At 52.2% G+C, this 69,624-nt stretch overlaps 3 protein-coding genes across 3 annotated transcripts in view; 2 read left to right on the top strand and 1 right to left on the bottom strand.

Moving 5' to 3' along the window:
- Positions 1–14,451: 14,451 nt before the first annotated feature.
- On the top strand, positions 14,452–52,724 carry CCDC13 (coiled-coil domain containing 13). The gene is made up of 15 exons (XM_021678722.1): positions 14,452–14,672; positions 16,702–16,850; positions 20,805–20,947; positions 22,541–22,630; positions 26,923–27,039; positions 28,257–28,361; positions 30,502–30,663; positions 33,470–33,646; positions 35,339–35,545; positions 37,625–37,764; positions 38,274–38,357; positions 40,586–40,708; positions 48,883–49,037; positions 51,858–51,972; positions 52,523–52,724. Exons 1-15 carry the CDS (start codon positions 14,452–14,454, stop codon positions 52,722–52,724), a joined length of 2,190 nt encoding a protein of 729 aa, XP_021534397.1.
- A 7,893-nt stretch (positions 52,725–60,617) lies between these two features.
- HHATL (hedgehog acyltransferase like) lies at positions 60,618–68,027 on the top strand. The gene is made up of 11 exons (XM_021678848.2): positions 60,618–60,723; positions 61,129–61,196; positions 61,760–61,873; positions 61,990–62,184; positions 62,550–62,759; positions 63,110–63,281; positions 63,739–63,883; positions 64,002–64,037; positions 66,846–67,047; positions 67,444–67,585; positions 67,787–68,027. The coding sequence occupies exons 1-11, from the start codon at positions 60,618–60,620 to the stop codon at positions 67,909–67,911; spliced, it is 1,515 nt and encodes a 504-aa protein (XP_021534523.1). The 3' UTR covers positions 67,912–68,027.
- A 620-nt stretch (positions 68,028–68,647) lies between these two features.
- KLHL40 (kelch like family member 40) overlaps positions 68,648–69,624 on the bottom strand; it is a 6,267-nt gene continuing 5,290 nt past the window's right edge. Inside the window, exon 6 of the mRNA XM_021678850.1 lies at positions 68,648–68,804. Coding sequence (XP_021534525.1) covers positions 68,693–68,804 — 112 coding nt within the window. The 3' untranslated portion in view covers positions 68,648–68,692. The remainder of the gene's footprint in view (positions 68,805–69,624) is intronic.

The following is a 69,624-nucleotide window of genomic DNA, read 5'->3' on the forward strand; positions in this document are numbered from 1 at the left end:
AGCCCGTTGTAACATACTTACTAGGCCAGAACAAAGCTGAATGAATATAAAGTATTTTAAAGTTCTCCTGTGTCAAATGATAGAACTGCCAATTATTATTTATATACCTGATTCTGTTTGAAGTAAAGAATTAGCTTTTAGCAAGGTAAATGTTAGAAAATTTTTTCCAAATTCAGCAGTGATAAATGATTCTAGGTTGGAGTTCAGTGTCCACTTGGTCGCCTCAGAGGAACCCGGTAAATAAATAAATGTTCATATCAGCTTTATTCATAATATCCCCAAACTGGAAACAACCCAGAAGTCTTCCAATGGGTAAGTGGTTAAATAAACTGGCATATCCATACCATGGAAAACTACCCAGCAATAAAAAGGAGCAAATTATTGATACACAACAATTTGGATCAATTTCCAGAGAATTACTCTTGCGTTAAGAAAAAAGAAAAATCAATCCCCAAAAGTTAGATATTGTATATTTATATAAAAATTTTGAAATGACAACATTTTAGAAAAGACAAATGGGTGGTTACCAGGGTTTAGGGCCTGGGAGGTGGGGGAGGGATGTGGATGTGGTTATAAACTCCCAAGAGAGGGATCCTTGTGGTGAATGAAGTATTCGGTGTCCTGACTGTGGTGGTGGGTACGAAAACCTACACGTTGTAAAATTGAGCAGGACAAAATACATCACAAACATGAACACAAACATGAATAAGATAGGTGTATCAGTGTCAATATTCTGATTGATGTTGCAAAATGTGGTCTGGTGCCAAAAAAAAAAAAAAAAACAGCACTGTAATTCCACCCTCCAAATATAACCATTTTCTTTTAATATTTCTATGTATTCCTCACAGTCTTGTTTCCGTTTTAAAAAACACAACTTTATTTAGCAATTACTATTTTGCGTCCTGCTTTTTTCACTCACTGTCACAACACAATTTCCCCCCATATTTTTCAAACACATTCTGAATGCGTCACATTTCGTGGTGGGATCATTCACTTTTCAACTCCCTTACAGGACCACTGAATGTGCATCTCTGCCCAAAATGTTTGGCCGACGAAACTTTTAAAACATACGTTCCAGAATCGGATAGCTGGGCCAACTTTAAAGTCTCAGGCACACGACGCCTTTTTCCACCCAGCGCACCGCCCCTATTCCCACACCTCCTCAACCTGGGCCACAAACGCCGCCGTCACTTTTCCAACTCCCGGAGCCCCGTCGGCCTCCGTAGACACGTGGTGACGTCACGCATAGAGCGTTTCTGGTTTCCCTGGTGACGGTTGCTGGGGCAGCGCGTGCAGGCGTCCGGAAGAGGAGACAGAGCTGCTCTGGCCTTAGAAGTGAGGAGCGGAGTGACCGCTGTAAGTGCCGGGAAGGGCGGAAGGTCCCAGGCTGAAGCCCGGGGAGCCGCAGCTGCTGGGGGGGCCTGGACCTGAGTCGGAGCTCACAAGCTCGCCCGGGCGCCTTGCCCTGCCGCTGGCCCGATGCTCACTGCCGGCCTGGCGAGCGAGGTCTCTCCCCACGTCATTCTGTGAATCTCCACGTACAGCCTCCTCGCCTCTCCAAACAGACACTTAGTTTCCGTGTGGTACAGGAGTTAGTGAGGTGCAGAGGGTGGGTCACCTGCCCGAAGTCACACAGTAGGTGGCATGGTCAGAACTCCGACCTAGGTCCGTCGGACCAGCACCCTCTTCTGGTTATCCGCTACAGAGCCCTGCTGCACAGTACGGAGAGGCGGAGCGGAAACTAAGGGGCTTGTTGGTAACCACTTCCCGCATATTCCCGATTCAGGGCCAGCCCCCACGGGACCTAGACCCGGACGAGCGAGTCCCCTCAGAGCGGGACTCCCACCCGGCGAACCAGACATGTGCGCCCCACCCCCACCTCAAACCCGTCCCTACGTTGATGCGGGCCTGACAGGCAGTCGGTGCACAGGGCTCCCAACTAGGAATCTCTTGGGCTTCTCTCCACCCCCAGGACCCCAATCTGTTGCTGGGAATACTCTAGGAAAACATAATAAAAAAGAGAGAGGGAGAAAGAAGAGAGAGGCTGGTGGGGGCAGAGGAGGCTCATGCCTGGAAGGGGCCTCAGCCCTTCCTCCCTGGTCTCTGTCCCCAGTGCTCAACTGCCTCTGGGACCTTTGCTTTGCTACAGGAAGTAGCCTAGTGGGTGGGTGCCCCTCTCCCCATGAGTTAGCTCCAAGTCTTTCCTGAGCCGAGAGTTCCTTCCATGAAGACTTAGCCTTAACTTTAAAAAAAAAAATTTTTTTTTAATAGGCTTTATTTCTTAGAGCAGTTTTAGATTTACAGAAACATTGAACAGAAAATACAGAGTCCCTATATACTCCTCCCTTTTCCCCATTATGAACATCTTACATTGGTGCGATACATTGTTACTACCGATAAAGCTATATGTTGTTATAAACTTCAAAAGTCCATAGTTTACATTCGGGGTTGTGTGAATGTGTGTGTTGTACAGTTCTGTGGGTTTTGCCAAATGCAAAATGTCAAGTATCCACCATTAAAGTATCTTACAGAAGAGTTTCACTGCCCTAAAAACCCCCTGTGTTCCACTGTTCATCCCTCCTCCCCTCTCCCCAAACCCTGGCAACCACTGATCTTTTTACTTCTCTATAGTTTTGCCTTTTCCAGAATGTCATATAGTTGGAATCATACAGAATGTAGCCTTTTCAGACTGGCTTCTTCACTTAGCAATATGCATTTAACTTTCCTTCATGGCTAACATTTTTTTCATGGCTTGATAGCTCATTTCTTTTCATCACTAAACAGTATTCCCTTGTATAGTTGTACCAGTTTGTTTATCTTCTCACATATTGAAGGATATCTTGGTTGCTTCTCATTTTAGGTAATTATGCATAAAGCTGCTATAAATATTCGCTTACCGGTTTTTGTGTAGACATAACTTTTCAACACATTTGGGTAAATGTGATTGTTGAATCATTTGGTAAGACTATGGTTAGCTTTGCAAGAAACTGCCAGACTGTCTTCCAAAGTGGCTGTACCATTTTGCATTCCCACCAGCAATGAATAAAATCTCCTGTTGCTTCTAACCCTTGCCAACATTTGGTGTTGTCAGTATTTTGGATTTTAGCCATTCTAGTAGGTGTGTAGTGGTATCTCATTGTTGTTTTAATTTGCAATTCCTAACGACATATAATGTTGAACGTCTTGTCATATGCTTATTTGCCATCAATATATCTTCTTTGGTGAGATGTGTATTCAGATCTTTTGCTCACTTTTTAATTGGGTTGTTTTCATACTGTTAAGTTTTAAGAGTTCTTTTGTATATCTTGCATGCAGTCCTTTATCGGATATGTGTTCTGCAGTCAAAGTTTTCTTCCAGACTGTGGCTGGTCTTTTCATTCTCTTAACAGTGGCTTTTGAAGACAGAAGTTGTTAATCTTTTTTTAAGATTTTATTTATTTATTTGACACAGATAGAGAGACAGTGAGAGAGGGAACACAAGCAGGGGGAGTGGGGGAGGGAGAAGCAGGCCCCCCGCGGAGCAGGGAGTCTGCTTCTCCCTCTGACCCTCCTCCCTCTCATGCTCTCTGTCTCTCATTCTCTCTCTCGCAAATAAATAAAATCTAAAAAAAAAAAAATTGTGTTGGCTATTCTAGGTCTTGTGCCTTTTCATATAAACTTTAGAATCAATTTGTTAGTATTCACAAAGTAACTTGCTGGGATTTTGATTGGGATTGTGTTGAAACTATAGATCAAGTTGGGAAGAATGGACATCTTTGTTTGTTTTGTTTTGTTTGGAAGAACTGACATCTTAACAGTAGTGAAATCTTCCTATCCATGAACATGGAATATTTATTAAGTTCTTCTTTGATTTATTTCATCAGAGTTTTATAGTTTTCCTCATACAGATCTTTTACATATCTTGTTAGATGTATACTAAAGTATTTCCATTTTTTATGTGAATGTAAATGGTGTTATATTTAAATTTCAATTTCTAGTTGCTCTTTGCTGATATGTAGGAAAACAATTGACTGTTGTTTATTAACCTTGTGTCCTACAACCTTGCTATAGTTGTTTTTTAGTTCCAGGATTTTTCTTTTATCTTCTCACATATTGAAGGATATCTTGGATCTTCTACATAAACAATCATGTCATCTGAGAACAAGACAGTTTTATTTTTTTTCTTTCCAGTCTATAATGGTTGCTTTTCCTCTCCCACTGCCAGAAGCAGGAGCAGATTTTCCTCTGATTTTCACAGTGAGAATCTGGTAGGGTTCCTGGGGGTAAAAATCATAAAAGTATGAGGGCCCCCAAAGGACTAGACTCTTTGGAGTTTTAAAACTGCAAGCTAGTCCACACCGAGCCCTCAACAATTCAATTACAGGTTAGTGTGTCTACTGATATTGACTCTAGTTGTAGGCTTCTGCTCCCAGTAAACTGTGATTCTCTGTATTCACCTGACTCTCCAGTTTTCAGGGAGCACTTTGCCCTGTGACTTCCATTGTCTAATGATTCTGAGTTCCACTAATTTCCAGTTTTTGATTTTTAGTTTAGATTTTTTTTTCTTATTGTGAGGATAGGAATGACAGCTTCTAAACTCTTTACATGTCAGAAGTTCTGCTCGGCTTTAACTTTTGAAACTCTCTGCACCTCCACTTCTACTAAAGTCCAGAGCAAGTAACAAGACCCTGGTCATGTCCCAGAGCACCACATGTAGAAGACACAAATGTTATTAAGATGGATTTTAAAAGAATGCTTGTCTAAGCACTTGTTACAATTACTTATAAATAGCATGTTCACAGATACAGCTGGTTACCAAAGATGGTTGGACTAAGAAAGGCCAAATTCATTCACTTTTCCAGAAATATTTACTGAGCACCTACTGTGTGCCAAATACTGTTGCAGGTTTACAATACAACAATGAACAAAATAGATTAAAATGTGCTCTCTCAGGTAGCTTACATACTAGTTGGAGAACATAGATGATAAATAAGTAAAATGTTCTGTATATCAGACGGTGAAAAGCGTGATGGAGAAAAATAAATGTGGGCAAGGGAGAGGGAGTTCAGGGGATGGAAGCAGGGGAAGGGAATGTAGTATTAGGTAGGGTGGGCAGGGAAGGTATCCCTGAGAAAATGCCCTTTGAATAGACACCTGTCTACCTGTCTACCTGTCTGGAGTGGGAGAGGAAGAGTAACCATTACAGGTTGGAAAGGAAGAAATAAAACTGTCTTGTTCTCAGATAACCTGATTGTCTGTGTAGAAAATCCCAAAGAATCAACAACAACAACAAAAATCCTGGAACTAAATATAAGTATCTTGGGAAGAATATTCCAGCAGAGGAACAGCCAGCAGAAAAGTCTGTGAGTTTGATGCATCCTTGATAATGAAAGATGGGTTGGCAGAGGGACCAGATTACACCGGGCCCTATTTTTATGCTGAGGTGGGCATGGTCTGACCTATGTATTAACAGGGTTACTCTGGCCAATGTGTTGAAAAGAGACCATGGGTTTGGGGGCAACGGCAGATGTAGGGACAGGAATTAGGAGGCTACAATAAGGATCAGGAGGTGGGAAGTGCTCAGGTTCTGGGTATATTTTGAATGTAGACCAAGAGAATTTGCTGATCGATTAGATGTGCTGGGGCAGGGGGAGTCGAAGGCACTGATCATTAGAGGCCCTGCCATTTTTCATTTTGCCACAGAACCTTCACACATGCTGTCCTTTTAGCCCAAATGCTCCTCTTCTACTTAACTCTTACACATACCTCAAGTCTCAGCTCACTTCCTCGGGATTGCTGTCCTGGATTCCCCAGACTATGTCAAACTCCCTGATAGAGACTCTCAACCCTATGTATCTCCTTCAGAGCATCCCAGTGATCATTTTATGCTTTTTAATGTGATCATTTGATCAATGTCTGGCTCCTCCACCAGACTATAAGTTCCATAAGAAGAGATCCATCGATAGCTCTCTGTGCAATGCTAATACGTATTTGCTGAGTGATCTTTAATCCATGTTCTACAGGACCAAATGAAATCAAGTTGAGTGTCCTGAGTGCTGTTTGCTCTAAGGCCAAAATTGCTGTGTGCTTCCTTTATTCATTCATGGCACACATGTTAATTTAGCACCCACTGCATACCCATGCTGGCTTATACTGCAGAGACAAGATTCAGAGATTAATGTAACAGTTTCTACCTTGAGGGTAGGTAGAAGGTGACAGAAAGTCTTCCATTCTTTCATCTGGACTCCCCAAAATATAAAGAACAGGCATATCTTTGCTCCTGTTTTTAATGTATACCAACCACATTGTCATGAACTAGTCAGGAATCAGGGAGGGCCAAGAGGTGTTTTTGAAAAATTTAGCTTTGGCATTATTGTTATTTGCTTTTATAAAGTACAAGTTTTCCTTTCTGCTTCATGGGAATCAGCATCCCCAACTGAGATCCATGTTGTCTTTGGTCAAGCGTCTACCTTGATTTGTAATTAAGTTGTTTAGGAAGAGGAGGAAGAATGTGGCCTGGGGCCCATCTCAGGAGGTCCCTGGCATCCCCCCTTCAGCTGCCCCTAACTACAGCTTCCAGCCCCCACAGCCTCTGCCCTGATCAGCCCACCCTGCCTCTTCTTTGCTCAGACTCACCAGTCTGTCCCCATCCCTACCTGGTAATGTCTGCTCACCTCTATCTGCTCCTGGCCATCTCTTCTTCCTCCGTTGTCCCCTTCCTTCTCTCCCACCTCCTTCCCAGCCTCCTGCTCACCTTCTCTCCACTGTATTTTGTCTATACCCCAGTCTTGGACTCCTGAGGCTCCAGTTCAGGTTGCTCTTCTGAGCTGCAGACCCACCCAGCGTCTCCATGTGGAAAGCCTAGGGAGTCTCAAACTCAGCAGTGCCCAGCACCAGGCTTGCCTGCAGCTTGGAAAACTCTTCTGCCTGGACCCACCATCTCCCCAGCCGCTCAAACCCAAACCCGCTAGACTCCTCCTCTCCTTCTAGGCTGCACCCTTTCCCCCCATCTCTTCCATATGGCACCATTCCTATTCCCCATTCTCCATCCCCACTGCCACAGCCTTGATTCGGGACCATGTTCCTTTCAGGAAACATCCTCCCAGGTAGGCTCCTTTGCCTCCAGCTTCACAAAATGCAAGTTTGATCCTGTCTGTGCCCTCTGAACATCCCCAGCATCCTCAGGATGAAGTTTAGGCTCCTTACTTGGGCCAGATAAGGCCTTCTTTCCAGTCCCTCCCCAAACCTTTGCCCTGCCCTCTGGCCATCCTGAGCCTTTCTCAGTTCCGCACACTCATCACATTCTCTCTGCAAATGCTCTTCTTCTGGCAGGACAGCCCTCTGCCCCACCACTCCTGGCACCCCTTTTCCCCACCCTAAGTCAGTTTCTTCAGCACTCAGCTTCAAGCTGACTGGGGTGCTGCCTCTCCTGCAGGTCTCCCCAGCTTCTCAGACCACTTACCTCCCCTCATTCTCAGGCCTAGCTCATCTTTAGACTCACCTGGGAAACTTTAAAAATAGACAGATGCAAAACATAAATAAATAAACTAAAAAATAAATGAAAATAGATGCCCAGGCCACAGCCCAGACCAACGACATCCAAATCTCCACTAGTTGCCGGCTTAGCACAGAGTGGATGCTAATGGCCTGGGGGCTGATGCAGACCAAAGGTGCCCTGTCAGTGCAGACATGCTGTCTGTCTCCCACAGGCTGGGCTGGGTGGAGGACACCCCATTTCGTATGAGGAGAAAGAGAATAAGAGCTAAACTGTCAGGAGAGCTTCTGTGCCAGGAGCTGTAGCACACACTTGCCATGCATTCCCTCATTTACTCCTGATGGCCCCCCTGTGGAGTATATAATGATTATCATCCCATTTTACAGATGGGGAAACTGAAGCACAGATATTAATTTGCCCAGGAAACAGTGTGCATCCGAGAAGTACCTGTTCCCCAGTGACTTCAAGTGCACATCAGAAATAGCAAAAGGCTTTACATGTTACTCCCTGTTTATTTATTTACTCAGTCATTCATTTTTTAAGTTTTTTTTTAATTGTAGTTGACACAATGTTATGTTAGTTTCAGGTGTACAATATAGTGATTGGACAAATCTATACGTTATGCTGTGCTCACCACAGTAAGTGTAGCCCCCATCTGTCACCATACAATGCTATTACAGTATCATTGACTACATTCCCTGTGCTGTACCTTTCATCCCGTGACTTATTCATTCCATAACTAGAAGTCTGTACCTCCCACTCCCCTTCACCCATTTTGCCCATCCCCCACCCCCCTTCTCTCTGGCAACCATCAGTTTGTCCTCTGTATCTTTCATTCATTTTTTTCCCCTACATCCTTGAGCACCTGCTACACTCATTCAATGACAGTTCTACAAATAATTGAAGGCCCATTCTGGGCAAGATGCTGAGAATTAAAAAATAAGGCATAAGACCTCTGCCCTTGGGTGCCTGGGTGGCTCAGTTGGTTAAGCGACTGCCTTCGGCTCGGGTCATGATCCTGGAGTCCCGGGATCGAGTCCCGCATCGGGCTCCCTGCTCGGCAGGGAGTCTGCTTCTCCCTCTCCCGCTCCCCCCTCTTGTGCTCTTTCTCTCTCTCACTCTCTCTCTCGAATAAATAAATAAAATCTTTAAAAAAAAAAAAAAAAGACCTCTGCCCTTAAGAGTCCTCTTAGTAAAAGGAAGGAATAGAAACAAAGTCATAGATAATTATAATACATTGAGTAAGTTAAGGGATGCCCAGGGGATTCTAGGAGTCCACAGAGTACCCCCAGGGGAATCCTAAAGGCTAAACAGGAGTTTATGGGAAGGAGAAAGGGTCGGGGGGAAAAGCCTGGGAGGAAGGCATCCTAGGAAGGTAGAGCAGCTGAAGCAAGCCTCTGAGATGCCTCCAGGCTTGAGCCTAATGCTCAAGGAGTCACAAACCCAAACATCTGCTGGGGCTGATGGGAAACGAAAGTGGGTGAATCCAGCAGGTGTAAGAGAAAGAACAGCATTTATGAGCAGTGATACCAGGAAGCTGATGTGCTGGCTGCAGCATCTGGGAGTGGTAGGGGTGGTGTTGAGTGGGAAGAGCATAGCCTGCCCAGAGGGAACTCCTTCTGCCCAGCAACTGCTATTCATGCGGGGCTATGGACCCAGCATGGCCAGACCTGTAAACTTTTGAAAAAGAACTTTTGAAAAAAATCTGGATTTAATTGAAATCTACAGATCTTTGAATGTTGGCAACAAATTCAAATCCTCATAGAGCATTCTGTGAAAGTTAACTAAAAATGTGGGATGGACACCACCTTCGGGCCAGCCAGAGTGGCCTCCATGAGTCCTGACGGTCTTGGAGAGGTAGGAGCCACTTAGATCTGGTTTTAGAAATGTCCCAGATGGTCATATATGGTATAGATTAGAGGTACCAAGACAAGACCTGGGAGCTAAGATGGGAAGCAGGCAGCCAGAGAGATGGGGAGGCACTAGGAGGATACTGGGGTGAGTAGGCAGGAGATAAGGTGCAGAAGAGGTGACCTTATGATGTGAAGGAGTGGCTGTGGAGGCTAGAGGCTGCCATGTCATGGGGCTGGGTCACTGCAGGCCCAGCAGCCAAGGAAGGCTTTCTGCTGATGGGTCATAAGCATCACTGTGAAGGACAGGAAGCATCTGGGTGTGGGGCAAGATGAGGAGGGAGGGAGTTCCCAGGAGAGACCACCAGGAAGGGGGAAAAATAGTATTTTGTTCCTACCAATGCATAGCTGACAAAGTATCTTGACACACACACACATACCCCCCCTGCTTTGCATTTGTCCCTCACAGAATATCTGTGGCCTCCCTGTCATCATCTCCTGCTCACTGAAGAGGGATTGAGACTCAAAGAGGTCTAGAAACACTCTAGACTCACACAGAGCCAAGTTCACCCTGAACCCTTGGTGCTATCTTAGCTTGGGCCAGGCTACTTGTACAGTAGCCCAGACCAGCATGTCCAACACCCAGGCTGCTCCCTGACCAGTGACCTCAGAATCCCTGAGTGTGGGACCCAGGCACCAGTATCTTTAAAGCTCCGCAGGTGGTTCCAGAACGCAGCAGGGGTGGGCACTGCTGCTGTATATCCTAGGCACAGCCTCCAAGTTGCTGTTGACCCAGAATGATTATTAATAGCGCTCCCTTTCACTCTCCAAGGTGACCCAGTTTGGAAAATGAAGTATATGATTGTCGCTGCTTACAATCTACAGAAATAGGGAATCACAGGATAAACTGATTTTTAAACTCTTTAGTTACATTTTCAAATAATAGGCTCAATAGGGTTTTCTTCAATCTCTAGACACTTTTTCAGGTGAAATTCCCCTAAATTGGGTTGGCAAGCTAAGGCCCCAAAGCCCAAATCCAGCTCACTGCCCGTTTTTGCAATAAAGTTTTATTGGAACACAGCCACACCCACTCATTTCCGGCTTATCTAGTGCTACTTTCTACTACAACAGCAGAGCACAGTACTTACAACAGAAACCATACGGCCCACAAAGCCTAAAATGTTTACTATCTGGCCCTTTACAGAAAAAGTCTGATTTGCCTGTTTATAACATTGAGTCCAGTTGTTAAGTTACATTATATCCCTGGGTGTCCCAAAAGATGGGTTGGGAAATGTAATGACTAAGGTCAACCACGCCGGCAGTCAGCCATGCCTCTGTGACTGACCCCCAATAAAAACCCTTTTGTTTGTTTGTCTGCTTGTTCAATGAAGTCTGAGTGGAGACTTATCTACGGCTGCCACACATTCAGCAGAGGTGTCCAGGGGTTCCTGTAGTTTGAGGGTCCCCAAGACTATCCTGTTTCCACGATTTGATAGAAGCACTCGCAGGACTCAGAAAAGCTGTTATATAGTTATGACAAAAGGGTACAGATTAAAATCAACAAAGGAGAACGGCACATTGGGCAGAGTCCAGGAGACATGAGGCACAAGGTTCCAGTTGTCCTCTCCCAGTGGAGCCTCAGGAACAGTGCTTGCTTCAGCAATATGCATGAACATTGGCAGCCAGGGAAGCTCACCCAAGCCTTGGGGACCAGGGTGTTTACTGTGGGTCAGTCACACAGGCATGGCTGACTGCCTGCATGGCTGACCTTAGTCATTCAATCTCCCACCTCTTTAGAGGTCAAGCTGATACATGGCGTGGCCCAAGGCCCCCATCATAAAATCACATTGTTAGTTAGCATAGACCATCTGGAGTGGCCCAAGTCCGCCAGGTAAAGAAGGGCATTGTTGTCAGGCAGGATATACCAAAGACTTAGAGGTTACCTCCTAGGAGCAGGTCAAGGGTCAAACCTTTCTTTGGAATAGGCAGGGTGTGGACAACCCAGACATGATGAGTTAATTCTTTACTGCATAGTTCCTCTTATGGGCCGAGCTACCTGGTAAGGAATTCCAAGGTAACACCAGCGCCTCTTTTACTGCAACAGGCTCAAGGTCGGACTGCAGGCTCAGGCCTCAGCACACCCCAGCCACCTGGGCAGTGCTAACACAGCCCCATGCCTGGTCTCCACCCAGACTTATTAGATTGAATCCTCCAGGACTGGGGCCTAGACATCAGTACTTGTAGATTGTATCCCTAGAGATTCAATACTGAGACAGGTTTAAGAAGCCCTCGGTATGGGCTCTGGGACCACCCCTGTGGACAAGGTGGGGATAAGTACAGCGGAGAGGTGTAGATGCAGGGAGGATGTTCTTCCTAGAGGGTCAGGAAAGGATGTGCTACTTAGGCCGGGCCTGGAGGAACCAGCAAGGTTTAAGTCAGAGGAGGGGGAGATGGAGAGATAGAGGAGCAAGGGGACACTAGAGAGGACAATAGGCTGGAAGGAGAAACAGAGGCTTAATCCCCCAGAACCTTAATCCCCCAAAGCCTTTAATGCCACTGGACTTGGTTTTGTGGCTAAAGGGCATCTAGTGAGGCTCTTTGGTGCTGGGCGTGTCAGGCTCAGAGTTGTGTTTTTTTTTTTAAAGATTTTATTTATTTATTTGAGAGAGAGAATGAGAGAGAGAGAGCACACGAGAGGGGGGAGGGTCAGAGGGAGAAGCAGACTCCCTGCCGAGCAGGGAGCCCGATGTGGGACTCGATCCCGGGACTCCAGGATCATGACCTGAGCCGAAGGCAGTTGCTTAACCAACTGAGCCACCCAGGCGCCCCTCAGAGTTGTGTTTTAAAGAAAGTAGTCCCTTGGCCAATGCAGGCTGGACTATAAGTAAGGTGGGAAGAGGGAGAGGACAGCCAGGGCAGTAGGAACCTGCTGAGCAGTCCTGGGAACAGAACCATCCATCATTAGTTCACCAAATACTCATTTCATGCCTGCTACACACCAGGCCCCATTCTAGGCACTGAGGGCCCAACAGTGAACATCACACAGTGCCTGCCATTGTTGGGCTGGCAGACAGGGAGAGAAGCAATCAACAAACATACAGTGTGTCAGGTAAAGCCAAGTGCTGTGGAGGAAGGTACCACAGAATAAGGAGTGTGGGGAGTGAGAGTAAGAAAACTTTCTACAAGAGAAGAGTGCAGAGGCCTCTCTGATAAGGTGACATTTGAGAGAAGTGAGTAAAGTGGACGTTGGCTGGTGGAGGGGTGGGAGAACATTCCAGGGAGAGAGAACCACAAGTGCAAAGGCCCTGAGGTTGCCATGAGCATGATAGTGAGAGCGGTATCAGTGGTGCCAGAAATATGGGGGCAGATGTGAAGACATTTATGGAGAATCAACAAGATTTATGACTAGTTGGATGGTGGGTGGATGATGTGACTTCGGTTTGGTTTAAGGCAGGGGTGCTTAGCACTTGCTACGCTTTAAAATCATGTGGGGACCATTTAAAAATTCCAGTGTTCATGCTCTATTATACTCTGTTTATCTGGAGTTCAAAAGTGAACAAAACCACCCAGAATGTAAGCACATAACACAATTTAAAACTGGGCAAAAAAATATAAATAGACACATCACAAAAGAAGATATGCAAATGGCCAGTAAGCCCATGAAAAGATGCTCAATATAATTTGACATCAGGGAAATGCATATTGAAAGCACACTGAGATACTACTACATACCCACTAGAAAGACTAAAATTGAGACTGACCATACTAAATGCTGGCAAGGATGTGGAGCAACTGGAACTCTCATACACTGCTGGTGGGAATGGAAAATGTTACAGTCACTCTAGGAAACAAGTTAGCAGTTTCTTATAAAGCTAACATAAGTTTACCACCTAACCTGGCATTTCCACTTCTATGTATTACCCAAGGGAAATAAAAAAGAACGTATGTTCACACAAAGACTTTCTTGTATATGAATGTTCATAGCAGCTTTATTCATAATAGCTGACAATGGAAAGAGTTCAGGTGTCCAATAACAGGTGAGTGTGTGAGCAAACTGTGATATATCTATCCAGTGGGGTACTACCCAGCCATAAATAGGAATGAACTAATGATGCATGCAACAACACGGATGAATCTCTAGAAGGTAGTACTAAGCACACACACACACAAACAGCAAAACAAAACACAGCACAAAACAAAAACAAACCACAGACTACCTACCATATGATTCCAGTTATATGAAATTCTAGAAAAGGCAAAACCATAAGTGACCAAAAGCAGACTGAAGTTTGCCTGGGATTGGGACTGGCAGGGAGACTGACTGCAGAGGGGCACAGAGGAACTTTTTTGGTGTGAAAGAAATGTTCTACAGCGATGGTGGTGGTGGTTTACACAAGTATATGTATTTGTCAAGACTAGTTTTCACACATAAAATGGCATATTTTAGTGTCAATGAATTATACTTCAATAGAGCTGATTAAAAAGAAAGCAAAACTCATCTTTAATGGCAGAGGTCAGAATAGTGGTTACTTGGGGGAGGGGGGACACCTGCCTGGAAAGGGCACAAGATAGCCCTGCTGGGGGACAGGAAGTACCCTATACCTTGATCTGGGTGGTCACCACAGGGATGTATACTTATGTTAAGATTCATTGAGCTGTACACTCAGGATTTATGTACTTTACCATGTATAAATTATACTTAATTTTTAAAAAGTAATGATGTCTGGACCCCACTCCCAGAAATTGAGATTTAATTGGTCCAAGGATGTTGTGCCCAAGCTTTGTTATATTTTAGGGGCTCCTAGGAGAGTCTAATATCCAACCAGAGTTGAGAGCCACTGTTTTTAGAGACAGAAAGGAGGGCAGTGTTGAGTCTCAGCGCTGGGGAGTATTCTGACGCCTTTGCAGTCTGGTGGCACATTCAGGGCTGAGGAGGATGCTCAGCTCAGATTTGGCTTTTAGGGGATTTGAGGGGAGGGTGGGTCTTCTGAGCTTCTATATGGACACCACAAGGCTAAGCTGGGTCCTCCAGACTTGGAGGCTGTAGACAGAGCTGATTTTGTGCTGAGTACTCTCGGGAAACGTGTACTTGGTGGGGTTTGCTTCTTTTCCTACTCCTAGGGCAAGATGGCAGCAGATGAAGGTGCACAGGACACCTTACGTCTCCAGTTCAAGGCCATGCAGGAGATGCAGCACAAAAGGTTACGGAAGCAGATGGAGAAACAGAAGGAAAAGGAACTGAGCCTCAAAATCAAAGTCGATGACCAAAAAGAGCTCTTGGAGATTTCTGATGGCCTCAGCCTTCTCCAACCTGGGGATCAAAACTCGAAAAACAGCTTTGAGCAGAGGTAAATGCAAGTTTGAACTCTCCCAGGAGCACTGGAGGGAGGTAAGGAGGGAGGGGGGCGAACTGATCACAGACCAGTGGGCAATCAGGTTGACCAGATGTGTGTTTACAAGTTGAGCCACAGAAGTTTTGACACAGGTTGTCACACTTGGGTCTGATAGATCTGTGCTCCTATGGATATATTGGTATAAACTGTATTTAAAAATAATTTAAAGTCAAATGGAAAATTTGAAGCTTATCAGGGTGTAGTTTATTCACTTGAATTTTCTTATTCAGTCTCTCTTTCATGAAAATTGTGTTTGGGTTTCTGAGGAGCTGGTTGGCTAACTCTGATGGTTCATAAATGATCATTGCTCCAAATTCTCATCTGGGATCATTCTCTTATGCCAATTTCCCTTTCCTGACACATAACAACCCATAAACATACCTGTGTAAAGAAGCTCTTGATGGGTTCCTTGGTTCTTCCATGGTGAAAAGGTTGAAAGGAGTCCAGAATCTTCTCATTTTGCTCTAAATTCAACAATATCACAGATGCATGTTGATTTATACTTGCTGTTAGAAGCAGAAGGCTATGTTGATACAAAATTCTCTGCTAATAAAAAAAAGAAAAGAAAGAAAAAAGAAAGAAACCACAATAGTTATTGAGTTGTCTCTTTGCTTCTGGTTTGGCCCAGAATCTATCTTCTCCATTTTCAGGTTCTACTTTTTATGGTTTCTCAATTTTCAAAATATTCTACTAAAAAATGCTAACTGGGAAAAACATACAGGTTGCTCAATAATTGAAAAAGTTCCTATGGCTCCTAAATATTAGCTCTAAGTTAATCCCAGACCTATTTCCCAGTGATCTTTCCCCAAATCAGAGAAACTGGAATTGGTGGAGACTTGCGCCATTGGTAGAATAACAACACTAATGATAATATCAGGGGCCCCTGGGTAGCTCAGTTGGTTAAGTGTCCAACTCTTGACTTCAGCTCAGGTCTTGATTTCGGGGTTGTGAGTTCAAGCGCTTCGTTGGGCTCCATGCTGAGTATGGAGCCTACTTAATGATAATAATAATAATAACAATGATAATGACAATATCAGCTGTTGCATAATAATTACTGTTCCCTCTAACTTCTGTAATTTTCTTGCTTCCCTGCACACCTGTCCCTAGGGAGCCCATTCCGTGCCTCACAGTAGAAGTGATCACAGGCCCATCAGTCACACGTTTCTCATGTTTTAAAGTGCTGAAGAGAGCCTGGCAAGACGACTTATAATAAACAAAACCAACAACCTGCCCTGATCTTCTGTCAGGGTTACCTGAAACCTAGAGGCCTAGCCTTAAGACTTAGGCAATTCCTATTTGGTCTTCTAATATGTGTGTATATATACATATATGCAGTTCTGACTATCAATGTCCTTCTGAGTATCATTTTAGGTGTATGTCACAAGCTTTGATGTATATTGCTGCTGCAGTCATTCTGTTCTAAATGCTTCATAATACACATTACAATTTCTTCTCAACCCATATATAATTTAGGAGAGTGGTTTTTGTTTTTGTTTTTGTTATTTTTAGTCTCAGACAATGGGTTTTAGGGTTTGTTTTTTATTTTAATTTTTGCCACATTTTTTTACTATTGATTTCTAATTTTAGTCAATTGCCATTAAAGAAAATGGCCTGAATGATTTCCAATTTGCCAAGATTGCCTTTGTGGCCTATAATATAATACATTTTTATCCATATTCCATGGATGCTTGACGGAGTATGAATTCTTGGAGAGGGGCAGTCGGTTATATAGCCCTCTCTTAAATCCACAGTAAACAATGTTATTCAAACATTTTCTCTCCTTTCGTGCGTGTGTGCGTGTGTGTGTGTGCGCGCACTCAGTTTTGAGAACAGCGTGTTAAAATCTGCTCATTGACATTTTTCTATTTCGTACAGACCAGTCCTTACCACCACCTAGTGTCCAACCAGATACAACACACCTGGGCGGGGGAGACCTGACTCCCGCCCATCATCGGTCCCTGTAACTCTGCCTTCGCCCTTACAGGATGCTTGAAGATGAGATTGCACACCTTCGAGAACAGCTCAGGGAGACGGTGGATGAAAATGGGCGATTGTACAAGCTGCTGAAGGAAAGGGACTTTGAAATCAAACATCTCAAAAAGAAAATAGAAGAGGACAGATTTGCCTTCACAGGTAGCTCCAGCGTGGCCGCCACAGTCCCTGCCTGGAAGTCCTGGTAGCTGGCCCAGCCGCTGTGGAGCCCCCTGGGCAGGGCAAACAGCAGGTTCCAGAGGGCAGGTGCTCAAGAGAGAGTGCCAAGGGTCAGCTGTGGTCAGTCTTGTCCAGATGAGTCCTGGAAATGAAGGAGCGGGTGGAGGAAGAGAGCTGGCCAAGGAGGCCAGCGTACCAGGAAATGGGAGCACATGAACAGCAGGGACAGTCTGCAGGCCTTGAGGCAGTGTTGATGGCCCAGCTAGGACTCACGACGGGGGTTCTCATGGATGCTAGCTGCATGTCGTGGGCCAGCAGGGTCCATTTGATCTTGCTGCTCAGGCTCAGACATTATATTATGGATGTGAAAAAGCCCCAGTGGACTTTACTGGCATTTACTCCACAGCACTCCAGAAAAGTGGATGGGACAGGGAAGGTAGCTGTTCTAAGGGGATTTCCTAGGACCCAGTAGGGTCTAGAATGGGGCTTGGCCCTTGAGGTCTGGGCTGGACTTTGGCTCTGTTCGTAGGGACATTGGCCTATGGGCCTGGAGATGACCTTAGCTCTGTGGGTGTGGGCTGGACATTGGCTCTGCGGTTATGAGCTAGACCTTGGCCCTGAAGATCTGGTGGGGACGTTGGCCCTGACTGTCCTCTGTTCCACATAAACCCATTGAGCAATTCCCAGGTAGCTGACTAAACCAGAAAATTGGTGTAACTCATCACAGGTAACAGCGGGCCACAGCCGGCATCTGCCGGAGCGTCCCTCCCTGCCTTTGAGAGCCAGTCTCTTTAAGGTTCGGTGCATGCAAAGCACTAGAACTGAATGAAAAAGCAAAGGGAACTTGGTATCCTAAAGGCCCTTGGTAGCCTATTGTGTCTCCCTCCATTCTTTGGGCCTTTTCTGTCTAAAACGAAAACTGCACTGAGGAAAAGGACTTGGGAGACATAGAAACACACCCAGCCTGGCTCGGGTTCAGATGTGGAGGGGCAGCTTGCCCTTCGGCAGGGCTGTAGAGAAGCCAATGAGCTACAGGGGGAAGCAGGAGATGCTTCCTCACCCCCGAGACTGGGGACCCGGGGGCCCCTCCCTCTTGCCCAGCCTGTCCCATGCTCTCTCTTGTCATCTCTGCCAGCCTGCTCATGGCCTCATCTGATTGCCTAACTCCTCCTCAAGACCTCTTGAGTCCAGTCCTCGCTGTGCAGTCCCCATTTCTGATTTCCAGCATCAAGTTTGGAAGAGAAAAGTCTGACGGGCCTGGTGCATGTTTTTAGACCAGGCCACAAGTGATGGGCTGCTGACAGCTGATGGACTGGTTTTCCTTTGGCTGGATTTTTAGTGATTGCTTTAATTCTGTTGTTTTAAAAAAAAAAAAAAAAACTATTTCTTTGTATGAGTTTTTAGTGATTGCTCAGGTGATCACAAAATACATAACTTTTCACAGTCTACTTAGAATCAGCATTTTCCCACTTCAAGCGGAATGAAGGAACTACCACGCTATCGGTCCCTTTGCCCTCCCTCATACAGTGCAGCTTTTATGTGTGTTAGATCTCTGTATATTGAAAATCCCAACAGACAATGTTATAATATTTGCTCTCAGTCATGGCACATAAAGAGCCTAAGGAGACAAAAATAGTCTATTTTATTTACCCACATATTTAGCATTTTTGTGCTTGTCCATTCACTGCTGCCCCCTTACCATGGGGTTGCAGCTTCAAGAGTAGGGCTTGGGAAAGCAAAAAAAAAAAAAAAAAAAAGAGGAAGAAGATTTTTTTTGTTTTGTCTGAGTCCCCCTTCCTGCCCTTTAGACTAGAGAGGGCCTAGGGGCGCCTGGGTGGCTTAGTCAGTTAAGCATCTGCCTTCGGCTCAGGTCGTGATCTCAGGGTCCTGGATTCGAGCCCCACGTCTGGCTCTCTGCTCAGTGGGGAGTCTGCTTCTTCCTCTCCCTCTGCCTGTCTCCCCAGCTTGTGCTCTCTCTCTCTCTTACTCTCTGAAATAAATAAATAAAAATCTTTTAAGAAAAAATAGACTAGAGAGGGCCTCTCTTGGACCTCTTCATGATGTCTAGTTCTGGGATTTTTGAGTCCTGGAAGGAAAACATAACCCAGAAAACTCACTGCTGGGCCCCATGTACTTCTAGGTCGGGTTTCCCTCCCCATGTTCTGAGCCCTTTCTCTTGAAGCATCCCTGGCCTCTTCAGCAGCCAGGAGGTGGCCAAGGGCAGCTGCCCTAGTTGCCGTACTCAGTGCCCGGCCAGGCCAGCAGCAGCAAGCCCAGGCTGAGTCGCTCTGAAAACCATCAGGCATCCTTGTTTACCTTCCACCAGTTGTCACTCTCAGGCTGTTCTGAGGCTCATGATGGTCATATTAAAAAGCAGGCCTAGGGAGGTGTCTCTGCCAGTTACCCATTGCTGGAGCGTCAGAAGCATTCAGAGAACCTCCAGACCCTCTGACCAGATCTGCTGTTGCACAGCTGGGCCGGGGGTTCTAACGCCACCCAGTCAGTCAGTAGCCAAGCGGGCTAGCTCCCATTGCCAGCCATCTGTACAGCCCCATACCATTCAACCTCCCACATTCACACCCTTCCAGCTACCTCTTCCCCAGCCTCCTGCCCTTGCCCACTGTGTTCCAGCTACTCTGCCTGCCAGATGGTCCTCAGATACTCCAAACATATGCCTGCCTCTGGACCTTTGCACTTGCTGTGTCCTCTTCTTAGAATACTCTTCCTAGTTGAGAACACTCTTCTTGATGGCTTGACCCCTCACTTCATTCATCCAGGTCTCTGTTCACATGGACCTCCTCAGGTCCATGACCTGACCTTTCCTGACCTTTCCTGACCACTCCATTTAAAATAGCATCACCCATCCCTCTTACCCTCTTGCTCAACTTCGCTTTATTTCATAGCATGTAGTCCCCCCGATCATTGGAATACATATTTATTTGGTTTTTTTGTTGTTGTTGTTGTTTTTTAAAGATTTTATTTATTCATAAGAGACAGAGAGAGAGAGGCAGAGGGAGAAGCAGGCTCCCTTCTGAGCAGGGAGCCCGACGCGGGACTCAATCCCAGGACGCTGGGATCATGACCTGAGCCGAAGGCAGACGCTTAACCATCTGAGCCACCCAGGCGCCCCATATTTATTTGTTTTTTATTATCTGTCTCCCCAGCTACAATGTAAACTCCAGAAGTCTTTTTTATTCACCGTTAAATCCCTAGTACGGAGAGTGCCCAATATTTGGTGAAGCCCAGTAAATATTTACAGATGGATGCGTGCGTTTGTACTGACTAGATGTCACCACAAAACTCTGTGTAAGAAACCAGCACATAATGTCAGCAGCATTCAGCAGGAAGCATCAAACATCTGGGGTTAATTGGGGCTCAGCAGATCTAGACCAGGCCCGGCTAGGGCAGTTCAGCCTTCTTCCACGTGTCTCTTCCTCTTCCTGGGACCAGCCAGCTGGCCTGGCTGTGTTCTTGTGGAGTTGGCACGAGTGAAAAGAGGGGGGGTTAACTACCCAAGTGCTTTGCAAGCCTCTACCTGTGCCTTATCTGCTAACAACCCATTGACCAAACAAGTCATTGGCTGAGCCAGAGTCAGGCAGGCATAGAAGGGTTGAGAGGATACCCATTGGCTGGAGGGCACGGCAGAGTCATAGAGCCTAGGGTGTGGATGTGTAACCCTGTCACTGAGGAGGGCATGAAGAATTGGGGCAATAAACTTGCATCCCATAGAAATAAAATTTACACTTTGCAGAGTGGCTGCATTTCTACTCACTGGAGTTGGGTTTCAGGGTTCCCAGGTATGCAGTCACTCTCCTGAGCCTCTGCCCTTTCAGGAGGGTTCTAGCTTTTAAAACCCCGGGGCCATTGGTAGTGTGGCATGAGTTTGATGTGTGGGCCTGTGTGTTTCCCTGACCTCGCTGTTTTCCTTCATCGTAGGCACAGCCGGTGTGGCCGGGGATGTGATTGCCACCAAAATCGTCGAGCTGTCCAAAAAGAACCGGGTGCTGACGGCAGAGTCAGAGGGCGCGAAAAGCAGAGTGAAGCAGCTGAGCAATCGTGTCCAGGAGCTGGAGCAGGAAGTGAGGGGCCTTGGTCATTCCTGCCTCTAGAAGGGACTCCCAGGACCCTGGGCCACTCCTCCAGAGAGGGAGTCACACTTAGATGCTTTGGGTCCTTCTGAAGGGCTTGTGGGTCAGTGTTTGCAAAGAGTTCCTCAGTCTTTGTCATGTCCTGAGAGGGGGGAAAGTGTGTCAGGAAGCAAGGGGGACACAGCGCACGGGGAGGCAGCCGTCACAGTGGTTAGGACACAGATCCGGAGCCTGACCTGGGTGTGAATCTCAGCTCCGTCACTGACCTGCTTTGTGACTTCGAGTAGGTTATAAATGCGCTGTGCCTCAGTTTCCTCCATCTGACACATAGCAGTAATAACAGTACTCACCCTAAGGTTTTTCTGACCATCAAGAGACGTAACAGTGTAAAATGTTACGACCTGTGCCTGGCATGTAGCAAGCACTAGATAAACGTTCGTTACCTACATTAACAGGGATCCTTGCTAGTGTGAAGCTAGAGCCAGGAGCACTCCAGCAGCTGGTCTCACTCTTGCCCACCTTCCTCTTTCTGCTGCCCCCCTGCCCTCCTACAGCTAGTCACAGACCCCCAGTCTTGCAAGGACACAGCCCGAGCACTTCATGGTCCCTTTGGGGCTGGGATGGAATCCACAGGCTAGAGAGGACCTATGTAGCTCCCTTATATGGCTGAAGAAGCTAGAGCATGAAGACGGTAGGGGGCTTTCTCGGGTCACGCAGCCCGTGGTGGGGCTGCATTGCTATTTCAATTCTGTTGCCGTCTGCAGGCCTCCCCAGATGTTATGCTGGCCATTGAATTAGAACTTCTTTATTCTATAACAAATGGTTTGAGAAGCACCTCAGGCTCTGTGCCAGGCCCTGTGGGGGGAGCGAAATAGGCATGGGCCTTGCCCTCCTCAGGGGCAAACCCAGCACCTCTTAGAGGAGGGGGCGCTCACAGTGGGTCCCTGGAGGGTGGGAAGGGGCCACACTGGGAAAGGTGGGGGACAGGCCCCCATGCAGAGGGCCCAGCAGGCGCCAAGGTCCTGAGTGGGGAAGAAGGTCTTAGAGGAAACCCAGGTGGCCAAGAGTAGAGGAAGATGAGGTCAGAGAGGTGGGAGGGCAGGCCACCCCGGCCTTATCAGACATGGTCTGGTCTTTGTGTGAACAATCAGGAAAGCTTTAAAGGGGCAGTTGGCTGTCTGTGTGAAACACTAGGCTTGGCTCCAGGCCATGAGCCCATGTGGCAGGTTTCTTAGCATCTCTGACCCTGTCTTCTTATCTACCACATGAAGTCCATTATCCCTTTACGCTACTCCTCCCAGATTGTGGACAGAGCTCCAAGATACAGACCACGGCTACAGTATTATGTATGAAGCTGTTAGTGAATCCTAGTATGTGACTGGGGAGTGGGGCAGACCATCGATCAAACCCTCTCCCACCGCAGAGCAGTTTGTAGGGGAGTCTTCTTCCGTTAATGGTCCTAAAGTGAGCTGGAAGGTGAACCAGTGAGATCAGTAACCACACCCTGCGGCGGCATGAGCACCACACTCAGGTACCACAGTTGCCAAGCAGAATCCAATATTAAATGCAAGGTTTGCTTTTCAGCTGCAGGCGGCCCTGGCCAGGCTACCAGCCAAGGCAGCCACCGATGCGGGAGCCAAAGCGTCGAGGGCTCAGATGGGAGACAGAGCCTTGGTATGAATTCTCATCTGTGCTGGGGAGTCTGTGGGCCTGGGCCTCCTGTCCTCTATGGGAGTGTAGGCGCCTCCGTCCAGGGTCCACCCCATTGCTATGCCAAGCCCACCAGTGCAGCATCCTCAGCGTGGTCATCAGGGAACAATAACCAAGTCTGTGGCCTGAAGCCAGGAATGCCCCAGTGGAGGCCAGTGAAAGTCTAACTCTGATTCAGTCCCCAGAGAGGGAGAACAGGAAGGGCTGGATGACCCTGGAACCCTAGAATTTCAGGACCAGCGGGGAAGGCCTGGTCCAACTGGCCTCCAACTGTCAGCCCAGCTGCATCCTTTACAGCATCCTCACTGGGGAGACATCCAGCCCCTTACTTTCCCCAGGGACAAGGAGCTCACTCCTGCCCAAGAGAGCCCTGTTGGGGGTGGGGGTACATTTCATATTGTGAGAAGTCTTCCCTTTGTGGAACTCCAAATCTACAAAGTCAAAGTGACTATTGGGAATGCAGCTTGTTCCCCAGATTCCATTCTACTCGGCCAGTGAGTAGGGCCTGGAACCCAGGAAATGAGGATTGTGGCTTCACGAAAGGAAGGCAGTCTGACCCTGTGGGCTACCAGGGAGGGGCATGGGGCCCATGCCAGATGATAAGTAGCCTCAGAGTCTTAAAAACAACCCAGGAGGCCTCCCCAGGGGTGTTCTTGGAAATAGAGGGAGTCAAGCCTTAGGACTCCCTGTTCAGTGCTCCTTTTCTAGCTCCACCTCCCTTTGCCTACAACTCAGGGTCAAGCCACCTCATGCCTGACTTGGGGAGAATTCAGCCCTCAGTCTATAGTGATAGTTTCCTAGGGCTCCAGGGGGGGCGAACCTAGTGGGGTGAAGGCTAGTCTTGTGTAACCCTGTCTCATTGCTGGGGAGGTGATAGAGGGGCTCTGCCCTTGGCAGGGGCTGTTCTGTAGGACCTTTCCTGGCTCCAGGGGACACTGATAAGCTGCTCCCGGTTTATCCAGAACACTGAGCATTGCCATGTCCCTGACTAGGCTGCCATTAATGGGAGGCTGCTTGTTCAGTCACTTGTTGAGCGTGATAGGATTTTCTGAGCCCTGTGAAACAGGGAATCAAAGACAGGGCCTCTGTCCACAGGGGAGCCCAGGAGGGGAGATGAGTAGCCACACCGAAGGAAAGAGGGGGACAGGGCCTTCAGAAAGAACCCCAGGGCCTCAGAGTTCACAGAGAGAGCACACCCTCCCTGTGAGGCAGCTAGGAGGTGGGCTGGAGGAGGGCGTCCTGAGGTGGGCCTTGCTGGAGAAAGGGGGATGGGGGAGGGCCCTCCAGCAGAAAGTACAAGCCGAGGCTGAGAGGCCGGGCAGCACTAAGTATTCCTACTCTGTTTGCTAGCTGCGTGTGGGCTGGACAGTGTTTGCCCGCAGCCCAGGGCCTGCAGGGGGGAGAGGGGGGAAGGGGAATATAAGCCAAACAAGGCTAGGGTGGGGTGACCCATGGAGGGCGGCCTTGACTGGCGGCTGGAGCTGGGGCACTCAGCTTTGCTGGTAGGCTTCTGCCAGAAGAGTGGGTAATGGGCAGTAAGCCTCCGTTCAGCAGTACCGTACGTTTTCCAGGGCACTTGGGATCGGAGAGAGAACAAAAGCAGCCTTCCCCCTCACTACACCATTCAGGGTAGCCCAAGCCTGAACCACACTTCAGAGGCCTGCGCTCACGGCACGCTCTGGCCCCGGGCGCCAAAGCGCATTCCGGAGTGGAGCTGAATGCCCTGTCTCCACTCGGCACGGTCGGCGTGGGGCTCCCAGAGGCTGTGCTGCGAGAGCATTGGCATCGTCTGTTTCCCTTGGACTGCGTTTCATTTAGTCCCTCAAAGAAAATGGCCCAGGGAAGGGGAGGGTTAGGCCCCTCCTCAAGTCCCCCACAAAGCCCGTGGAATTTCGCTCTGGGCAGAAGCAGCTCTGAGATGGCAGTGACGTGGGGTTGGCCCCATGTCCAGGAGGAGAGGACTGGGGGCTTGGCAGAGCAGAAGACCGAGAAGTGGACGGCAGTGGCTAGCCCTCAGCCCCCTTTGCCAGCTACCCCAGGCCAGGCTAGGCGCCCCCCTCCGGCATTGCCCTGTCAGAATCTGCCCCAAACAGCATCCTTCATACGCACCTCCTCTCAACACTCACAGGCCCCTGGGCACTGGTGTTAATATACCCCTATTTTTACAGATGAGGAAGCCAGGCGTGGAGAGGGGAGTCATTGCCTGCGTTATAGATCCGGTCCCGGATGCGTGCTCTTCCCAGGCTTTGAGCAGGGTCACGGCCGTCACGTGGGACGCTCATAAACACAGCCCCTGCACCACCACCTGTCAGGGCCTGCGGGCCTCATGCACCCAAGACCCAACAGGCAGGGGGTGTTGCTTCTCAGCCCGGACACGTGCAGAGTTAGCCCCTTAGCTGGGGGAGGACAGGCATCCAACAGCAGGGAGAAGGAATGGCAAGACGCCAGACAGGGGGAAGGACACGCACACACACATGCACACACACACTTTTTTTTAAAGATACATTTGTGTTTTATATAAGTTCCCAGTTTATACTCTGTTCACATTGGGTATTCTGTTTAGCCTCATGGTGGTGCTGTGAAGAAGCAGGACAGAGAAGGATTCTTTACCCATTCCATAAATGAGGAAACCAGATGGGGTCAGACTTCTTGGACGGTGTGTCCGGTTCCCGTTTCCTTCCCCAGTGGTTTTCACCTGGGCTGTCCACAACCTCTGGGGACCGGGGGACTTCCCAGACCCAGTCTCCGTGGACCTGCCTTCCGCGCCAGTGTCCCCAGGAGATTCTGTGTGTGCCTGCTGAAGACAGCTCAGAAAGCCACTGCAGCACCTGCCCGGCTTCCCAGAAGTGCAGCCCACCTGGTCTGTCGGGCAGGAGCAGACGGTCTTGGCATCATGGCCTGATGGGATGCTCAGCCCACCCGTGATGCCTGGGTGCCGGAAACAGCTTCCAGTGGGAGAATCAGCTAGGGCAAGGGAAGGACCGGGCTTCTTCTAATCTGACTTGTGTCACCCCCAACATGCTGTGTGCCCTATGGCAACTTACCCCCCCTCTCTGGGCCTTATTTTCATCACTTACATTGCCTTAATGCAGGCAATGACTCCCCTCTCCAAACCTGGCTTCCTCATCTGTAAAAATAGGGGTATATTAACACCAGTGCCCAGGGGCCTGTGAGTGTTGAGAGGAGGTGCGTATGAGGGATGCTGTCTGGGGCAGATTCTGACAGAAGGCATCCCTTTAATGCCAACCTTCTGTGAGCCTCAGAAACTTCTCCTAAAGACTGAGAAATAGACGGCACATTTGAGAAAAATTTACATCCAAGTAGTTTAAATCAAACATTATTAAACAACAAGAAAAAAAGACACTGCTAAGAGTTCCAGCAGGCAGAGTTTTTGTGGTTGCTGCAGTTCTTCAAGCCACGGAAATGGAGCATTTGGCGATGAAACTGGGTCCTTGTTTCTGTTGAGTTTGCTCATTGCCAAGAAAGGGAGCTCAAGGAATAAGCTGATGGTTTCAGAAGGAGGCCCTGAGTTAGGAGGGTCGTTGGGGGTTGCCTTCTGTGATGGAACTAGCCCCCTCTTTATTCTTTTTTTTTTTTTAAGATTTTATTTATTTATTTGACAGAGACACAGCGAGAGAGGGAACACAAGCAGGGGGTGTGGGAGAGGGAGAAGCAGGCTTCCCACTGAGCAGGGAGCCCAATGCAGAGCTCGATCCCAGGACCCTGGGATCATGACCTGAGCCGAAGGCAGCCGCTCAACCAACTGAGCCACCCAGGTGTCCCTAGCCCCTCTTTATTCTGAGTGGAGATGGTTTAGCTGCGGTGGCAGCCTCCAGAGCTCAGCAGAGAGTGCCCACGCCTAGGAAGTGTCTGGATGGTGTGGAGCCTGCAGGCCTCCTCCCGGGGCTCCCCCTCTGTGGCCACCGCCTGCATCCCTGGATGTGCAGTGCTCTGAGCGAAGGGCTTAGGCCCCCGAGGTGGGTTGCCAGGATTCATGTCCCTGCTCCACCTTTCCCAGCCAGGTCCCCCTGCCTCAAGCCAAGGGAAGTCCCCCTCCACCAGCCTCTGCTTTGCATCTGGAAGGGGCTGACAACAGAACCCCCCCTCCCCCACCAGAAGTTCGTGACGAATCAGTGAGTTGCTGCACGTGGAGCACATAGCCCGGTGCCTGGCACAGCCCTGGCTGAACGGAGTCACGATTATCGTTATGATTTCAGCAACAAGTGACTGCTCTCTCCTCTCTCCTGCCCAACTAGCCAGAGACCCCAGAGGTGAAGGTCTTGCAGGACAGACTGACGGCCACAAACCTGAAGATGAGTGACCTCCGCAATCAGATCCAGTCTGTGAAGCAGGAGCTCCGGATGGCCCAGAAGGTATTCCAGAGCCAGGGGTCAGGAGTTCTTGTCTGGCTGGGATTGGGAAGAGCATGGCCAGGACAATGGGTTCCATTCAGGAGCAGCAAGTGCTTGGCCCCGTGAGCATCATGCTCTGGGGCAGGCTCCAGATCCGGTAACTTCCTTCTGTCAGCCCTTCCTACAGACCATTGGTGAGTGGGGTTGCTGGCTGCCTGCGGGGCCCTTGTGGTGCCTTCCCCCCTCCCCCCGGACAGAGGAGGGCAGTGCCCTCTACTCAGGGAGAGTCCTGTAGACTGCTTGTGCTCCATGCACCCTAGTAGATCCTAGTAGATCTCTCCTTAATAAGCCACCTTGGACTTGGAAGCCTGCCAAGACTTGCCTCCTGCCCTTTGCTGTCTGTAATATTAGAAAATGAATAGGTTGTTTGTGTATTAAAGGCCCTTTTCAAAAGAAAATACTCAGACTTGGGATGCAGGCCCAGCTGGTTCATTATTTATTTTTATTTACATAGTGAATTCTCTGGCATTTGTCTTCCCTGCTGAAACCACTCAGACTAGCCAAGATTTCCAAAACAGTGTTCTATTGTGGAAACAAGCACCAGAGACTCGGGACGGGACGCTAGATTGGTTCCCGTGGCAGGCTTCAGAGGGGCCCAGGGCACCAGCTGGTGTGTTTTGTTTCCACCTCAAAGCCTTGAGGTAGGGCCTGCACCCCACCCTTCAACAGCCACAATGTTGGACCCTTCTGGAATCAAACCTCCCCAGTTGATGTTTGGTGGTCCCCCCCCCCTTGCTGCATTCAGACATGGCCCCTAGTCAGTGGCTTTTCACAGAGGGCAAGGCCCTGGGGCAGTGTACTTCCTATAGCCATCCAGAAGGATCTCAGTTCTCAGTGGCAGGTGAACAAACTGAGGAAGCAGATTTTGGTCAACTTTGTGGTTCACTCATCCCAGAATATGTCAAGGGCAGAAGGCCCCATCTGAACACTGTTGGCAGTTCCTCACCTGCTGGAAGCAACACTAAGAAATGCGGGGGACGAGGGGATCGCTACTTTCCCAGGGGCCGCTGCTCTGAGAGCACGGTCAGCTGGCCTTGGGGCAGGAGGAAGGGGTACAGGCGGGGGCCAGGCCCTCTGGGAGCCCCACACACCCAGCACCGCCTCTGAGGATGCACTGGTTTTAGGGTTCTGGTGGGGGCCCTCTCTCCTGGCCTCGCTGAAGGCCCTCCCTTTTTCAGGTTTTGACCAGCGAGGTCGGGGAAGATGTGAATGTCCAGCAGCTCCTGTCCTCCCCGGGGACCTGGAGGGGCCGGGCTCAACAAATTCTCGTGTTGCAAAGCAAGGTAAGTGAACTTCTTCTGGCCCTGAACACAGGGCTTGAAATGCCCCGGTGAGGTGGCACCACCCCACATGAGAGACACAGAACCCTAAAAAGGCCCTCAGGCCTGGCAGAGCGTACTTGCAGGGCTGTTGTTTGATATTCTCCCCCACCGGCCTGATTTTAATTTGTTATTTGATGAACAAGCATTTATATAACACATACCACGTGCCAGGCACTGGTGCTTAACAAATGCCAAAACCTTTGATTTACTGTACTCTAGGCATATTTTTTCCCCTAGTTCATGTAAATTCGCGTGACTGTTGTACTTGCCGGCTTTTTCCAGTTTTGTCCAGATGCTTGTAGACTTTTGAAAGTTTGAATTACCCAATAAAGATGTAGCCTTGTCCCCCTCTTCATGCTCTAAATATTTTGGAGCATCTCTAGAGGCTAAAAGCTGGGGCTCTGGAGCCAGGCTGCTTGGATTCAAATCTCAGCTCTCGACTCAGCAGCCATACGACCTTGGGCAAGTTCCTTCACCCCTCTGGGCCTCGGTTTTCTTCTCCCTATACCATGGATAACGATAGGAGCTACCCCACAGGGCTGACGGGAGGACTGAATGAGTCAATACGCGTCAAATGGCCAACACAGTGCCTGGCGTGGAGCGAACACTGTACAAAGGTTGCTCTGGTTATTTTCCTCTTTCGCCTTCAAACCAAGAAGCACAAGAGTAGGTGTGTAACTTCCCCTACTGGCCAAGCACATGGCCTTCATCCCCAAGGATTTCAAGTTCACAGTTCCTGGGTAGCTTTTATCCTCGGGGCCTCCTGTGGCATCCTTGAAGCCAACATGAAGGAGGGGACGGTGTCCAAAACACTGTGATTAATGACCGATGTGTGGCCTTGGGGTTTAAGAGACCCCAGTTTGAGTCTGGCCTTAGTCGCTGGTCTGTAGTTTCGGTGACCTTAGGCAAGTCACTTCGTCCCTCTGCACCTGTCTCCTCACCTGCAAAACGGAGAGTGTTGTGGGTTAAGTGAAATAACATCTGTAAAGCACCCAGCACAGTGCCCGGCCCGTAATAAGCACTCCACACATTAGTTGTTATTGTCGTTAAGCTGCGTAAATAAACGATTGAAAGTTTCATACTGTGTTCTCTAATGCTTAAATGGAATTACCACGCAGTGCCACACGAGGGCGCTGATACGTGCTTGCAAAACCATGCGGCTACCCTTTACTGGGGATCCTAGTGAATTTGGCCCCGGCAACTGTGTTCCATCATTTATGTTGTATCAACATGGAAACCAGGGTTAGAAGGACCCTAGGAGTTACTCACTTCAAACCCAGTGCAGTAAAGCCATCGTTCTGTGGGCTGACATCTAACTGCCACTTGCCGAGAGCCTATGAGTGCTGGACGGTGTGACAAGGGCTTCACCTGGGCCATCTTGGGGTTTCTCAAAGTTGCCTAATCCTAAAAAGCACCCATAGGACTTGTTTAAAATGCAGATTCCCAGTCCTTCCCCTGAAGCTCTGACTTGTTGGTCTGGAGTGGGCCCCAAGATTTGTCATTCCAAGAAGCATCTTGGGGGTTCCCAGACTCAGACAAGTTCAGGATACTGAATCCTTATACCATTATGCGGGGGGTACCCTTAGGCCCATTTCACAGATGAGGGACCTGAGATTCAGAGAGGTTAAGTAAGCTGTGCACAGGCACACAGCTGGTGAGGCTTTGAGCTGCTCTCTGAGCTTTTAAACCCCACCCTCCCTCTGCAGCATCTCCTGCAAGCGGCGAGGAACCCATGGTCTCCCAAGAAGTGCACCCAGTCTTGGGTTAGAGAGTTCGTCCTTGTACTGAGCTCCTCCATCCTTTCCCTCCCAGGTTCCTGGAGTCACACCTCTGCTTCTTGGTCTCACATAGCCCCTAAGTGAGGGGGTGATTTTTCTCATTCTCAAGCTAAACTTCCCTCCTGTCCTCCCCTGTTTTGCCCAAGATGCCACCTCAGACTCCTCCCCCACCTCCGTGCCCCTCACATGGGGCTCCTGCCTCCATCTAGAACAGCAGTGGCCTCAGTCTAGTGGGGCTTCCTGTCGCACCTCAGGGCAGCCCCTGAGTGGTTGAGTCTGTGAGGGCAGGCCCACTGCGGAATGACGAGTTTTACCACCCTCAGGTTCGCGAGCTTGAGAAGCAGCTGGGACAGACCCGAAGCCAGTCTGCAGGAACATCCCATGACAAGCCGCCTGTCGGTCCAGACCCAAGGAAGCTGTCGGCACAGGAGAAAAACCTGCTGAGGATCCGCAGCCTGGAAAGGGAAAAACAGGAGGGCTGGGAGGTAATGCATGTCCAGGGAAGGGGTCAGTTGAGCACGGGGGACCGGGAGATCGTGACCACCTCTGCAGGGCCGTGAGGACGAGCTCTGAGCCACCCCTTAGAGGCAGGAGACCCCTGGGGCTTGGGGTTACCTCAGTGCCTCTTCCTCACGTCCTGTCAGTCCAGCTGGAACTGCCTGACTGGGTCGTCAGCCCATTTCATGAGCTTCGGGTGGCCCCATCCTGGCTGTTCTGGAGAGGCTGGACCTGAAATTGTCACTGTAGAAGGAGAGGAGGCGGCCAGGGCCCAGAGGGATGGCCCAGGGACAGGGTTAGGTGGGGCTCAGTGGAGGAGAGCTCCAGGCTGCTGAAAGGTGGGCGCTGTGTCTCACTGGCTGCATCTCACAGATCTGCGCCCAGGGTGGTGGAAGCCAAACTCTACCAGGCTTATGTGACAAACAGAATTGATTGGCCCATGTAGATGAACGGTCTAGAGGTGGCCTAGCGTCAGGCGCAGATGGACCCAGGGATCTGGGGACTTGGTCTCAGTGCCACTTTTTCCGGACCAGCTTCACCCTCTCCCGTGGGAATTCCTGCAAGTCCCAGCTTCTATCGTCCAGCCCAGCCCCACAAACAAAGGGCTTCTCTTTCCCAGTAGTTCCAACAAAGTCCCAGAATGAAGTGTCACCCGGCTAGCTTAGGCCATAAGCCCGTCCCTGAGCCAGTCACTGCAGCTGAGGGTCCAGGCTGCTCTGACCAGCCAGGCTTCTCCCCAGGTCTGGGAGATGAGTCAGCCTCTCAGAAGTTGGCGTGAGAGTGGGGAGTGTGGCTTTCTCAAGGAAAATAGAGGAAGAAGCAGGACGGGGTGCTGGCAGGCTGAGAAGGCCCACTTCAGTGGCCCTGGCAGTGGGCTTCCTAACAATGAGGCCTTACCTTTTCATCAGGAGACTTCCATTTACGAGTGCCAATTCAGGACTAGACCCTGTGCTAGGAACATTGTGACCATCGCTGCATTGCACCCCCAGCATCCTAGATCATCAGGTGTGAGGAGGGAACAGAGGGACTGGAGCGGCGGGCCAGGCCAGGTCCTCCTGGACCTTGTATGCCAGCCAGGGCTTTGGGCTTTTATCTAGAAGGAAGTGGAGAACCACCAAAGGGTTTTAAGTCATGGAGGGACGTGGACCCCTGTGCATGTTGGAAAGGTCACATGGCCAGGTGGGGTCGGTGGGGCTAGGTCAGAGGAGGCTTGGGAGGCAGAGGTGATAATCCACTTGAGACATATCCGGGGACCAGAGCCAAGGCAGTAGGACTATAGCCAAAGGCCAGACACCTGCAACGTTTGAGGGTCGACTTTACGGGGCTCAGTGATGGGATGGAAGGGAGATAAGCGGAAGGACCGTGAAGGACTTCCAGTGAGTGTAGCAGTGGGGAGGGGACACGGGGAGGGGACTCAAGGGAGATGGGGAGCTGAGATTTGAAACTGTTGAGTTTGCAGTGCCCCTGGCTCAGACTTACACATTCACACCGAACAGAACATGTTGCAGTCATTGAACCGATTGTAAGCCACATTGCGGTGGAAGGAGGCTGTCCCCTGTGTGTCCTTCCTCTGCTGGACGTCTGCAGAGCTTAGAGTATGTAGCCAGCAGAGCTACAGGCAAACAATGGCTGCCTATGGCAAAGATCAGTGGTCTTCTGGATTCGTATCTACTATTTTTCATTCTATAATTCACTTTCACAGGGATCTAAAAACACTTTTCCAATGATAACTAACCCCCAGACCAAAGCAGATTATGTCACCCGTTGCCCAAAACCCTCCTCGGGGTCTCAATCTTGGCTCCTGATGGTTTACCTAATCTGGACTCTGCCCCCTCCAACCTTGCCCCTGACCTGTCCCCTCTCTCACTGTGCTCTAGCCACACATGTTCTACCCCAGGACCTTTGCTCATCCCCTCACCTCCTTTAGTCTCTTCTCAGATGTCACCTTTCAGAGAGGCCTTCCCTGACCATGCCATTGTCCCTCCCACCCCATTCCCTTGCCCAGTGTTCAATACGCAGAGCAACAGGTAAACAGTGGTAACAGGTAAACCATTGAACATCTATCTCCCCAGCTAGGATGTTAGCTCCTTGGGGACAAACACTGTTTTGTTCTCTGCTCTATCCCCAGCACCTATAACAGTTCTAAGCACACAGTAGGCCCTCAGGAAATATTTGAGAAGGAAGGGAGGGAGGGAGGGAGGCAGGGAGGGAGGAAGGAAGGAAGGAAGGAAGGAAGGAGGGAGACTCTGAAGGCATGCCCAGCACTTGAGTTGCCGGTTAGTAGCTGACCCGAGTGTGGCGCAGTCTGGGCTGATGTGCTGGACATGCATGGAGGAAGTGAGGTGACGCAGCGGGGTGGCACCTCCCTCTCATTCTGGCTCCTGGTGGGGTGAGCCACTTCTGTTTGAACCCTAGACCTAGTGCTGCTCATGAGAGCATGGCTTTGCTCTTTCCCCAGCTCAGGCTGAGATTGAGAGGTGGGGACAGCCATGCTCTCTGGAGGACACACTTACAGTTGGCAAGTGTGGCTCCTCTCGTCTCTGACCCTGGCAGAGGAAGGGCAGCTGCCTGGACGCCTGTGTTCTCGGGCTGATGGAGGAGTGCTATCATCTCTTAGTGACATCTGTCACGTGCAAGGGCAGGGCCCCACCTGACACCCCTGAGAGGCGGGGGCTGGGAGCTGCCTTGCTCTCCGGCCTTCAGAAGTCCCCTCCTGTCACCGGGCCTCACCTGTGAGTGGGAGCCCGGGACCCATTCAGCTCCACTGCCCAAGGCTGTATTTCCTGATTACAGAAACTCATGGGTGAGCGGGATGCCCTCCAGAAAGAGCTTGAAGAACTGAAAAAGAAGTTGGAGGGCGTGAAGTCCCGGAATAAGGTGCTGTCAAGCGAAGTGAAGACCCTCAGGAGTCAGATGGGGACCCTGGTGGAGAAAGGCCGACATGACGATGAGCTCATCGACGCCCTCATGGTAGGGCCCAGCCGCTCAGGCCTGGCGAGAGCCAGGGCCCGGTTCCTCCAACACGGGCCCCCCACCCTGCCCGGAAGCCCATGACCCAGCCCCAGCCAGAGTGAGCCCTCACTTACCCCAGAGGCCACCAGCATCATCCAGAAGCTCATGGCCTCACCCGGGTGTCAGCTGCAAAGCCATGCCCCAGGGACAGGAGCAGCTCGGAGGCTGCCCGAGCACGCATACACGTCGTGTTGTGGGGTGTTGCTGCTGGCTGTGACGTGTTAGAGCCTGGCACCAGCCGCTGGGCCTGTGGACCCCAGAGGAGGAGGAAGTGGGTGCAGGGGAAGGAGATGGGAGTACACCCTGGGTCATTTTTCCTTGATGGAAAAACTGAGGGGCCAGTACAAATTCTTGTCCATGTGACAGTATACAGCCCCTCCCGGGCACTTGGGGTGCATGTGGTTCATAATGGTTAGTCGCCAAGACAACCCCTAGGGTCATCTGTTCTAATCCCATTTCACACATGGGGAAACTAAGAGTCCAGTTAGTTAGCTAAGTCGTCCAAGACCGTACAACTGAGTTCAAACCAGGTTGCTCTGACCGTAAGGCCTGCCTTGATTATCAAGGCCACAATGCTTTCCTGAACCTAGCCTGGCCTTTTCTCTCTAGGACCTGCAGTGCCCCAGGGTTTTGAATCCCAAATTGTGCCCCAGGCCCCTGGGGTGGCCCTGCCTGGCTTGGCTGGGGGGCACGGGGTGGTAAGCGGAACACAGAAGACCCGCCTCTGCTCACACCTCCCTGGGTGACCCTAGGCCTTTGGCACCCCCTCGCTGAGCCTCAGCTCCCAGTTTTTATTTTTTTTAACTATTTTTTAAAGATTTTATTTATTTATTTGACAGAGAGAGAGAGATAACGAGAGCAGGAACACAAGCAGGGGGAGTGGGAGTGGGAGAAGCAGGCTTCCTGCTGAGCAGGGAGCCCGATGCGGGGCTCGATCCCAGGACCCCGGGATCATGATCTGAGCCAAAGGCAGACGTTTAACCAACTGAGCCACCCAGGCGTTCCAGCTCCTAGTTTTTAAATAAGGTGTGGAGCTGCATGTCCTCAGTCGTCGCAGATGGCATGATGAAAGCTGCAGACAAGCCCCAGCCCGGCCATCCACCAGCACTGTGCCCTTGGGCTCTCCGGGCCTCAGTTCCCTCTGCATTCTCAATCACTGACCTGTCCTTCCTGTTGGTCCTCAGGTGAAGCCTCCAGCCCACTAGTCTCCTGGGGGCATCTGCAGGGGAGGGGGCCTCAGTCAGGTGCTGAGGGAATCCCTGGCAGGGGGTCCAGGGACTGCCTTCAAGGCTATCTCCCAGCAGAGGGATAGGGTTTCTTTTTCCCCGAATATCTCCCCCACTCCACTGGCAGAGGGCCCACCATCTGAGCTGCTGTCGTCCCAAGAGCCCCCTCAATGTCCTTCTTGGCCCAGTCTCAGAGAAGGAAGTTGAGGACAGGAAAATGGCAGGGTCCCCACCTGCCTGGTGAGCCCCGCAAGGGCAGGCAAGGAAAGTTATCCTCCTGCTTCTCAAAGAAACAGGTAGGGTCCCACTGTTAGTTTCCTGCAGCAGCAAGGAGTGTGTGAGGGAGGCAGTCTTCCCTGTCCTGCCTTGCCCAGGGTTCATGGCTAAACTTGTCTGTCGTCTGCCCTCCTGCTTGGCCCCACAGGACCAGCTGAAGCAGCTCCAGGAGATTCTGGGCAGCCTGAGTCTGCAGGAGGAGAAGACCCGGGCGTCGCAGCACCATCTGGACCAGCAGGTCAACAGTGAGGCTCAGCAGAGCATCAGCCTCATCACCCAGCTGCGGGCCATGGTGGCTGAGCGGGAGGCCAAGGTACAGCAGCTGGAGTTGGAGATTGGCCAACTCAGTGTGCAGGTGAGTAGGGCGCTGGCCTGGCCTGACATCCATTTCCAAGCCCTGGCAAGTCCATCTACTGTCCAGACAAAGCTCAGCAACTTCCATTGCTTTCCACCTACCTTCACTCAGGCCACACCACGTCCTCCCTGGCTCCATTCTGCTCCCCTGCTTCCATCTGGCTTCCCACGAATTCTCACATACCTTTCCTCTCTTTCCTGATTATCTCCCGTCTCTGCACAAAACCTGTCTGTGGCTCCCGGTCACCCTTGGCCTCACTCAATCCTCAAGGGTCCAGGCTCCTTCCAGCTCTGCCTCACTGTCCCCAGCCGTGGCCCTCATCCTAACGATCCAAGATGGCGGCTACAGTGCCAGGCTCCACGTTCACATTCCAGGCAGTGGGATGGCCCAAAGGAAGCTGCTCTCCAGCCAGCTTGCAGGGCCCCACGTGACGAGCTCTTGCTGCCACCCCGCCTGTATCTCCTCTTCACCCCTCCCTTTCCCCCACACTCTGGCCACATGGCCACCATTAAGCTCCTCACAGCCCTGCTTTCTCCCCACTGCAGCTGTGCACATGCCTGAAGCATGTGCCTTCCCTTTCCTCCCCCACCGCCACTGCCTGGCCAGGGGCCCCAGCTATGTTCCTTGCCCCTCCTGGGCACTCTCCTAACTCCCTGTGCATCCCCAAGACAAACTTTTGTCACCCTGGGTGATCGTTTTCCTGCCCCCCCCAAGTCCTCCTCTCCTCTTGAGGCGGCGTGTACCTTGGTGCCTCACGTCCTGGCACAGGACTGAGAGGCCAGTATAGATGCTCATAAATGCTCACCTAATGAGGGAGCCCCTGAAGAGCTGGACCTTGACAGATGCCTTAACCAGCACAGCCCGGGCTGCCGGGAGTCAGGCCCCGTGGGCTCTCTGTGGCTCCTTCCTGTGGTGCGGGTGCTCAGAGGGGAGGGGACTTGGAACTGGGACTCTGTCCCAGTGACAGAGAAGCCTCATAGCCAGGGTGACTGGTATCGCCTAAGGCATGTCACAGAGCAGCCCTGCCCTTTATTCCCAGGGATCCGGGGTCCCGTCAGAAGCATGGGAGCCCAGGAGCCCCTCAGCTCCAGCCTCAGGCTGGTGTTGGCTGGGGTTGGTGGTGTGTCTCCGAGCCGTCCATCCCCTGGGACCCCAGTGGCTGTGGTGGAAAATGCTGAAGTCCCCAAGGCTGAGGGGGAGCGCAGGGTTATGACAAAGGCCTGGGGACAGGGTGTGTGTGGCTGTGAGTGGGGACATTGCCTTGCAGTCCTTGTCCTGCTTGCCACTGGGAAGTGAAATCTGAAGGAGCACACGGGAACATTCCAGTATTTTCACCTCACCACTGTCCTGGCTCCAGGCACACAAAAGGGAAGCGCTTCTTACCTCGGAGATCATCAGCCGACTGGGGGTCAAGCATTACCCAGCAGACAGTTGAGGCATGCGTCTCAGGATGGGGGACATGCCAGGTTGTCTGGGGCTCACACCAACTGTCCACCCCTGGTGGCCTGACCCCCTGGTGGGGGTCCTCCGGGGCTCTTTCTTCAATCCGGCCTCTCCAGCTATCCGGAAGAAGGAGGTGTGAGGAGGGAAGGGGGCCCGGTAAGCCCAGCCTCCCCGCTAGACCGCTGGCCCTTGCTGAGGCCCTGGCAACCTCTATGGCTCCAGGTGTCTACTAAGTCCACGTGTCTCCAGCTGACAAAGGCAGCTGGCCTCAAGTCACACCTGGCATTCACCCTGCGTGGGGGTGGCTGCCCCGAGAGGTGGGTCCACTCAAAGACATCAGTCTCTGATCTGGCCCGAATCAAAGGCCATGCACTTCCCTTCGGGACCTGAATGTAGAACAGCTTCCTGGCCCAGTCACCACCTCGTGCATGTAGCTCCCTTTCTGAAGAGAGGCATTATTAGATGTCATTATCATGCAAGGAGTGCCTTCACCAAGCAGGCCTCGCTTTTCACTCCTGAAAAGAAGCCTCTTTCATGTCCCCTAAAAGCCCCGAACTCCAGCCAAGGCCCCCTCCTGCCTTCCCCAGGCCTCTGAGCCAAAGTGCTGAGAAGTGAACCCACGTCTGTTCCCTGCAGTATCTTCAGAATAAAGAAGTGGGCAAGGGGTCCAGTGGGACTGAGGTCAACCCCGCCTACACCAAGTTCCTGGAGGACCCTGGCCAGCCCAAGCCCCCAGCCTCAGCAGGCGATCACGTTGGCAGGCTTGGATCTTCTCGGTAAGAAAAAAAAGGGGATAGAGTGGTTGGAAAGTGAATATTAATTATTCAGAAGAAAGGCTGCCTCTGCTCAGAAGCCACGGGTGCAATTTTAAGATGACCGTGGCGTTGTCCTTCCCAAATGTGGGCGTCTCGTATTCCATTAGCCTTGCATCTGCATGGAGGAGCCAGTTAGGCCCAGATATTATTTCTGCAAGACATCTGGTTGGAGCTCCCTGTAATATCCTCTCTGAGCTGGCCTTGAAACGCACCTGTTTCTAGGATTCTCAAACAGCCCTGTCTTGGATTGCTCAAGGCTCTTATGTCTCCTGGTTCTGTCTCGTTTTGAGCCAGCAAGAGTTCTAGAAAGAAGGGCAGAAAATCTGCAGGACCGCCTGGCCAGGTTTGCTACGAGGGCCAGCACTGGCCACCTCCTCGGGCTCCCCAGATCCCTGCTGGCCCCTGCTCTCCTCCCAGGCCTGGCCCAGCCTGCCTTCCTGTGGTGATGTGCCCCTTCTGCCTTCACACAGCTCCGTGACCAGCCTGGGCCACACGCTGGTGGAATCTGCTCTCACGTGGCCTTCTCTGCCCAGTCCTCATGGGGCCTCACCCAGGTATGAACCCAGGACCTCAGGGCCCTCACAGTCCTTCCCACCCTGAATGCTCAGCCAGTACTGCCATCCCATTAAAAGGAGAGGAAACTGAGGCCAGGCCAAATCCAGGGACTCTTCCAAGTTTGCATAAGGACATAGAGGATCAGGGAGGCCCAGTGCCTTATCCAAGTTAATAGAGGAAGTGGCTACTGAACCAGAGTCTTGGCCTCTGGCTTGCAGTCTAATGTCCCTTCCTGCTACCACAGAGTTAACACAAGGAACCTTCCAGGGCCTAGAGCCCAGCTCCTTTCCTTGTCTTCTCTTCCCCATTGAGAATCAGTCTCTAGGGGGAGAATTTCATGTCGTATGGGTTCCCACTTTAAGTCACTGATATCCCCTCAGCTCTCTGGCCCCCTCTTTGTTGTTAGAATCAAGCCTAGGGCTTAAATGGGCCTTTTGTTCTTCCTGCCAGCTCACAGACAAATGGTGGCTTTGTCCTGTCTCTGAGCCCTGTCCGGAGCCCTGCCCACTGTCCACTGGAGCCATGCTCCTGCTGTCAGCCCCCATCCCCACCCCTCAGGCAGGTCAGCTCAGGTTCCAGGCCAGGCCTCTGAGTGGCCCGAGTCCGTGTTTGACTTGCTGTATGGCTCCAGGCATTGATCCTCTCTGGGATGCTGCTTCCTGAGGAGGGCCTAAGACACTTCTGGCCTGACATTTGGCAGCACAGGGACTGTGGGCCAAGGCCAGCCCTGCAGCTGCCTCACCCATCAGCCTGGGGTCACAAGGGCGTTTGGGGGAGAGTGGGCTGCTCCGAGCCACAAGGGAGCATGCCACACTTCCAAAAGTGGGAGGCCTCCTGGCGCCCCAGAGAGAATGGACAGGCTCTGTCTCTCTGAGGTTTGAGTCACAGTAGTGGGAGCAGGAAGAGGGCCACGATGGTCCTCAAGATCCCTTCCAGGCCCGTGGGTCTGTGACCTGTGCACTCCACAGGGAAGCAGGACCAGATGTACTCCTCAGCTGTCCAGACTGCTGGTTCCCAAGCTTCTGTCCCGCACACTATACAAGTACTTACTGAAGCCAACCACCCGTGGGCCCTGCCCCCACAGAGCATACCAGCCTCTTCCCTCAGTGATAGCACCGGCGGGAGCCACCCCAGAGACGGGCTCTGTGGGGCTGGCGGGGTGTCTGGGAGGGGAGAGCCCCTTTCTTCTGCGGCTCCCCCTCTTCTCCCTCCCCCCACCCAATGAGCAAATCGTGGAGGTGAGTTGACCAGAGCTTTGCCAGAGCACGCAGGCTCTGATTCAGCAGGTCTGGATCCGCAGCCACTGACTCAGAGACTATACTTTGAGCAGCAAGGCCTTAAAGTGTATTTAGGTGTCAGAACAGAGAGGGGTCTGCAGTCCTCACACCCATCTCAGCCAACCCCCTCCATGTTCAGAGGGAGGACCCAGGCCCAGACTCCAGACCAAGTTAGCCTCTGGTCTCACACGCCCCAGCCCAGCTCTCCGTGTGTCCTGTGATGCTAGGAAAGCAAACCCAGGGCCCCCAGGGTCTCAGGGGGAAAGGTGGGGGCAAAGCAGAGAGCAGCTTGGGACTCACACATGGGCTCTGGGGGGTTTGGTTGGGGGGCAGAGTTCCCCTTCTGTCTGGGCTCCAGCCAGCAGCTAAGGGGCTAGTAGGCAGGCCCAGTGATAAGGAGGAAAGCGGGGCCCGGCTAGATCGGCACTGAAGAAAACTGACCAAGTCACAAAGCCAAGTGTCCAGGAAGGTGGGCTGGGTGTGGGGCCAAGCCAGGAGATGAAGGAGGCTGGGGTAGGCTGACAGGGAGACAGAGGCTGGGCCCACGTAAAAATGGGCAAGGTGGCCAGGCCCTTGGCCCCCCAGGTACCCGGGGCACCCTAGGCCCTCAAGGGCCAAATTCCAGAGCAGCCAGCCCAATTCCAGGCCCCTACAGGGACTGGATGGACAGAGGTACTGACGCAGCTCTAGCCTGGGTGGGGTCTGGCTGTGCAGCCAGCTGAGTGAGGTCTGGAGACTTCAGCAGGCACAGGAATGGTGAGCTGAGAAGAAGACAGAGGAGGAGGACCAGCAGGGCTAGGAAGGACTGGGTTGGCTTCCTGCTCTGAGGCTGCCTCTGAGGCACCCTGAATGTTCTCCTAATCCTTCCCACCATCACAAGTAAGTGTATGTCTCCTGATAACCCCTCAATGACCTCTGACCCCTGACCTCTGCCCCACCCTGGTCCGCAGGTTCTCAGACTCCCCTGAACAGAAAGGCTGGCAGGCACAGGTGGCAGAGTTCAAGGCCCTCTGGCAGGCCGCTGAAGTGGAGCGTGACCGGCTTACCGAGTTTGTCACAGTCCTGCAGAAACGGTAACACATGGCACCCAGGGACATGCTCTCATGGGCCTGTGTGGGCTGGGGGTATGAGAGCCTGGCTCAAGGGCATTGTTCTTGGGCAGGGACCCGGTCTCGTCCATGACTGGGTCCACCTTCCTGGAGAGTTCGGCTTCCACCGTGTCGGTCTAGGGTATTTCCGGTCACCACTCAGGTGCTCACCTAGGTGTCCCACAGCCTTGGGGCCCTATTGTCACACTTGTGGTTTGCCCTGTCCTACAGATATTCAATGGGACTGTTGCATCCCTGCGGACATGAGGTGGGAGTCTCGGGGAGAGGCTCTCTGGAGTAGTTAAAGCAGTCACATCAGTCCACAAATAATTAAAATCTCTGATGAACACGGCACCTTCCTCAGGGCACTGGGGGAGTTGGTGGGAAGACAAAGGCTAGAAGGACATCAGAATTACAAAAGGCAAGAGAGTTGCTCAGAGATGGCAGCTGAGACTTCTTTGGGGAGGGGGAGGGAAGCATGTGGCCCAAGGCAGTGGGCCAGGAGGCATAGTTTTCTCCAAGGGGCTGTTGACAGACTTCCATTCAGATAAATCAGTGCTCCTCCCTCAAGTGGCCCTTTTGGCAAGAATTGCAGGTACTCAGGCCAACGCATGGCCCAACCATGTGACCTCCACACTGAAAAATATAAAGGACACCACTGAGTTCCTGCCCTACCGGGGCATGCAGCCAGGGCTCTTTGGTGACAGGCAGTAGAAACCAATCCTGGCTAAGTTAAGGGAAAAGCAGATTTTGGTAGGTGCTGGCCGACTTCAAGGGGTGGGGCAGGAGAGGAGCCCAAGGAAGTCTGGGCATCTTGGGGGCTGGACGCGGTAGCAGGAACCCTTGGCGGTCTCTCCTGGGGCGCTGGCCCAATGGCTTCCGCTTCCTGTGCCAGCACGTTCTGGGAGAGAAGGTCTAGCTGACCTGGGTTGCTCACAGGTCCATCCCTGGACATAGGCCAGGCACCTTGACTGGAAGTACCTGCAGGTGCTCATAGAATGGAGGAGGGGCAGCTTGCCAAAGGGAAAAACAAGAGTACCGTTACCAAAGAAGGAGTGAGGGGTGCTGGGAAGTGGTCAGCACCTAAGCAGTGAGAAGTGACCAGCTTTCAGTGTTTTTTCCCTTTTCATGTAATCCATGAAGAGGATATGAATTTCAGACATACTCGGAGATAAGAGAAAAGTAACATTAATTCTTTTTCTGCAACTAAAATGTAGTGGATAGTACAAGCCTCTAGTCTACCAAATGGAAGAAACATACTCCCATTTCCCTCGAGTGGCCCTGAGTTTTGGCCCTGAGTGAACCAAGGTGACTCCGTTATGCATTGCCGTGTAACAGACCATTCCACTCTTCGTGGCTTCAAACACAATGGTTTATTCTTTCTTGAGGTTCCGTGGGTTACCTCAGGGATTCGATTCCACAGAACGCCTGCATCACTCACATGGCCTGGTTCCTCTGGAAGCTCGGCAGAGGTGCCTGGGTTCTCCTTTACTGGCCTCTCTCTGCACGTGCTATTTCCTCTTCCAGGGCCTCCCCATGCAGAGCTGGAATTCGTGTGAGGCAAGCAAGGCACTCACTATGAGTCATGCGTGTGTGCTTTTCTCTTAGCTTGACATTTTTGGGTTCACTCTGCTGTTCTGTGTCATTTTAGGGTGCAGGGGAGCTAGCTCTCGGAGGCTGTCCCAGGCCCATTAGCTAAGACACACAGCCTTTTCTGCTCTGGGGCATTGCTGTCCCACAGTGCTCACACAAGGAAAGCATTCGGATGCCCCCAAACCTGTTGGGATTTCTCACCCCAAAGTAGAGACCTGCCCTTCTCAGAGGTCCCCAGTATCTACTCCCTTCTTTTTCTGGGGGGTCTGTTCCAGTCTCGCATCAGGGAGGCAGAGCTTGCCCCTCTCATACTCTGCCCTACCCCTTCCAGCGGCCTCAGGGCCCTGCAAGTCCCTGGTCCTGTGTCCTTATCCCAGTGAGACCACTGTGCTCTGCATGGGGTCCCCTCACCCCCTCACCTGGTGCAGTCAGACTAAAAACAACAGTAGAGCTCGTCCTTGTTTCCCTTCTCTCAAGGCCTGTGTCCAAGGATCTGTGCCTCTCGTCCTGTTATCCAGTGTCTGAGAACATTGCTGTTTCTTATTTCTTATATTTTATCCACTTTTCTAGTTGTTTACAATAGGAGGGGCTAGTTCACTTAGTCTTCCATGACAGAGGTCACTAAACATGTCTCTTTTTGAAAAGCATATAATTGGCTTTATTTTTATTTTTTATTTTTTTTAAAGATTTCATTCATTTATTTGAGAGAGAGAGAGAACTCATGCATGAGAGAAGGGGGAGGGGCAGAGGGGGAAGGAGAGAGAGAATCCCAAGCAGACTCCCCCTGAGCTTGGAGCCCGACCTGGGCTGGATGCAGGGCTCGATCCCACAACCCTGAGGTCATGACCTGAGCTGAAACCAAGTCAGACACTTAACTGACCAAGCCTTAACCGACCGAGCCACCCAGGCACCCCTTGGCTTTGTTTTGAAATTCAGTCTGAGACTTGGTGTTTGAGGAGGAGAGTTTAATCCATTTTTTGTAATATTTGGAAATATTTTGATCATCTCAATTAATATTTTCTATTTGCCATGATTTTTCTGCTCCTTTTTCTCTGTTGGCTAGGTCAGGTTTTATCTTTTCTATTGGCTAGGTCAGGTTTTATCTCCCTCTCTTACATGCAAGCTTGGAAGTTATATATTCTATCTCTATCCTTTTAGTGGTTACCTGTAACTTTTAACATAGAATTCAGCAAGTCTAAAGTCTGTAGATTTCTTTATTATCCCTTTGATAATAAAAATCTCATGACCCCGAGATCAAGAGTCACATGCTTCTCCAGCCAGGTGCCCCAATATATTTACAATGTTTAACTCTGATTCCCCTACTTGTGTCTTTCATGTTACTGGTTTCTAATATTTCTCTAATATTGCATTCTTCTTTCTAAACCCTCTGAAATTAACCCTCCAAATTCATCTTTTAAAAAATTAGTCAGTGTTCATTTACTTTGGCCAACATACTTAAAAATGTCTTCCCTCACTCTTGCTTCTTGCATTTCAATCTCCCTTCTGGGTTCAGCTTCCTTCTTAGTGAAGTGCATCCTTTAGTTCAGCGAGACCGTGTGGATGGTGTTTACTCTGGAATCTTTATTTTGCCTTTCTCTTGAAGGAGAATTTCATTTGGTGTAGAATTCTAGATGGTCAGGTACTTTCTCTAAGCACCGGGATGCTATGATAGCTCATTGTCTTTGAGCATCCATTGTCGCCAAAAAGAAACCTGCTATCAGTTTGGTTGTTGTTCCTTCATAGTTATGTCCTTTCTCTCTAGATGTTTTTTCAGATATTCCTTTTGTCTTTGGTATTTTGAAGTCTCACTGTGATGGGTCTAGGTACTTTATTTCATTGTATTTCTCCTACTTAGTAATTGATGTGCTTTTTCATTCCGAGGACTTCAATTTATATATTGCCAAGGACATCTCTCCATATGTTGCCTCTCCCCATTGTTTCTGTTCTTCCATCTGAAATGCCTAGTCAGCCCCTGTTAGACCTTCTTCTTTCCTCCGCAGCTCTCAAACCTTCGTGATATTTTGGGCTGATAACTGTGTGGTTTCTTCAAATCTTCAAATCTGCTCCCTAAATCTCTTCAGTTGCACTTCATCTGCCACGAAACCTATTTTAATAACTGTATTTTTTTCATTTCTAGCAGTTCTTTTTTGTGTAAAAAAGAAGTGTTCTTCATGAAGACTTCTTGCTTTTCTCCTTGTAATAATTTTAAACTTACTTCATCCCTTTAGAGTTGCTCTATCATCTTCATTAGTTAGGATCCTAAGTAATGTCTGTTGACTCCCCCTCACGGTGAATAATTTCTCTATGTGGTTTGTACTTCTGTGTTATTTCTGTGAGCTTGTCTTCAGTGTTGTTGACTTTTTGTCTTTTTTCTGTGGGAGTTCTCAGGTTATGAAAGTGTTCCTATGGAATGGTTCTGCTTTTGTCTCTGTGGAGCTTTGGGGGTTTCAGTGGTCTCTCATTGGTACTTTATGCTAATTTATTGGTTTAGGGTTTCCTGAGCACATGAGTGCTGGGCTTGTGTTTCAATTTTCTCATGATCAGTGCTTCCCCCCCTCCCACACTTAAGGCCTTGGTTGACTACAGGTTTCCTTACCACTTCCCTGGCTTACAGATGTCTCAGTCTTTTATTGCAAACAGGGCACTCTTGAGGCTTCCAGAATCATGCAGAGAGCTTCCTTGCAGCTTGCTGCTTAATAGGAGTCCAGGTTTACAGCTTCTGCCCTCACATTGGCATCGAAACTCCTGCTCTATGCGATTGAAGGTTTTATTAGTTTTTCTGTTTTATTAGTTTTTCTATTACAAACGTATACTTACTTATTGTGAAAAGCCTCCTTTTCCAACCTGCAGTTCCCCATTCCTCATAGAAAAGAACTGTCAGAACTTCTAAAATGTTTTCCTTGCACATCCAAAAATGCATCTGCAAATATATGTGTATACGTGCATATACATATGTGCACATATATGCACCTACATTTTTATTACAAGATGGACTCACACTAAACACATCTTTACATTTTTATGAGAGTATATCACTGTAAGTTTCTAAATGTGGAATCACTGGATCAAAGAATGTGTACATTTAAATGTTCACAAATAATGGTAAACTTCCCTTTTAACATGAATCCATTTGCATTCCCATTAATAATGTGAACTACCTACCATTTCCCCATGCCCTCACCTCCACAAAGTTTTATCAATGCATAACATGTTTGCCAAACTAATAAAGGAACACTATTATCTCAGTTGTTTTTATCTACTTTGCTATAACCAAAAGTGGGGATGAGTATATTTTTCACATGTTTATAGCCTTTTACATGTTCTTTTCTGTTAAATACCTATTCAAAGTGTTGCACATTTTTTAGGGAGTCATTTATATTTTTTCTTTACATCCATAAAGAGCTCTTTATGAATTATGTATAGAGTATTATATATGTAGTATAATATCATGTCTGTTTGTCTTTCATAAAGGTCTTGTATCATTTATATTAAATTAATACCTGGGTAGGGGGACCTCCTTATATGAGTATTCTTTATCAGTTTCCCCACACTTAGAGTCCTTACAAAAGCAAAATTTTTACATGAAAATATTCACTAATGACTTGCCTTACTTAATATTATTCACTTTACACTGCCATTGGGTCAGTTTGGTCAGACTCTTGAAATATGATAAAAATCAATTACAAAGTGAAAAGGCAAAGTCAAAAAAAATCTGGTCTGTCAGGAGGTTGAGGCACATGGTCTGAGAGAGCTGTTAGAGTCACCCCCAAAACCATGACAAACAAGCATTGAGCCGAATTAGCCCAGTTAATGATCGAAGAAGAAAAAAATCTGTGAGAATGAAGACTGGTCAAAAGAGAATAATCAGAATCCCAATGGGAAGTCTTGAGTAGAAAGTGAAGCTGTGGAGGCGCGGAGGAGCAGCTCCAGACCAGGCCACACTCCAGGTGAAGGAGTGAGAAGGAGTCGAGGAAAAGCCATAGGGCCTGCTGATAAATTGGAAGCTGAAAGCAGCAGGGAAGAGAGAGAAGGCAAGAATGCCGCCTGGGTATTTAGACCAGGCGTCTACATGGGTGGTGGTGACATTTATCAAGATGAGGAAGGCACATTTGGGAGGAGAAACCAAAAGTTTGGTTGTTCCTAAATTTTGTCAGAATTCATAAAGTGCTTTAGCATTGATATGGTGTTTGCCGTTAGTTTCTTATTTCCCCTAGCACAAACAGAATACACACCTCAACAAAATGCAAACATTGCTGAAATACACGACAGAAAAATGAAAGCCCCTCACCCCAGCTGACTAGTCAGTAGCTGCTGCACATCCCTGTTGTCAGCTCATTGGCTGAGTTTCATTAGCACTGGTATCTATTTGTTTTTAAATTTTTAATCTGTTATAAAATTTTTAATTAGGTCATATATTATGCATAATCTTCTGCTATTTAGTTCACTCAATAATATATCTCAGACATCCTCTTCAGGTCAGTCCAAATTCTTTTTATGGTTAAGGAGTGTTTTTATTGTGTTAATCCACTATGATGTATTTGTCCTTTATCTACATAAATGGCATCATATTGTATGCATTCTTGTGACATTTGTTTTTCTTCTCCAATCCCATGATTTGGAGATCTGTGTTTATACATGTAGCCCTACCTCATTCTTTCTCATTGCCAGAGCAGTGCTGTCCAGCAGAACTTTCTGTGATGAAGGAGGTGTTCTAGAGCTCTGCTGTCCAATGCAGTGGCCATTAGCCACATGTGGCTTGGATCACTTGAAATGTGGCTGGTGTGACTGAAGAACTGATTTTTAATTTTATTTCATTTTCATTAATTTCAACTGAAATAGCTACCTGTGGACATGAGGCCGGCAGCCACTGTGTTGAACCCTGTCATGTTCTATCACATTCCATGGTATTATATTTACCACTTACTCTGTATTTCTTCTATTGATGGACCTGTAGATTTTTTTTTTTTTTTGCTTTTGCAAATAAAGTTTCAAGGAACATGCTTGAACAAGTCATGTTAGTAGCTGTATAACTGTGTTAGTATACAGCTTTGTGTTAGTAATTGTATGCTGTTCAAAATTGTCACCATTCTGCTCCGTTTTGACTTTGCACCCAAGTGGAAGACCACTTCCTCCAACACTATAAATTTCCAGACCTCCACTCTGATTTGCCTGTGTGTATGCAACCCTTTGCTTAGGTTAAATTTCGGGGAGTCCTGGCCTTCTAGCTGAGCCTTTTGTATCACAGAAGTCTGGAAGGCCATACTTCCCCAGCTCTAGTGAGATTAAACAAATCCTTCCTGTGAAATGGCCGAATGGCAATGTCTTCAAGTCCCATGAATTCATGATGGGCATATAGAAAATAATAATAAGTAATAACAATAAATAATAATAAACAGAAAGCAATCACTAAATCCGAGAAAAGCAAAAAAAATAAATAAATAAGAAAGAAAATTTGATCATTACCATGCTCCATGTCTGGATAATTGTTCTAATGTAACTCCCTGTGGTAGACAGGATTTTGTCCCCCATGCCCTTTGCTCCCTGCTGTTGTGCCTGTGAATACTTTATGATATATGGCAAAAGGGGCTTTGCAGATGTAATTATAGTTATGGGCCCTAAAATAGGAAGATTATCCTGGATTACCAGGTGGGCCCAATTTAATCACTTGAGCTCTTAAAAGCAGAGAAATTTCTCCAGCTGGGGTCAGCCAGAGAAATGCTTCGAAGGAAGTCAGATAGATTCAAAGCATGCTAAGGGTGTCTGGTTGGCCTTGAAGATGGAGCGGGCCAAGTGGCCTCTAAAAGATGAAAATCACCCAGCCAGAGGCCAGCGGGAAACAGGGACCTCAGTCCTTCCATTGGGACTGAATTCTTTCAATAACCTGAGTGAGCCTGGAAGTGGATTCTCTCCCAGAACCTCCAGGTAAGAGCCCAGGTCAGCCAACACCTTGATTTTGGCTTTTGGAACCTGGAGCAGACAAACCAACGGAGCCTGCTGGGCTTCTGACTTCCAGAACTGTGAGATAATAAATATGTGTTGTTTTAAGCTGCTAAGTTTGTGCTAATTTGTTACAGCAGCAATAGAAAACTAATACACCCCCTACTATTAATTCAGCTGAAAAATGATATGTAACTACATTAGGAGGTGGAGGGGTGATTCTGTTTGGTAAGGGAAGAGGGTTAAACTAAAGCTACATTCTCGTGTTGCATGACAGGAAGTCGAAAGATTATATTTAAGCCTTAAAAAATAGCAGTATGGACATCTGTAGAAATACGGCAGTAAATATTCAAAGAAACAGCTAAAAGTGTTCTAAATGATTGCTTCTGGAGAGCCGGAAATGGGACTGGGGAGGCGTGTGAGTGGCTGGCAAACTTTCCATTTTAAGCCTTGGAGAGAACTATATGACTTTCAAACACATGTTCCTATGTCCCCGCAGTAAAAACAAAGAACAAGTCACACCACCACCAGTGTAAGATGCGCCTGCCTCTCTGAGAGCCAGAGCCGCTGGGGTGGGGGCTGCCCCTGCCTGCCCTGGGGTATGGCAGCCCCTCCTGTCTAATCATCAGGGTGGAGGAGAGCAACAGCAAGCTTCTGGAATCAGAGAAGAAGCTGCAGGAGGAGCGGCAACGCAGCGTGGTGCTGGAGCAGCATCTGGAGAAGATGCGCCTGGAGCCTGGGAGGACGTCAGTCAGTCAGAGAGCAGCCCCCAGGAGCAAAACAGGTAGGGGCTGGACCAGGGGCCCCAGTGGCAGGGGGGTGGACTTGCTGCTACTGGAGGAGCCTGTCAGCAGCACCACTTCAGTCCCTTCGAGAAGAATGTGGGAAGCAGAGGCCTCCATCGGGGTGGAGCTCTGCCTGCCCATGCTGCTGGGGGGTCCTCTTTCCTGGGCCTCCTAGTCAGAACCAGGAGCCCCAAAGGGCTTGCACGTGGCCCTGACCCAGACACCTGCAAACCCTTATATGAGGTGGCAGTGCCTCTGCTAAATAGCCTCAGTCACCACCCCCACCCCACCCTTAACCCTCTGTCCCGAGCTGACTTTGTGTAGAGTTGGTCCAGGGGTAAAGTTGGCCTGCTGAGGAGGCCAGGATGGCAGTGGCTGACCAGGAGAAGAATCCCTCTCTGCTTCTGGCAGCAGTTGAGCGGGGATGAAGTGGGTTCTCTGTAGTCTTGGGGACCGGGCTTCTCTGTCTTGTGTTCCACCGTGCTCAACATGCGGCCGCCATGGTCTAAGATGGCTGCTTTAGCTTCCTCACCAGCAGCAGGAAGGGTAGGAGGGGAGGCGACAACCTGCTCCTCACCTTTTAAGAGCATGATCCTAAGGTTGCTCTGTCACTTCTGCCTTCATCTCCTGAGCAGATCCTAGTCACATGACCACGCATAGCTGCAGACGGAGATCTTGCTGTCCTAAACTAAAAGATCTATTCTCTAACACAGTGATTCTTTTTTTAAAAAAGATTTTATTTATTTATTTGAGTGAGGGAGAGCACAAGAGCAGGATGAGGGACAGAGGGAGAGGGAGAAGCAGACTCCCCGCTGAGCCAGGAGCCCGATACGGGGCTCAATGTGGGACTCGATCCCGGGACTCCGGGATCATGACCTGAGCTGAAGGCAGATGCTTAACTGAATGAGCCACCCAGGCGTCCCCTAACACAGAGATTCTTCAGGTGTGGTCCCTGGACCAGCAGCATCAGCATCTTGTGTGGCTGGGGCCAGCTGGGGGCATGGGATGCCAGAGCCAGAAGCGAAGAAAGGAGGAATCTTTAGTATGGAGGGGCTAGGACCTGCCTCCCTCTGACGTCCCCATCCCAACCCCCTACAGGCTCTGGAGTGGAGGTGTTCCCCCTACTGCCCTGCCTCTCAACATCCCAGTATATCCCCCACCCCCTCCCCTAGTGAGGACACTCAGACCTTTGTCCCCAGCCCAGATGAGATCAGAACATTTCAGAAGGATGTGCCAGGAATGAGGCACAAAGCAGGAGTTGTGCCCTTTTCTCTTCTCCCACCAGCAGGGCCCAGACCTCAAGGGCCCTTCCAGTTGCTGCTGAGAATCCAGGCTGAGGAAGGTCCCTATAACTTAGCCCTGCTGGGCCCTCAAGAGTAGGTCCCCTAAGAATGTGGTGTCTCTAGGCCTTGGGCTTATGACCTGAGTAACCCAACCAGGGGGTGCTCGGCCATGGCGGGAAAAACCATTTTGGTTCCGCCTAGACAGCAAAGAGCTGCGGCCTGAGAAAAAGTGTGTCCATGTGGCCTTTGCCACCTGCTGGCCTATGATGTGGGCAGAGCACCACTGCTTCAGGGAGTGGAGCACCCCCATCTGTAGAATGAGGAGACCTGAGTCTGGAATTTGGTCCCTCCACGGCAGTTCTACTCCAGTGGGGAAGATGGGTAATTACCAAAAAACCAGTAAAAGACATGCTAAGTCAGATGGAGGCAGGTGCTGGGGCTCGCTGCCAAGGAGGAGATAGGAGGTGCTGAGAGAGCAGCTGGTTTCCAGGAGGCCAGGGAAGAGCCCCCTGAGGAGTTGACATCTGCACAGGGACAGTGGGAGGGGCAGGGAGTGAGGCATACCGATACTCGAGGGAGGAGCAAGTGCAAAGGCACTGCGGTGAGAGCTTGGTGGGAGGCTTGAAGGAACAGCAAGGAATAGCAAGTGAGGCTGGCCCATGGTGAGGGGAGGGGAGTATGAGGCAAGGTCAGAGAAGTGACAGAATACTAAGGAGGTGGTCCGATCACACAGAGCCTTGAGGTAAAAATGTGAATTCACCCAGGCCTCAGAGAGCTCTAGAGGCAAGAACTATTATCCTCATTTTACAGATGAGAAAACCAGCTCAGAGAGGTTGATGGTTTACCTGAGGCCACACAGCAGGGGGTGAAAGCCAAGTCTACTGATGCCAGGTGATTTTTCCCTGGGCCACACCATTCCCGAGAACCACACCACCTCTGAGGGCCTTTTCAGCACAGGTTTTCTGACGCTGGATTGCGCCCAAATTCCCACCAGTTGCCTTTGATTTCTTTTTCTGAGTGTTCTGTGGCCCCTGGCCCTGGCCCCCCTGGACTCCCTGTATGTATGTAGGGAGCTGCTGGTCAGGGTAAGCTTTGGAGGCAAGGGGGACTCAGTGGTATGAGGGCATCAGAGGCGGTTCTGATCTAGACTCATTGTGAATTGCGAAGATGGAGACAGTAAAGAGAGGAACCACCTTGGTACAAAGCAAGCACAATCAGGGCTGTAGCAGAGACTAAAGCGTGAGTCCAGGGGAATGCAGAGCCGGCATCCGGGAGGGAGGCAGCCCTTGTCCTGCATCTTAAAAAAAAAATTTTTTTTTTGATTGAAGTATAGTTGACACACAGTGTTAGTTTCCGGGGTACAACATAGTGGTTTGACAACTTGGTATGCTATGCCTTGTCTTCCATCTTGAAGGAAGTATAATGTTTCAGCAAGCGGAAAAGCAGGAACTAGGCAGTGGGGTGGAGAGGGGAGAAGGAGAGCACTGACACGGGGCCACGGCCTCATCACAGAAAGTGGCTGCTACCGCCCCACAGGTCTGCCCGCTTCCAGCACCAGGCACAACCCGAACAGGAGTGAAAGGAAGGACCCATCCCTCACCCAGCTCTCCAATGTGCCCATGGAATCACAGATGGAGGAGCTGACCACCAGGTGCTCTCCTGCCCCATCTTCCGGAGGGTGGCATTGTCTGCGCGGAGGTACTCTGATGGGCAGAAGCACCTTGTCCCTCCCAGTTTGACTTCTGTTTGCTCAGAGGGCTGCCTGCTGGGTCCTGGGGTCTAGGCCTGCAATTCAGCAGCTTGGCGCCAGAGGGCAGAGAGACCCAGCCGCATCTCCGATGGCCTCCGAGTTCTGAGAGTTGGACTAAGCCTGGGTTGCTGAAGCCACTTTTCTCACTCAGTTCAACTTTCAGGGTCAAAGGCAGTGATGTTCAAGGAAGGATGGAGGGACCCCTATAGATTAGTACTTATCCTTGAGGCAGCCAACATTTGGGGGTGCTACTGGGTGCCAGGCCCAGGGCTGTGGGTGGGCCCAGAGAGGAATCCCACATGGTATTCCCCCAGGGTCCGTGGGAGGAGGGGACGGGTCAGAGAGAACCCCGAGCCTCAAGAGCAGCCTCGCTGGCAGCCCCGTTCCCAGCACCCCTGTACACACGCATGCTCGCGTGGGCCGCACTGAGCCCTTTCTTCATGTGGCCCAGGCTGGCCATCCAGGTGGAGGAAAACGAGATGCTGAAGGCTGCCCTGGGCAGTGCCCTGCGTGGAAAGGAGGAGGATTTCCGAATGTACCACGAGACCCTGGGCCAGGTGAAAGGGGTCTTTCTGCAGGCCCTGCGGCAGCAGAAGGCAGACACTGCTAGGATGGTGGCCCGGTGTCAGCCTGGTGGGACGGGGCAGCCTTAGGCCCGGAGAGGACTGCTCCTGCTCCCAGAAGCCACCCTGGGCAACCAGCTCAGCCCCTTCTCCTGGAAGAGGTTCCCCAAGGGTGAGCAGAGCCAACACCTCAGACCAGGAAGGCAAAGGAGGAGCCTTGGCGGAGCCCCGGAGGCAACCCTGGACAGGCCGGGCAATGGCAGGGGAGGAGGCCCGGCGACCTGCTCAGCACCAGCGAGAGCTCTGGGACGATAAGCCGGCTGTGGACAGACAGATGCAGCCCCTGGGTCAGGTGCTCTCGCCCCACTTGGCCTCGGGCCTAGCTGGGAGGCCCTGCAGGCCCACAGGCCTCCATCGACCCAGGATGAGCCTCCCGCAGCCCCACCCACCTGCCTCACCAGGGCATTACCCCCACCTTCCCCCAGCTCCCCCCTCCACGGCTCCCTCTGTGGCCACACCCCAACTTTCGCAGACTTGGGGGCACGTGCTCCCAGCCACTTTGTCAAGCCCTCTCTTCAGGGCTTTTCCTTAGCCGCAGACGCTTGGACTTGTAATAATATTATTTTCACGATCGCCACAGGTCCCAGTGAGTGAGCATCTACCATGGAAACCTGACCCCGCCTAGTCCTCTAGTAACCCAGGGATTTGGCACCCTCTTTTGCAGATGAAGAAACTGAGGCTTATGGAAAGAAGCTGGGCTAACATTTAACCCTGGGCCGCCTGACTGCAAAAGCAGGGTCCTCTCAGTTGAGCGATTCGCCAGGGTGGGGGTGCCTACCCCCAACCAGCTGCTCCGGGAGTCCCCTCCATTTGGTTCCACAAGGCTGCAGCTAGTGGGTGCCTGTTTGGGGTGGGGGGCTGGGCAGGAGCTTTGGGCAGGAGGGTCTGAGGCAGTGAGTCCGGGCCGAGGCGTGGTGCTCTCCCTCACGGCCGCAGAGGGGTGAGCCCCCCACGTCCCTCTGTAACTGTCACAGCGTCACCCCCACCTCCCCGCACTCACAGCTCTGGGAAAGGGGGGCCCTAAGGAAAGTCACCCACAGCCACACATACCGACCAGACCCCCCAGGCCCCCCCAAAGCCGCAGGTGCACAGAAATACCTAGACTCGGGAGCACGCAGCTGTACGGGGCATACACGCACCCCCAGACAGGGCCGGCTGCGCACTCACAGGCCCTCCACACAGGCATGTGCTCACACTCCCACCCACGCAGACCGGTCACTAGCAGAGTGACTCGCAGGTGCGGGCGCGCGTGCCGTGTGGAGACCTTCTGGAGGGAAGCCACCTGGGGCTCCTGGGACCTGTCTGCTCGGGCCCTGCCTCAGGGGTGGGGGCTGTGGAGGTACTCTGCGCTGGCCCCCCGCAGCCAGGACGCCCCTGACCCTCCCTGGAGTGACACAGGTCTAGAGGTCCCTTGGCGAGGTGTAGTGAAGGCCATCAGGACGAAGCAGCGATGCTGAGAGGGTCCTAAGGGTCCCGGGAAGGGAAGAGTTTTTCTCTGATTCCTTGTGAAAGGAGCTGGCCAGAGGGACTGAGAGGCCCCGTGCTGGGAGGGGACAGCGTGTGACGGTGAGGAGTGGGCCCCACGCAGAGTCGTGGCACCAGACCGAGTAGTCCGTACCTTTCCCTGTAGGCGTGGGGGAGCCCCACAGGGGAGCTGAGTGTGCGCGGGGACAGGCTCCAGCCCTCATGGAGTCCCTGGGAGGGATAAGCAGGCAGAGGACCAGCTATCCTTCCTCAGGGATGGGCAGAGAGGCAGGGATCTCCTCAGGGAAGTGCAGGGTGGCATAACCCACACCCCAACCACTCGAGGGTGGTTTGGCTGCCTTCCTGGCTCAGGGCTGTGTCTGAGAGAGGAAAGGGCCTCAAGTCACAAGGTCTGAATAGGTGGGGGTGCCAGGGGCACATCTCTTTCCCCATTCATCAGCTGTGTGGCCTTGGGCGAGTTGCTTAACCTCCCTGAGCCTCCATGTCCTCATCTGTAACATGGGGACAAGAATAGAAACCTCCTTCAGGGGCGGCTGTTATATGTGTCAGAGAATAGCTCAAAGACATTTAGCTCATTATGAGGTTGCCTTTTACTTCTGTACAAGGGGCATGTATCAATAGATTGGTTTCATTCCACAAAGATAAAACAGGATTTACACGAGAGAGAGTGGGCAGTCAGGCATAGTAAATCTTGTTTGCTCATTTGGGGGTCAGCTGATTAACTGGCATCTTGCAGAGGTCAACTGGGCGCTCAATCCTTGCTTAGGCCAACTGTGGGCATAAAGACAACTGTCTCAACTTACAGATTCTATGAGCAGCCTTGAGAGCTTTGCTGTGGAGCTGCATGCCAGGGGTCCCTGTCACGTCTGCGGGCACCTGCCATCAGCGCCCCAGCTTAGTGAGACCAAGGCTGCTCCATCCCCCATCAGCATCCCTCTGCGGGAGTCACTGTGTGAAAAAGTATCAAGTGCTAGAGCAGCGCTGGCCCACAGGAAGCACTCAATAAATGTTAGCCCTCAGCATTAGCCCTGTTAGCTCAGCGAGCACCTTGTGGAGCAGCCCCCCTGGCCCCAGGCACAATGGGGTCGGGTGCGTTCTAGGAAGGCCCCTGCCAGCTGGGCATACAGATAAGTCTGCCACCATACAGGCCACCATCCGCTCAGCCGGCCAGCCGTCGGGCAGGGAATGTCACCGGCATTCCAGGCTCTTTGGGCCTGTGAGGGGCCGGGACGTGAATCTGACTTGCTCTTTTCAGGGAGCTCCTGGTCAGGTCAGAGAGGCCTGGGCAGTAGGGCCATGATGGAGCAGGAGGGTATGGGATGCAGAGACAGAATGCAGCCCCTCCTTGCCTCTCAGCTTCTGTGCTGAGGCTTCCAGGCTCATCGCCCAGATCTGGATGGGAGGGAGCTGTTCATATTTCCCTGAGGGGTGGGGGATGGCTGGTGGAGCCGGGGAGCAGAACTTTTTAAGGAAGGAAGGGGTTGTCAAAGGGGCCAAGGACTGGGGCCCTGAGGATCTAATGCAAGTGGGCCAGGCGAGGAGGGGGGCAGCCTGGTCTGTCCAGCTTAGTGCCCGTGGCCCCTCCTGAGCAGCACCACCTGTCCCTGGGACCCTGAGGAGGAACTCCCCAGCCCTCAGGCAGGTGGGCGGCCGGTGGGCTGGACTTGCCTTTCACAGATGAGAACACTGAGGTCCCTGCCCAGAGCCAAAGCGGTAGGAGGAGGACAGAGGTGCTTGGAGAGCGGAGGGGCAAGGACAAGTTAAAAGGCTGGGCCGGGGAGAGGCCTCACGTGAGGGCTCTCCCTGGCTGCACCCCCGGCAGGTGCCGCAGGCCTGGGTGCTCAGGTTCCCACACTGACAGGTGAGACCTGACAGAGCTGTGGGTGTGGCTTGGACACCATCCCCACGAAGGCCTCTCGGGCACCACCGCTGAGCTGGACAAGGTCACAGCCTGGTTCAGGCTGATTCGAGCCCCAAATACGTTCCGTTGCCACGGGGCCCCTCCCTGCTTTCAGGAGCTCAGGGCAGGATGGCCTGCAGCGGGGGTCCTCCTCTGAGCCCCCATATGCAGTGGCCTCGCCTCTCCCTCTCCACCGCCAGTGAGCCCACGGCCACCCCAGCCCCTCTCCACAGGCACTGCCTACAGCCCCTGAGCCTTGCATATACCCACGAACACAGTACACACATCACGTATATACACACACGTGCACACACAGTGCATGCAGCAATACACATACACAACAAGCACATGCCATAAACAACATACAACGCAAAACACACACCCTACATACAACTGACACAAAACACAGTTACAGACACACGGGATACTATGTGTTTTTACTTTGAGCAACAACACACCAAGAAATGAGAAAGGATGCTGAGACTTGAGAGAATTGACCCCCTGCCCATAGCATCTCTCCCAATAGCCCTGGCGGCCTTCGGGAAGCTGACCCCAGGCCCTTGTGCTGGTCTAAGCTCCATCAGCTTCCTGCTCTTGTTTTGTGGGCTGGTCATACCAGGCACCCTCCCTTGCCACCACCCTCATACAGGGTGGAGCTGGCTTTGGACTGTCCAGCGCCAGGTCCAGGAGGCCTCCCTAGCCCTCTATCGAGCCTGCCATCCCCAAATGCCAGGCTCCCTGCAGACCCCGCTGCGTGGGGTCACCCGGTGCACAGCTCCTGCTATGTGAGCCTTGCCTCTCTGGGCTTCTGGAGCGAGGCATCTGTGGCTCTCTTTATGGGCAATTCAGTGAGCCACGCCCTTCATGGAGTGAGTCATGGAATCCCCCCAAAAGCCCAATAAGGTCAGAGCAGGCCCATTTGCAAATGAGGATCTGAGGCTCCGAGAAGCGGATCCACCCCCCATCTGCTTCTCTGAGCCATTCTCTTTGAGCCTCATGGGGGCACCAACTCAGTGGCCGGCCCAGGCTGGTCTCAGCCCGCACCCAGGGTGGATTGGATGTGTGGGGTTCTTGCCCCTGCAGGGTGATCAGCTCCAGAAGCTTACGGGGCTGACCTCCTGTGCGTCAGTATCCTTTTCTATCAACTGGGGAAAATGGTAACACCTTCCCTAGGGGCTGTGGTGACATTAAAGAGTCCATGTAAAGCCTTAAAACTGTGCCCGGCTACTGTCATTAGCTTACTACCCTTCTAACAACCATTGACTCTACCTTAGGACTCTGCTCAGGTGTACCCCCACCCCCACCCCTGTCCAGCAAGCGCTCCCTAACCCCTGCAGTCTGGCTCAGGCATCCATCCCGGATGCTGGCCAACTCTGGTGCCCACGATCCCAACGGCAGCCCTCACCCAGCCCCTATAGTGTGCAGTGATCGTGTATACTTCTCGGGGCCGGGCACCAGTGATGAAGGTCTCCGTGTCGTTCTGTGTGGCATGTATGCTGGGGTCTCCTTGCTTCTTCCTCTGGGCCAGTGTGTCTGCTTGGGAGGCAGCTCATTGCCTAAGGGCATCGTGGGAGGGTAGGAGACTCTCCCTCCCCTTCTCAGACCTTGGTCAGGCTCTGGATGTTCCCCTGCTAGAGGATGGGGGAGGGACACAGGGCACAGCCCCCTCCTTCCCCATCCTCCGCTGAGCCCGTGGCTGGAGTCAAGGGATCAGCAGGAGCTCCAGGACCTGTCCTGTGACTTGTTACAGTCACAGAGCTCCTTCAACCCCCCCAGACTCCGGATCCTGCTCACTGCCTATGCATGAACTGGCCCCGACAGAGATGGCAGCTCCCCTAGATGCTGAGGTCCTCCTCCTAAAGGGAGACTGTCAGATGTTCCTGTCCTCTTGGCAGGTTCTTTAGGATACCCTTCCCCACTGGGAAGGCTGGGCTGAGGCCTTGGCTGCCCCTTGCACGAGTGACGGCCGTGTCCCCGTCCCCAGAGGGCTCCCGGTTGGTTAGGGACACTCAAGAGATGCCAGCCACTTCAGGAGCCTAGTTAAGCCTTGCCCAGTGACCCTGCTGGCACCCCTCCACCTGGGCAACTGCCTAGGGGACGGGGCTGGGGTATGGGACCCCCTCTGCCACATGTCAATCCTACTAGTCAAGCCAGTCCTCCCCCAGGCACTAATGCCTGGCCAGCTATAGGCCTCTTGGCATAATGAAATGAACCCGGGCAGGGGACTAGATGGATCTGCCCTGGGACAGCCCTTGGGAGTTCACATGTGAAGGTGCGGGCTAGAGTATGGAGCTGAGCATGAAGTGTGCATGTGTGTGCATGCAGTGGGGGCAGGGCTCACAGGAGGTCAGTGAGGGCTGCCTGGAAGGCTTCCTGGAAGAGGGGAGTCCTGGCCAGCAGTGAGAGGGAGGCACAGGCTCTACAGACCAAGAGAGGCAAGCTGAAGTGAGGCCCAGGTGGTCCCTGTTGGAGCCTATACCACTGGCCACCCCTTCCCCCACCCCTGCCCCCCCTCCCCCACAGTCCTCCCTGCGGCTCCCTGTGGCCAGCAGCTCTGCAGCGCTCGGCTCTGCTCCACTCTGCTCAGCTCCGCTCCGCTCCAGGAAGGCCACCTCCTCCCTGCCCTCCTCCACCCTCCTCCTGCTGTCACCACTCACCGCTCATAGCCTTGAGGGGGTGGGGACCCCAGGGCTGGACACACCCCACTGTGGCTCCAGAGCCTAGCTGGTCGGACGGACGCACGGTTGGACGCAGGAACCCGGAGCCCCGAGGTGGGCAGTGTGCCAGGGTCCCTCACAGCCTCCTCAAGGTCAGTGCCAGCAGGGGATTCAGCCACTCTGGGGTCCTTGAGACCTACGGAGCCCACCTCAAGCCCCTCAACCCAGACTTCAGGCCCTAAAGCAGTCTTTACCTCAGGTGTACCTGACGCAGGCAGGACCAGGGGGCAGGGGGCACCGCTGTATCCAATGGGGGCCCAGGTCCGGGGGTCTATCGGAAGAGGTCCCAGGCCAGGGGCCAGCCCCGGACCTGCTCACGGAGGCCTCACTGGGGACACCCACCAGCGGCCATGGGGAGCTAAAATTGGAAAGTGGCAAGTGGGAGGCAGCTGACAAAGCTATTTTGTGGGCTCTTCACCGTGCTCCGGTTTCAAACTCCTGCTCCATTAACCCGATCCTCCAGGCCTCCCTCCCCCAACCTGGCCGATGAGGAGGAGCCTCAGCCCTCAGGCCAACAGTGCAGAGGTCAGTCTGGGAAGCCCCCTGGTATGGGCAGGGGCAGCAATGCTCTTAACCGAGATTCCAGAGGGCTCACTGGGAACACACAATCCTGTCCCAGGCTCACTGTGTGACCTTGAGAGATCCCTGCCCTTCTCTGGGCCATGACCCCTCTGTCTATGTAGTGGGGAGAATGCTGACTGTGGGGGCCCTGGAGAGCTGGTTGCATTGCTGGTAAAGGAGATTTGGGGGAGAATCAGGGGTGGGAGACAGGGCCATGCCAGCCACCTCTTGGCCCAGCCCAGCCCAAGAAAGTGCCTAGCATGTTCCTCCCTTTAATTTGGCCCTGGGTCTGTTAACCGTGGCACCCTTGGGAAAGCCCAAGGCCAGGCTGGAGCATAGGAGGGGGTGGCCCAGCAGGACTCCTGGGGATGAACTAGGCCCTGGAAGAGGGGGGTGGCTAGACTAACCCTGAGCCTGATACAGGTCAGCACCTTGGACAGAGGCCAGCACCATCCCTGGGGCTGTCTGGCCCTGCCTGGCCCCACACCCACTACCCCAGGGCACCTCTTCAAATAGCTCTGCCTCTAGCCAGCATCTAGGGCCTGAATACACAAGCACTGAGAGAGTGGGCGGTGTGGCCACGGACACAAGGCAGGGACCAGGGAAGTGGCAGGCTGGGGCTCAGGGGCTGGTTGGGGCAATGGGAATCAGTGAGAGGCTGGAGGCTGAATGAGAGGTAAGGAAGCTTAATGCTGGGGACAGGACCTGGGAGGCCAGGAGATCTCAGAGAAGTAAAGGCAGCTCTGGAGGGGTGTGGGAATCCGAGAAAGGGGTACGGGGGGGGGCATTGTCAGTAGCTGAAGGAGGCTTACTGAGGGGGGTGGGGACCCTGGGGGCCAGAAACATGATTGAGGTGACATAGATGGAATCCCTCCACATGAAGGTTATCTGAGGCCTTGGCAGGAGCAGTTGGAGCAAAAGGTGGAGACCGGTCCACCTGAAAGGTATGAAGGAGTAAATGAAGGTGAGGCAGGCAGGCTGAGAGTGAAGATTAGGCTTTCAAAAGCCTTCAAAAGGAAGAGGGGGAGCAAGAACAGCCGCTAGGAATGGGCACCGGATGTTACGGCATCTGGGAGGGGAGGGGTGGGGGACAGGGATAGGATAGGATAATAGCATGAGATCCCTGGAGGGCAGGAGGGGCAATCTCTCTTCAAAATGGGATCCCTATCACTTCTGTGGGGGACCATCAGCTGGGGCTAGACAGGGCTGGGGGGCAGCAGTGCCCTCACCCGATCTGTCTCCCCCAGCGCCATCCAGGCTATGAGCATCAAGACAGCATTGCCCGCGGCGGAGCTGGGCTTATACTCCCTGGTGCTGAGTGGGGCTCTGGCCTATGCTGGTCGGGGTCTCCTTGAAGCTTCACAAGGTAATGGCCGGGCTCTGGAGCAGGGGGTGGGACCCTTCTTCCCCTGTGGGCCTCAGGGTTCTACTCAGCAAGGCCATAAACTTCAAGGCTCCAGACCCAGGATATTCCCTAAGCCCTGGGGTTTGGGCTGAGCTAGGTGTAGTCACAGGGAGAAGACAGATGCAGAGGCACTGACAGAGACCTGCACACAGAGCCACAGAGAGAGAGAGAGAGAGAAAGAGACACTCGGGGGTACAGTCAGGACCTGGCCCGAGACACACAATGAGACCCAGAGAGAAGCAGAGGCAGAGAGAGAGAGACCTAGACCCATTCCCATCCCTCTAGGGTGGGGGTCAGCCTTGCTGTAGGGGCAGGTGAGGGTGTGAAGTCCCCGCAGCCCCCACTGAGGCCACACTCTGTTCTCAGATGGGGCCCACAGGAAGGCTTTCCGGGAATCTGTGAGACCTGGCTGGGAGTATATTGGCCGGAAGATGGTAGGTCCCACACACCCCAGGGTCCCTGACTGAGGTCCCCGATCCCTGGCATGTGTCTCCCATCCCGGACCCTTTCTGACTCTCCCCTGTTCCAGATGTTCCCATGTAACAGAGGGCTCACAGTGAGGAGGGTCTCTGGCTTGAGCTTCAGAGCCTTCCATTTCCCCACTGGCCCATCCATTTCCCCACTGTGTCCTCCTGGGGCCACATCAAGCCTGCCCCCAGACACTGCTCATTTAGGAACTAAATTGAGACATGCTTCAGCAGGGGCCTCCAGCACCATCCTTCCCAGGAACAATGCCATTAATGGTGGAATGTCAGGCAATATGCTGAACAGAGGGGGAGTTCTGGGGAGCAGGGCAGCACACATGGTACCTCTTGTTTCTCTCTACCTACCTGGCTGGTACTTCCCCCAGAGGGGAAGGTGAGGGCCTCCAGCCATGGCTGTCCTCTAATACCTAAGAATATGGGGGCTGGGGAGGTAGGTACTGGGACTCTTCTCAGCCGAAACGCCAGCCCGTCCTGCCTCCTGCCCCTCCTTAACCTGCCCGGGCCTGCCCCAGGACGTGGCTGACTTCGAGTGGGTGATGTGGTTCACCTCCTTCCGAAACATCATCGTCTTCGCCCTCTCTGGACATGTGCTGTTTGCTAAACTCTGCACGATGGTTGCCCCCCAGGTGAGCTGGACCTGAGCCACCCCAGCCTCCCCTGCCAGCTCCCCTTGAGCAACAAGGGTTGGGGTCCCACATCCACTTGTATGGATAGATAAACCATTCCTTCTCCCTGTCCACAGCTCCGCTCCTGGATGTATGCCGTGTATGGGGCCCTGGCTGTGCTGGGCACGATGGGCCCTTGGTACCTGGGGCTGCTGCTTGGCCACTGTGTCAGCCTCTATGTGGCCTCACTTTTGGGCCAGCCCTGGCTCTGTCTTGGCCTCGGCCTGGCCAGCCTTGCCTCCTTCAAGCTGGATCCCCTCATCTCCTGGCAGGTGTGCACTGGGGAAGGGCAAGGGTGGAGGGTGCAAGAATAGGACCCCAAACTGCTCACCCCATTTAAGCCCTTACTTTTGGAGTCTCCCCCAAGCATTTCCTTCACTTTCCCACCTGTCTCCAAACCTTTGACTGTGGCACATACCCACCCACAAAGTGGTCCCCTCCACCGCAGCGGGGACTTGTCCAGCTTGTTCCCTGCTCTATCCAAGCACTCAACATGAATTAGCCTTCAGTGGCCAGTGTTGACTGGCTCTGCAAGAGAGGAAGGGGCCAGGACAACGCTGGGCCCCTATGGGAAGCTGAGTGGGCTTCCCAGAGATGGGGCACCTGGTGAGCTGGCGGCCTGTTCTCTCCCATCCAGAGCGGGTTTGTAACAGGCACTTTTGATCTTCAAGAGGTGCTGTTTCACGGGGGCAGCGGTTTCACCGTGCTGCGTTGTACCAGCTTTGCGCTGGAGAGCTGTGCCCACCCTGACCGCCGCTACTCCCTAGCTGACCTGCTCAAGTACAATTTCTACCTGCCTTTCTTCTTCTTCGGGCCCATCATGACCTTTGATCGCTTCCACGCCCAGGTGAGCGGACACCCTGTGGGCTTCCAGAACAGGGCTGGGTCTCCCTCTTCAGATAGGGGCTCCCATCTCAGCTAGGACTCCCAGGGCAGGCTGTGTCCTCACCCTCAGGCAGGACCCCAGGATGAAGCCATAATACCCTGCCTCCTCAGACCCCAGCATGGGGCCACATTCCCTGCTCAGACGGGGATCACAGGCTGGAGAAGTGGCTCCACTCTCAGGCACAGCTGCCAGGATGAAGGTGCATCTCCCTTCACCTTCAGATCCCCAGACAGTTGGTGACCCCCCCCCCATTCAGACAGGATGCCTCCGGGAGGCCTTGCCTCCCCACTCAGACACTTCGCATCCCCCAGATGAGCCAGGTGGAGCCGGTGAGGCGCGAGGGTGAGCTGTGGCGCATCCGGGCCCAGGGCGGCCTCAGCGTCGTGGCCATCGTGGCCGTGGACATCTTCTTCCACTTCTTCTACATCCTCACCATCCCCAGTGACCTCAAGTTTGCCAACCGCCTCCCAGAGAGCGCCCTCGGTGGGTGCGCGACTGGGCCAGAACAGGGACTGGGAAAGACAGAAAGACAGACCCTCTGCGTCCCCATGGCGTCACTGCGGGGGGAGCTGACACCCTGCGAGGGCACAGCACCTATCCAAGGGTGGGGGAGCCGGGATTTACTCTTTGAAATGCCTGGGACTTGGAGTTATCTTTGTTCTATGAGGCCAGACGGGCAGAGCCGCCTCACAAGGGCCTCGGGTTGATTACCACAGCCTGGGTGGGGTCTCCCTGGGGCCGGCCGGGCCGGCTCCTCCCCCAGGAAATGGGGGGTGGGGTCTCCGTGGGGGCGGGCCGGCTGCCAGGACCTCCCCTACGACCTGCGGAGAGAGGCCGTAGGGGAGGGCCTGGCTCCGAGCCTCCCTACCACGATTTGGGGGATCCGGGGAGCGGAGATCCGCGCGACGCCCCCCATTCAGTGACTACACCCTATCCCCAGCTGGCCTAGCCTACTCAAACCTGGTGTACGACTGGGTGAAGGCGGCCGTCCTCTTCGGCGTGGTCAACACAGTGGCGCGCCTTGACCACTTGGACCCTCCCCAGCCTCCGAAGTGCATCACCGCTCTCTATGTCTTCGCCGAAACGTGAGTGCGAGGTCCGGGGACAAGCCACTGGGATCCCCACCTTCCCGTAGCCTCTTTCCCCCATTCCCCCGGAGCACTGCTCCTGGCTGATTCACACCCATCTGCCCTCCTCCCTCAGGCACTTTGACCGTGGCATCAACGACTGGCTTTGCAAGTGAGTTGGGGTGGGGTGGGGTAATGGTCACAGTCATCCCGCCAGGTGTCTGAGCAAGGCAGTGCAGAGATGGGTCCACGTTTTAAAAGATCAGCCCTGGGCCAGAGGAAGCAAGGAGGAGGTCATCGCAGAGGTCTAGGTGAAAGACAGAGGTTTGGACATGGGTGGGGGCGCTGGAGGTGAGAGAAATGGTTGGAGTCAAGACACACAGCAGGGAGCTTGGACAGGACTTGGCCATGGATTGAGGGGATCAAGAAGGAGAGGGAAATGACTCCCAGATTCCTATGCCTGGGAAGATGGAGGGGCAGCATCTAGAGAGGGGTTCTGTGTGAGACATGGTTGGAATCTGGGAGACATTCTTGTGGAGGTTCAGGGAGGTGGTTAGGTCTGAGGGTCTGGGGTTCAGAGAAGTCTGGAGGACCGATGCAGCTCCGAGCCTTATGAGTGTGGGAGGGTGGTCTTTAGTCCTTGGGAGTGCCTAAGTCCCAAGGAGAGAGAGTAAAGAAGAGAAGGTGTGGCTGAGATTGGAGCAGGAAGGACTCCCACTGGGGGAGAAGAGAGAGTGGCAGAAGGGACTGAAAGGTGTGGTCAGAGGAGTAGAACAGTCAAGACCACATGACAGTCTGGAAACAAGGAAGAGCATCCAGGCACGGTGGGGGCAGCTGGGTCAGATGCTGCGGGGAAGCTAGCTACTGAGGGGGAGACAGAGGAGTTGCTGAAGGGAGAAGTGAGGTGTGTTAAGACAGCAAATAGTGGGACATGCTCACTTGCTAAGAGGAAGTCTAAGTTGGGAGGCAGGATAGAGGGGTGATTGATAGAGTGAGGTCCCCAAGGAGGAAGGAGGTGATGGAAGCAGTGCTAGGCAGAGGCTTGGCTTCAGGACAGGAAGGAGGAATAGAAGCCAGCATGGATGCAGGGTGGCGGGTTAGTGTCGAGAAGGATCCACCGGAAGCCTTCAGTTTTCTCCATGAAGTAGGAGGCAAGGTCACCAGCTGAGAGATGCCGGGTTGGGCACAGAGGGAGGCAGCATCTTCGGGCCCCGTTTCTTCTTGCCTAGCTCACCCACCACACCCGCTCACAGTTGGGGGAGAGATAAGGGTGGAGTAGCCACTGGAGAGCATGGCAGAAGAAGAAGCTGACTAGAGAAACCTTGGCATTGAGAGCCCAGGTGGGGTTGGAGGTAGTGGATTTATGGACTCTAGCATGTAAAGGTGTGAGATTTTCCTTATCAGAGCTTAGCCTCTTGGGTGCAGGTGAGGAGACCATGGGAGATTGGGCTCTCCCAGATTGGTGAGAAGGAAGAAGTGAAGGATGAGGGGTTTTAGGTTATTTATAATGATGATCATTGAATTTAAGCCAGTTAAAGAGGGTGGTAAAAATAGGGTTGCAAGGTGAGGAAGAGGGGAAGGGGGAGGGGTCAATGAGATTGAAGAACTGGAGCTGGGGGGGGGGCATGCCAGGAGGGGCTGGGTGGAGAATGATAACTAGGAAGGAATGAAATTTCAAGTGGTGACAAAGTTGGAGTATGACCATGGGAGTGGGTGGCTGAGATGGTGTGGAGAAGCAACCACTGGAAATGAAGAGGTCAAGGCATGAAGAGGCCAGTTACTCAATGGGTCTTCTACTGAATTTATTTAACAAATATTTATTGAGTACCTACTATGTGCCAGGCACTGTTCTAGGCACTGGAGATACAGCAGTGAACATGGCAAAGACCCTGAACTCATGGAGCTTACAGTCTAGTGGGGAGAAACAGACTATAAACAGGTAAACACACACATAAATAAAATAATTTTAGAGAGTGGTAAGCATTATAAAAAAAAAAAAGTGTAATGGGATAGAAGCTGGCCACAGGGTAGAAGCTTCTACAGTTGTGGTCTGGGCAGGCCTCTGATATTTGAATTGAGACTTGAGTGATAAGGAAATCTAGGGAAGAGAATTCAAGGGAGAAGGAACAAGGGCATACGTTTGAGGCAGGAACCAGCTGCCCGTGTCTGAGGGAGAGGAAGGCCAGTAAGGCAAGAATGAGCGGGAAATGGTGGGTGAAGAGGTCAGGGAGGGAGGCGGAAACCAGACATCGTGGGATCTTCTAGCCTTAGTAGGGAGGTGGTTTATTCTAATTGTAATGGGGAGCCTTTGGGGGAGGGTTTGATTGTGGAAGTCATGTGCTCTGATTCTGGCTGCTATGTGGAGAACGGTTGGTAGGGGTCCAAGGCAGAGGCAGGGAAGTGACTTAAGAGGCTCTTGCAATAATCTATGAGAGGAGATGACCCGCTGGGCAAGGGTGGTGTAGTGGGGGTGGCAAGCAGCAGTCAGGACTGCGTGGAGCCCATAGAATTTGCTGGCTTGGATGTGGAGAGGGGAACGGATAGTCCAAGATGGCACCACGTCTTCTCGATGCAACTGAATGGATGCAAGTGTCATTGTCTGAGATGAGGATGCAGCGGGTTTGGACAGGGATGGGGGACTCTGTCATTCAAGTGAGATGTCTAGTGACAGTTGGATGTGTGAGTCAAGAGAGCAGGCTAGAGACACAGATTTGGGGCTCGTCAGCCTAGAAACAGTGTTCAAAGTCTTGGGTCTGGATGAGATCGCTTGGGGAATGGATGAGGAGACACCGAAGTTCAAAGCTGAGCCTTCCACATTCTGAAGTTGGGTGGAAGAGGAGCAGCCATCTGAGGTCAGGGATGTTGGACGTGCCCGGGATGATGGTGTTGAGGAGGGTTGCCCCTGTGGCATATCATTTGCCCATCTCCTACCTGCCCTCTCCCACACCCCCGCTGGTCCTTTCTCCTGCCTTTCTTGCAGGTATGTGTATGACCACATTGGTGGGGAGCACTCCAAGGTGATTCCAGAGCTGGGGGCCACCGTGGCCACCTTTGCCATCACTACTCTGTGGCTTGGACCTTGTGATACTGTTTACCTGTGGTCATTCCTTAACTGCTTTGGCCTCAACTTTGAACTCTGGGTGCAGAAGCTGGCCGAGTGGGGGCCCCTAGCACAAATTGAGGTGAGTAGGGAAGGCCTGGGGCAGGGGTTGGCTGGGTCGCTGGAGGGGGTGCACTGCTGCTCTCTGGAGTCTTCCAGCCACACCTGGCCCCCAGTCCGGAACTTTCTCACCACAACTTCCTGGCTGTCAAGGCAGTGGCTCCCCCTCTTGGTATCCAGCACCCCCTTTTGTGGAGTGTGGACACCTGGGCCAGGCTGTGATGGTCAGGCCCTCCCCTCTCTCTGGTCCTCAGTATTCCCATCTTTAACAACAAGGGAGGGCTGCCCTGGGGACTCTCAGAGACCCAAGCACGTCCCCAGGACCTGGGGGAGCCCTGTGGGCAGGACCTCTGACCAACTGTGTCCTCTTTCCCCTTGACCTCTTGCCCCACTGCCAATGTTTTCCCGGACTGGGCAGGCCTCTCTGTCGGAGCAGATGTCTCGCAGGGTCCGGGCCCTCTTTGGGGCCATGAACTTCTGGGCCATCATCATGTACAACCTTGTAAGCCTGAACAGTCTTGAGTTCACAGAGCTGGTTGCCAGGCGCCTGCTACTCACAGGTGAGGGACAGGGAGGTCTGGATACAGAAGATGCCAGGTATCAACCTTGAGGACTGTGACCTCCTGAAATGCCCCCATCCCAACCCAACACCCCGGGGACCTAGCAGGGCGGGCCAATCAAGTGGGGAGGGGCATGAGAAGAAAAGAGTCCCTGAGGCTGGGGTCCTGCTCCCAGGCATCGATGACCTCTTCCCCACACAGGGTTCCCCCAGACCACTCTGGCCGTCCTATTTGTCACCTACTGTGGTGTCCAGCTGGTGAAGGAGCGAGAGCGAACCCTGGCCCTAGAGGAGGAGCAGAAGCAGGACAAAGAGAAGCCGGAGTAGGTGGGAGGAGGCAGAGGGGAGAGGGATAGGCTCTGCTCAGCTATTCCCGGGCCCAGGCCCAGGCCCAGGCCAGGCCGGATGGGGCCTGACCGCTAGAATAAAAGACTTTTCTACCACAGTTTGGCTGTTCCCTGTCCCTTCCACCAGCAATTTCCTGGCTCCTTGTCCATGCTCTTTGAGGAAGTGGGGGTTCTGAGCCCCAGGGAGTGGGGGGGGGGGTCAGGCTCTCAGTGCACACAGAATGTGGAGGAGATACCCACGTGGAGTGCGGAGGCCACTGACCTGGGCAACCCAGCAGCTGAACACCGAAGCCTGGAATCTTCAACCACCTGGCCACTGACCCTTGGAAGACCTGATTCCAGACCCTGAGCTACTTGCTCAGAAGTCACTTTATTCCTCTTAAGGACCTATCCAGGCTGCAGAGTGTGCTTGAAAGGGACACTCCCCATCTGACAGGCGAGGAGATGGAGTCCCGTGGGTACATCCACCGCACACAGGCGGGCTGGGACTGGCCCAGAATGCAACCTCCCTGTGGTTCTGGCTCATGGAACAAGAAGACCGGGGATATGGGGATACCGGAGAGCCCTAAGTCCCTGGTCCCTGCTGGAAAGGCTAGGACTGGGCAGCGATTTCCCTCCCCTGCTGAAGAGCACCCCCAGGTGGCACAACGGGACCCAGGTGGGCTCAGGCTTCTCCCAGCCTCTTCTCCAGAGCCCTCAAAAGTCCAGGCCTGTGTGGCCGCAGGGTGGGAGGGGTGCTTAGTTCAGGCCCTCGGGGCTGGTCACATCTTGGTCAGGCGCAGCACGTTGAGCCGAACGGGTAGGCAGGTGGCGCCGGCTGCATAGGCTATCTCCCTCAGGATGCCCTCCCACTTCTTCTCGTCCTCATTATATCTGGGGGTGGGAGGGAGGAGTGAGGACAGGGACACAGAGCTGGGTCAGCCGAGTGCAGAGTGGGCCCCAGCCGAGAGGGGTGGCTGACGATGCTAGGCCTACCCCTGGGGAGTGTCCCCGAAGCCCCAGGCCCATCTCCAGAAATGTCTGGTCCTGGAGAATTCTCATGTCCTGGGAAAGGGCCCCCCCAAAAGGCCCACCCCCAAAGAACAGCCACCCCACATTCCAGGAAGGGTCACCTCTCAAGGAATGCCCCACGCTTCCAGGAAGGCCTGCATTTCCACAGCCCCTCCTCTGGAGAATTCTGTATTCAGCACTCCAGAAGTCCCCCCAAGACCCACCTGCCCCCATGGAGCAGTGAGAATAACTGAAGGTTTAGCAGGTGCCCCAGGCACCGAAACCTCTTCCCTCCACCCCCAGGAAGGGCCAGCATGGAAAGCAATGGCTCTCAGCAGTTGGGGTCCACCTTCTTCTCAATTCTGGCCCCAGCTCTCCCCTCCAGCAAGAGTACCCAGGACAGAGCAGGGAGGAAAGGCCTGGCTGCCTCTTCAGGGCCCCCTCTACTCCCTGGGGCCTGTTTCCTTGGGTCTGGGCCCTAAACTTGGGGCAGCTCCGGCCTGCGGCTCGCTTGATGCTCCACAGCGGGGCGTGGTGCCCTGTGAGCACACCGGGCCCTTGCCAGCCAAACCGGAAAGACTGGGCTGAGCAGGGCGTGTCTGCTGTCCCTGCCGCATGGGACTGGAAGAGGGATCACCCCAGCCCCAGATGAACTCGCCAGGCGCTGCTGGGGGGCATCAGCCTTGCTCGGGGGCTTTGGTCA

This window comes from Neomonachus schauinslandi, chromosome 1 (genome assembly GCF_002201575.2).
Source record: "Neomonachus schauinslandi chromosome 1, ASM220157v2, whole genome shotgun sequence".
In the NCBI taxonomy this organism is placed as follows: Eukaryota; Metazoa; Chordata; class Mammalia; order Carnivora; family Phocidae; genus Neomonachus; species Neomonachus schauinslandi.

Coding starts and splice junctions, on each gene's coding strand:
- HHATL (XM_021678848.2), top strand. CDS start 60,618: ATGAGCATCAAGACAGCATTGCCCGCGGCGGAGCTGGGCTTATACTCC. Junction 62,185..62,549: donor ATCCCCTCATCTCCTGGCAG/GTGTGCACTGGG, acceptor TCTCCCATCCAG/AGCGGGTTTGTAACAGGCAC. Junction 67,048..67,443: donor GGCCCCTAGCACAAATTGAG/GTGAGTAGGGAA, acceptor CGGACTGGGCAG/GCCTCTCTGTCGGAGCAGAT.
- CCDC13 (XM_021678722.1), top strand. CDS start 14,452: ATGGCAGCAGATGAAGGTGCACAGGACACCTTACGTCTCCAGTTCAAG. Junction 22,631..26,922: donor AGATGGGAGACAGAGCCTTG/GTATGAATTCTC, acceptor CTGCCCAACTAG/CCAGAGACCCCAGAGGTGAA. Junction 30,664..33,469: donor AAAAACAGGAGGGCTGGGAG/GTAATGCATGTC, acceptor TCCTGATTACAG/AAACTCATGGGTGAGCGGGA.